Here is a 72089-nt window from a genome sequence, read left to right on the forward strand (position 1 = left end):
GGAACCTAATTGGAATTTGTGTTATAGTCACTTCTTTACCAAAGCGTGATGAGTATTAGAGGTTGATTTATAAACTTGGAACATGTACAGATTGCGGTTGACTGCACTTCCTATCTGTGTTGTATTCCTTAGAACTTGGTTATATCCCCAACACAGCAGCGTCCAGTTTGTACAGTCAAAGAGAACTGGTTCCACTGGTTCAAATGGCTCTAAGTACTATGGGACTTAAGATCTGAGGTCATCAGTCCCGTAGACTTAGAACTACTTAAACCTAACTAAGCTAAGGACATCACACACATCCATTCCCAAGGCAGGATTCGAACCTGCGACCGTAGCAGCAGCGAGGTGCCGAACTGAAGCGCCTACAACCGCTCGACCACAGTGGCCGGCAGAGAACTGGTATTAGCTTACAGTATGACTATCCTCCTGTAAAGCAAGTCATTCTACAAAGATTTCGATTGCCAGATCTGAAGGAGCATTTGAACTTTAATTTTTCAGAAATAATTTTGCGTTTACTGAAATGAAGTTAATCATCTTTTGTCAAACTGACTTACTTAGAGGCAAGATGGATGCAAGGTGGGAAAATACTATGTAGTAAAACGACTTCCGTCTTTAAAGTTTTGATGTGTTCGTGCTGGAGTTGATTAGGACGGGAAGTGTGCAGAAAATGGTGTCTCCGGTGGTGCTGGGAGAAAACCTTCGAAAGAAAAGACTGATTCCAGTTACCAGTGGAGGTTTTATTTTCCAAATGCCTATGCCTAAGGGCTACACCAAACTCAATCGCTACAACAGAAGGCTGCCGCAGTTAAATTGCGCTCCCAAAGGAAGGAACTAGTGGACACGTCCCGTCGCGGACCGAGCTGGCAGGCAAGAGAGCGTCCCGAATACCGACCCACTCTCACCTACTCATCCTCCACGCCCCACGTGACTGCTCCACAGTCCTCCCATTGGTGAGCAGACGGTGCTATAGTGGGCGACCCTCCGTCAGCGATACTCAACGATAGCGTCCCTTGTCAGCAATACTACTGTGGGAAAGTGTGCATGTGGGCTGAGCGTGGGTGTTGTACGATGCATCTGTTGCTATGCCGACCCAGGCTCAGCCTTTGTCTTACCAGAGAGGCAGTACAGTGGGCCACCTGAAAGATAATCAACACGTAAAATCGGAAAGAAATTTGAAAAGCTATTTTTACTCTAATAAAACTGCTCACCACCTACATAATTTGCATAAGTATTGAAATTAATTACTGAAGAAACTGTGATATTACTTCAAAGCAAAATCAATTATCAGCAAATCAGAAAAGCTACTACTTTTCTAAATAAAACAATAATAGATCTTTAAGGTGGAATTGTAAGATGTCAAAAAAATTTTGAACAGTTGCGTTTTGTTAATTAAATAACGCGGTCGTTTCAATCTATTATTATAGCAGCAAAATGTCGTAAAGCAAGTAAAGTGTGTATAAATGCTTTATTTCTTGTAACTAAAGTAAGTGTATATGTGTGTATATCTTCTAGAAAAACCACTTCTGTAACCAGCTTTACAAGTGTTCATCCAGAAGCGGCTAAGACCATCTATGCGGCGGTGGTTGACAGCAGCAACGCGCGCCAGAGATCATCCTGGTCAAGCTGGCAGCTATATAACGAAACGATAGCCATTTGAAGTGCCAAACAAACTGGTATAGGCATGCGTATTCAAATATAGAGACATGTAAAGAAGCAGAATACGGGGCTGCGGTCGGCAACGCCTATGTAAGACATGTGTCTGGCGCAGTTGTTAGATCGTTACTGCTGCTACAATGGCAGGTTATCAAGATTTAAGTGAATCTGAACGTGGCGTTATAGTCGGCCCACGAGCGACGGGATACAGCATCTCCGAGGTGGCGGTGAAGTGGGGATTGTCCCCTACGACCATTTCATGAGTGTATCGTGAATATCAGGAATCCTGTAAAACATCAAATCTCTTACATCGTTGCAGTCAGAGAAAGATCCTGCAAGAACTGGAGCTACGGCGACTGAACGGAATCGTTCAACGTGACAGAAGTTCAACCCTTCCGCAGATTGCTGCAGGTTTCAGTGCTGGGCCATCAACAAGAGTCGGCGTGCGAACCATTCAACGAAACATCATCGATATGGGCTTTCGGAGCCGAAGGCCCACTCGTGTACCCTTGATGACTGCACGACACAAAGCTTTACGCCTCGCCTTGCCCCGTCAACACAGACATTGGACTATTGGTAACTGGAAACATGTTGCCTGGTCGGACGAGTCTTGTTTCAAATAGTATAGATCGGATGGACGTCTACAGTTACGGAGACAACCTCATGAATCCATGGACCCTGCATGTCACCAGAGGACTGTTCAAGCTCGTGGAGGCTTTGTAATGGTGTGGGGGGTGTGAAGTTGGAGTGATATGGAACCACTGATAGGTCTAGATAGACTCTGACAGGTGACACACACGTAAGCATCCTGTCTGATCAGCTGCATCCATTCACGTGCATAGCGCATTCTGACGAACTTGGGCAATTCCAGCAAAACAATGCGACATCCCACACTTCAAGAATTGCTACAGTGTGGCTCCAGAGACACTCTTCTGAGTTCCCACTAATCACCAAGCTCCACAGACATGAACATCATTGAGTGTATCTGGGATGCCTTGCAACGTGGTGTTCAGAAGAGATCTCCTCCCCCTGGTACTTTTACGGATTTATGGACAGCCCTGCAGGATTCATGACGTAAATTCACTCCAGCGCTACTTGAGACATTAATGGAGTCCATGCCACGTTGTGTTGCGGGACTTCTGCGTGCTCGCGGGGGCCTTACAGGATATTTGCAGGTGTACGAGTTGCTTTGGCTCTTCAGTGAGTATTGATTGTTAAAGAATAATGGTGGCGCCTTACGTTTGTCTAGATTTATGGTTCAGCTATCGTTTTATGGAAAGAAACAGTTAGTCACTGTCAAGGAACCGAAGAGTACGAGCTTGAGTCGGTAAGGCGACTGTTGTGTTACTGCATATAGTCGACACACATTTGCGTGTGTAACAATCGATACTTTGCAATGAAAATTCGGTATCAATTATCAAGATAGTTGGAGATTTTCCGTAAATTTTGTTGGAAAGGTTTCGGCAGTTTGTAATGAGAGAGTTTAAACTTTTAAATGCAAGATTACATGATGCAGTAACGGTACTAGGCACAATCAGTAACTGTTTGATGAATTTTATTCCATTCTGGCTCCTCGTAATTTTGTTTTGTACTTGACCTGTGGTCAAGCGATCTTTCAGCGACTTGCTTAGTGAAGCCCTGCTGGTGCGCTGAGTCAGTTTGAAGACTGGTATTCGTGTGTCATAGACACGACCGTAAATAAAAGTTTTAAAGTCAACCATTGTGTCTGGTTTTGTTGCCTGTGACAGTTGATTGCACATGCCAGTGGATTTGGGTGGTGCGTATAGTTTGAAGATTTTACAGTAAGAAAACTCTAAGGTAGGTGAGTGTTATCTATTTGTGTAGATTTGTTGTACGCTGTAGATTATTTAATAATCGAGCGTCGTTCTCCAGTTTTTCTGGATCGTAGGATCAAGTACAGGAAGAAACGGACCGAAAGTTAATTGTGATTACCACTGTATTTAGTCCGTACTCATTGTTAGTGCCGCAATTATAGAGGTTCCCTTGCACTAGCTGAGTCATTTGAAGATGGAAAACCCAACTGTTGCCATTATTCTAGTAGTGACGAGTGGCATTCAATTAAATTTGTGGTGGACGCGCGAGAAGCCAACACATGAAATAAGTGAGTTTTGAAAATCTGCTTTTAAATGGAGCTTAAAAATGGTGGTGGCGCGTAGTTTTCTCCCTCTCTCTCTTTTTTTTTTTTTTAAAAAAAAAAAGAAATTCTGTGTCGTTTAGTGTGGGGATTAGATATGTAGTCACTCGCTCACATCAACGTTTGTCAATGGAAAGCTCTGATTCATTTTAAATAAACTCTGATTCGTTAAAATTAAAATGAAGTCCCCGTATTATTATTTTATCCACTTTTATACATAAACTGAAATCCAATTTTGAACTTTGAAAAGAAAAAATATGTAACAAAGCTTGAAAGTTTAGTGATCTGACGTATCACAAGTAGAGCAAGCATTTTCAAGTCAATGATATAAAATAAATAAATTAATGACGAGTATTTAAAAAAGATAGCAGAGAAGTATTTTATCAAAGTTTAACGACGCAAAGTTTGCTATTTAAGTAATGTTCTGAAAGGTAAAATTGGAGTTACAGTTAAAAAAACATTGACAATTATGAACCAATACGCGAATATTTACATACGAAAGAATTCTGATTCAGTACAAAAGACTATATTTAAACTTTATTAGCAGAGGTATCGCTTATCAGAGGGTGTAAATAGCTGTTATTTGTTTCCATAGTAACCAATACGTGTCTGGTCTGAGACGACAACTGCATTATAAAAAATAATTAACCTCAGAACCTTTTAGACATTTTGAAACGCGTAAGTGCTGTAATTAAGAAGTAAGAGTAATTAACTAAATAATTTAATGCCAAGTACAACGTTGTTATTATCTGCGTAACGAGTTCAATGGTGTCAATATTACGTGGTAGAGCACGACTATCCTATATAATTTTCATTAATAGTAACTTTTACGGTGCTCACGTTTGTGGTGTGTTGATGATCTCTATAACTATTTATGAGCCTAACGCAAAAAGTGAAAATGGCTCTAAGCACTATGGGACTTAACATCTGAGGTCATCAGTCCCCTAGACTTAGAACTACTTAAACCTAACTAACCGAAGGACATCACAAACATCCATGCCCGAGTCAGGATTCGAACCTGCGACCGTAGCAACAGCGCCGTTCCGGACTGTACGCTGGCAGTCAGTACAGTGAGTAAACCAGAGACTACAGACATGTTTGTAAATAGCAGTAGCAACTCAAGAAATTTTCTTGAAAAAGGTAGTGCCCGGCACACTACAGATTGCATATTTAAGGGACTGGTGAACTGCAGTCAAAGGATCGATTATAGTTATGTCTGTAAATAGTAGCAGTGTTGAGTAGCCTCCACCCAAACACAATTTCTTGGAAACGGTAGGGACTGTACCACTACAGACTGCCAGCTCAAAGGACTTGTGAACGATGATTAACAAATCGGGATTCACGATAGGACAGTGGTTTGCTGATTGACCATGCACGTCCACAACTTCGAGTGGCCTTGATGTGATGTCTGTGTGGAAATGCAAGCGCAGACTGAAGGGACGATCTGAGTAGACCTGCTCGTCTCATACCCTCGTCGCGCCCTTTACCACTATGTGTAACCATAAGAAAAAAACAATCAGACGTTAGAGAATTGTTGTGTTACGATACATACTGTTCGTACCTCAGATGCGAATGAGCGTTTTTTTGTATATGTACAGATATTTTTTCTCTAAATTTGTCTGGATCAGGACCATATCTTATGTTAAATTTTCAGTTTCAAGTTAATAGACTTTTAAATAACTAAGTATATCCAACTGAGTGCCATTTTAAGTACTGTTTCGAATTTTGATGTAACATCGTTGTTGTGACACCTACTTTGGATAACACATACGGTAACTCACTCTTACATTTTTTCAAATATTATGAATGATGCTTTATTTCAGAAAGAACATTTTTCTTATTTCATAATATGTTCTACGAGGACTGTATTCTAGTGCATAGTCTTAATATTTTTGCAGTTTTAAACTTGATCTGTTACTAATGTTGTGAACCTTCCCTTCCTGCCGGCCGGTGTAGCCGAGCGGTTCTAGGAGCTTCAGTCTGGAACCGCGCGACCACTGCGGTCGCAGGTTCGAATCCTGCCTCGGGCATGGATGTATGTGATGTCCTTAGGTTAGTTAGGTTTAAGTAGTTCTAAGTTCTAGGGGACTGATGACCCCAGATGTTAAGTCCCATAGTGCTCAGAGCAATTTTTTAGCCTTCCCTTCCTGTGACGTTTAAACATACCCACATCTTCGGAGATAAACTATTTTGAGGCATATTTGGTATAACTAGTATTAATTTATCCCCACTGGATGGTACAACTGTGTGTTGGATTCTTGCGATGTTCGTTGCTTTAAGAAATTCTCCAGTTGCGAGTATTTCGAATTCCCATTTGTGTAGGGTATGTAAACATCTCTCTTGAATTTGTGCGTCAAGAGGTAGGGAATGGCATGTTCCAATTGAGGAATATTTTTTGTAAATAGAGTTCAGTAGAAAGAATTTTTGTGCAGATCACAAGAGCTTGACGTCTCGCCCCTCGAATTTGATGGGGCAAATAAGACGATAGTGCCAATCAATCTGCCTCTCATATAATTTTGGTGGTTTTGCTTTGTCAAGCACGTAATGCGTGTGGAGTATCTTTTTTGTGAGTGCAGTTGCTCGTATTTTCCATGTCAGGTAGGAAGGCGAAGCTAGGAATCTGAGTTGTGTGTCTTCATTCTCATCTTAATTACAATCAGTCCTCACAACATGTACCTATAACCGCCTGTCCCAAAATTGGATGATTACTCATTTGGAATGAATGTGGGTATGACAACAAATGCGTCCAATTAGGCACAGCCAGGTGGAAGCACATGGTTTATCTTTACAGTAGCAGTCTTGAAAGGCAGTTGAATCTTATTTTTGAAGCCAGCTCCGGTGGCGGCAATGTGTCGTGACACGGTTGCCACACATGGCAGTTTGCATCCTCGGGCATGAGGTCGCATGGTTAGTTACTTCAGAGCCAAGCGCTGGGATGCCTTCCTCAAGATGTTAGCCGTTGAACGTGAAAGACGATATTTAGCCACTTTCATATCGATTGGTGAAAAGTATCTCTCACCTGTTCTTCACGCTGGCGGTGCTGCATAGTGTGTGCCATGCTAGTTTTACATTGGGGAGACGCCACTAATAGTCTTCTGGAAGCAAGATGGGAGATATAATTGTTTTATTTTTGTCTTATTTCGTTTATTCCTCACTCCATGTGTTAGTGCATTGGATGATTGTCTGGGAACTTAGAATTTAATGCATCATGGTGGCAGAGGAAAGAAAAATACAGTAGGGCAGGAATGACGCTTCTTCCACCCTAAAACTTTACGTTGCTTAAAGAATGACGAAGACTCGTCTTGTGTGAGGAAGGCTACAAACTTTGACGAAAATCTCTTCCATCCTCCTGAGATATTTTGGGAGTTATAAATATGCCTTTGGAAGAGGGAGATGGCAAAATGTGCAACTGCTAAGGGCAGAATCATTGGCATGTTTCAATTCTAACGAAACTTTCTCCCCAACACTCGATAGAAAGAGCCAGTTTTGGAACTGAGAGAGAAATGCAGGACGGGAAAGACATAGAAAACCGCATGCCTCAGATGGCCATATTAGTGTTTTTCCAATCCACCAGCCGTCTATACCATCTGCAGGCGAGTGCCGTTCTGGAATAGAAGAGAAAGGCTAAGTGTCAAGAGAGACAAGATGGTGCAGAGCTGTAAGCTTTGTAATGACTGGCCATTTCAAAACGAACGAGTTTTACCCTCTCGCTTTGGATCTGAAAGTAAAACTCACGAAAGTGTGGAGAGGGCAGACGAGAGAGCAGGATTGTGGATTCAGATAACTATAGAAAAGTTGCGTCAGACAGGGAAAGATTATAAATGGTCTCTTTCAAATTTGACGCATTTTGCTTTCCCCCCTCTTGAGGACCGCGTAATGACCTTACTGTAATGACCTTACTGTAATGACCTTACTTGCACAAGTAATTCTCGGACAGATGGAGAGTCGCTGTGTTCGTCTAGGACGCAAAAAATTGGAGAGCTGACAGGCAGCCGAGACGATGGAATTAGCGCGATGGCTGATGGCAATGTTAAGTGTGCCTTTGCGGGTGGATGAAGACTTCCACGGTCCTCCAGAAGTCGGTATTTAGGCCCTTTTAGGTCGCGTCCTAAAGCTTGCGTGTTTTGCTCACGTGTTTCGGTGAAGTTTTGGAAATGATTGGAATTATTCTTGCATCTTAAATGACGGTGGGTTCAACAAAAGCATCACTAGATGTGCGTTCCTATTGCGCCGTATTCTTAGTTACTCTGCCGCCAATGTTTGAAATGGTGATCAGTAGTTAGCAGAGAAACATGATTTTCTGGCGTGTCTGCAGGTTACGTGAGAGAACCACCATTGGCTTCTCTCGTATGTAACGACCTCGTCATTTCATCTGCACATGAATGTAATCCCATATCTTTACAGAATTAATGTTACGGAGATCACAACTTGCTATGAAACGTTTTACTAATCTTTCATCGTCCATGATCTTGTCCGGTGGTTGTTCATGTTTTATCTACTAATTAACCGTGTCCTACGAAATAAAGACCATTTATATTGTTAAAATAACTTGACATGCTCTTCCAAGACATCTCCCGCCACCTTCGCACGAGAACACATTTCCATTGCGCGAGGATTCGATGATTACTACCTTAACCGTGATTCCTAAATCAGCTGAAAAGAAAGCTGGGCTGAAGGAGCATGTACAAGTTAAAATTCCATTTATCCTATCCCATTCTAAACTTCTTGAGGGTATTTTTGTTCTATCGTTGCAGATACAAAAATGCGTGATTCTTTCACCAAACGCGTTTCACTTCATTGAGGTAAAGCATCATCAGTGATCTGTAATTAATTTTTTTACATTTTGATTTGCTTTTATATCGAAAAACAGTTCGTTAAGAATAGGTTGATTTGTATTTGCGGTGAGTTTTCGGCTTTCTCGCTTACATTGAGAAATGCCGTCTGCTAGTACATCGTTGTTTTTCTGTGTTAGACACCGATAATTTTGGTCTAACTTTTAGATGTTCTGCAGCACTATGCATTTCTTATGTTTTTCACAACACACTTTTATGCACACCACTGTATTCTGTTTGTTTTTGTACTTCAAGTATGTGTTGTTGTTTGTGTTTAGTAGTGTTGCCAATATAACCTTTCCACTACTTTGTCTTTGACCTGTCACATTTTTTAAAATTAGTTATAGTATGTGTGTAATTTTATTTAATTATGTTTCTGTGTATTATGTACTTTGTAAGAGTAGAGAAGGAATAGCGATGGATAGATTTTCTTTTGTAGAGGAGGAGGAAACCATGATGAGTGGACATATCCAAAAAGCAAGGCATAAACATAGCTTACAAAGAAACAATTCTATACAAAAGCACATCCCAAAACTGAAATCAAAACCAGGCAGATACTAACAATGTGGTATCAGTCAGCTCAGTCACAGAGATTGTGAGAAAGTTACACTGGAATGACTAGCAGGACATTCGACACAAGAGGTAAAGAACTCATGAGAGCATTTAAATACGGTACAAATTATTCAACATTTGCGGATCATCTAAAAGAAGAACACCATAGACCAAACAATATTGAAAACGATAGGAATATCATAAAAATCAGTAAAGACAGACACCTCCTCCTTTTCCAAGAAAATTTCCAGATACAAAAAGCATTAACACAAAATAAACAGTTGCTCAATGACGAGATAAACATTGGAAACCAGACTCTATATAGAATAATTTATGAAATTACATGAAATCTTCTCCTCTAACTCACACTCCACTACACTGCTATATACTTATGTCCACTCATCTTGATTTCCCCCCTCCCCCCACAAAAAAAGAATAAAATCCCTCCATTGCTATTCCTTCTCTACCATTACACAGTACATAAATACACAGAAAGGTTACTATTTATATTGTCTGCAACGTCATCAGTGTACAAAATGAACAGCAAGGGTCCCGGCCCACTTCCCTGGGGAACAGCCGAAGTCAACTGTCGATGGCTCTCCATCCAAGATAACTGGCTGCATCCTCCCTGTTGTGGTGTGCGTCGACAACAGTTATGCCCCCGTTGCTAATGACAGATGGGTGGAAGGTGACCAAAGGATTTGTCGCCGTAGGAATCTGGACAGGTAAGCAAAACGCAGGTTGACGCAAATGCACTTTGAATAAATACATTGTGTCCACCTTATTCTGGAGAAATGTTACACGGTTGACGAACATTACGTCTGAGCTCAGAATTATATTCTAACATTCTGCAACAGATCGATATCAAGTGTATTGGACGACTGTTTTGTGGATCACTTCTACTACTCTTCATGTAAATGGGTTTGATCCGTGCTTTCTTCCAATTACTGGGCACGGTTGTTTTTTCGAGGGACCTACGATAGATTATAGTTAAAAGAGGGCCCGATACAGCCAAAAATCCAGTATAGAAACTTATGGGGATTCCATCGGGTCCTGGAGTTTTGGTCAGTTTTAACGATTTGACCTGTTTCTCCACGCCACTGACACTAATATCTATTTGACTCATCTTTTTCGGCGGTACGAGGATTAAATTGGAGCGGTTCTCTGGGATTTTCCTTTGTAAAGCAGCATTTGAAAACGGAGTTAAGTATTAGACCTTTGGCTTTGCTACTCTCAATTTCAGTTTCATATCATCTATGAATGACTGGAAAATAACTTCGGTGCCACCAACAACATTTATATACGACCAGAATTTCTTTCGGTTTTGTGAAAGATCTTTGGGCAGTATTCTGCTGCGATAATTATTGAGGGCTACACGTATTGCTCTCTCGACAGTCAAACTCGTTTCTTTTAGCGTCTTTCTGTGTGTAACCCTATGCTTTGTTTTAACCTATTATGTTGTTGTCTAGAAGTTTCTTTACAGTGACTGTATGAGTATACCACGGAGGGTCCCTCCTATTACGAGCTACCCACTGCATGGTCAACCATTCTTTTTGGCTCCTCTACATGATCCTGTTCTGTACTAAAAGTTTCAAGTTCTACATTGAGAAATGACACTACTGCATATTTATCTAGCTTACTGAACGTATATGTCTTCCTACTTAATTTAGTTGTTCTTTGTACTTCGGTAACCATGGGTACCACAACCGTTTCATACTCACTGTTACCAGTTTCGATATGGCCTCCACAAAGAGGTCAGGTCTAGTTGTTCCCATTAGATCTAAACTATTTTAACCATGAGAGGGTTCCGAAATGTCTGTTCCAAATTGTTCTCAGAGAAGGCATTTATTAATTATCCCCGTAATACCTTGTCTCACCCACCATTAATAAAATTGTAATTATCTTAATTGTTAGTTGGGTGATTAAAGTCCCCTCCGATGATTACTGCATGATTGGGGAACAAAATTACAAGCGAATTGACGTGTTTGGTTATTTCAGGAGGTGAGTATGGTGGTCGATAGAAAGAACCAATTAATATTTTGTGCTCACTTTGTGATAATGAGTGTTGCTCAGGAAATCTCTCATGCAGCTTCAATTTCTGTCTCGGTGGTTCTGAGTGACTTGTCTACTGCGACAAATACGCCACCTCCATTTTCTATTAGCCTATCCTTTTGATATACACTTAAATTTTCCCTATAATTTCACTGCTATCAACTGTAGGATTTAACCAGCTTTCTGTACATAGTATTATTTGAGCGTCTCTGCTTTTCAGGAGCGTTTCAAATAAAGTTTTACAGTTTGCCTGCATGGGCAATAAGAATATCCGACAGATGACTTGTGTACAATTAAATCTTCCCGATAATCAAGACGAAGAAAAGATTATGAACAATATTCTGTCTGCCTATAGTTTTCATTATTTACCTGAAAGTAATGGGGGAAATTTTTAACCCAGAACTCCAACAACGATGATTCGTTACTGTTGTAACAAATCTGGAGAAAGATATTTGTATCGATCTAGAACTGATCTACACTATACCAGAAAATATGTTGTTGAGTAAGGATTGTATGGACCAGGCGTGTACCATTTCCTATTAGAAACAAGAAATTACGCTACAACAGTAAGTATTTAAGTATTAAGTGTTTCGAAATTCACGGAAAACAGATAAAACTTCAGAAAATTTGTTTGATGGGACTCTAACTCAGAACTTTCTGAGCCAGAAACAGTTCATTTTTCAACCTTATTCCAGAGAAACGATTCCAGATTATGGGAAATTACGTCTTCAGGTGGAGATCGAAGATACTCTTTACGTAAGTCATATATGGAAAGTGGGTGTAATAGAGAAGAAAATACATGATGTGCGTAATTAACACAGTTTCTTTATTGTTTCCACAGTGCACAGATTCTCAGGTATTACTTCAGGTATTTAGCTGGAAGTGTTTTCGTTTTGAAGATCTGTCCAAGGACCTTGCTGGATGCCTTAGGCGTCCTTTTGCGATCCGGATCATTAAAGTCCACATAGTGAAGTCCAAATCTTGTCCTGAAACAACGGAAAAGTACAATATTTAAACAAGCTGCACATGAAGTGAAAGCATTTTATGGCTGCAATTAGTGTATCTTTTTAGTTATCACGTTACATATACATGATTGGGTGTAATAACAGATGTGGAAGTAGCAGTTACATTTACAAGACACACATCTTGCATATGTACTCCCAGAATTAGTAATTTTTTTATGCTATCTAATTGAGATACTCCGAGAACGTCATAGCCCGTAGTAGTAATAACAATGTTTGAGAGCAATTGATCACTTTTGTCTAGAATTACTTACGTGAATCCTGTGCCCCACTCAAAGTTATCCAGGAGACTCCAGGCTGTGTAGCCTATGACGTCGACGCCGTCTTCATTAATAGCCTTCAGCATCTCAGCCAAGTAGCTCTGTTGCAACAAAACAACCTATATTTTCATAAATAGAAGCTACGAAATATATGTAATGGTTAAGATGATGGAACCACGTTTACAGAAAAAACGAATCCAACACTATCAGTTTCATGTAAATATGAGTGCGATGGTGTAGTGCAACATTTTCAAAGTCCCACTGCAGAGAGCTCTGTTACAATGTTCACAAATAACACGATAATAATTTTTTTAAATGTTGTTGAGAAATATTTGTGAGTGTGACGTGTCCACAGTGTCTCCTTATATGCTACGCAACAGCAATAATTTCATCTATATTTCAAAAAATGTGACCTATGTATGGATTTTCTACTTTTCCAAAAAATTCCCACTGACAACCTACTGAAGAAATACAGCATAAGTTTCTGATAATGTCCTTTGCATCGAAACAGATGGACAGAGTACACACCGTGTAGTAGTCTATTCGGCCCTGGTCCTCGAGTTCTCCAGTGTCGGACCAGCCGTTCTCCATGACGAAGATCGGGTAGCCAGGGTACTGCTGGGCGAGCCAGTTGAACAGCTTGCGGAAGGCCCAAGGAGTGCTCTGCAAGAGTAACGTGGCAATTAGACGTGCTGGCACGAAGGATAAAATCGTAGAAATGTTCAGGTGCTTCCCTGTGCCTTGTCTTTTATTGTCTAAAACGTGAAGCTACTGCAGAATATTGCACGTAGCAGACATGTGACATGCGATAAACTTGTGTTAGACGGGGGGAAGACACTGTGCCATCTTGTAAGACACTAAGACACATAACGCTTGTCGGACAAGGCAAGGAGGATGTAAGAAGTGAGCTATCACAGGCAAGAGGGAATTCTTCGCTAAAAGGAGTCTAGTGGTATCCAAAATAGATCTCAGATTGGAGAAGAATTTTTTGAATGTCTACATATGGAGTACAGCGTAGAATGGAAGTGAATCATGGGTCGTGGGATACTGACGAGTACTGGAATATGTGGAGAATACTGAGTAGAAGAAAGGGTAGGACGATAGCAAATGTGCTAACATATCAGGGAGTAGTTTCCATGGTACTAGAGGGAGCTGTAGGATATACGAACTGTAGAGATGATAGGAAACTGGGATATACAGGGCGTTTCAAAAATACTTCCACAAACTTTCACACAGGTCCCTTTCACCAATATAAGAAAAAAATTCACATCAACGTTTGTCCGAAAATCCGTTTTCAAGTTATATATGAACACTTCTTGCTTAGGTAATCGAAGCTCATCGAGTCACTAACTCACAATAAATGCTCGAAACGTCCCCTCTTGCTTCTAAATACGCATGCACTGGTCAAAATATAGACTGTCGCGCCATTACAAATACTGCCTGATGGTTTCGAAGGGTTTTTCAGCCTTCCTTGATACGTCATTTAAGATTTTTATGCATCTGACGGGGGTATGCTGCATAGGCCAATTGCTTAGGATGTCCTCAAAGATCATAATCCAAAGGACTGAGGTCGGAGGAACGTTCAGGTCATGGAACTGGTTCTGTTATACCTGTACATCTGTCACGGTAGATACCAGCCAGTGCATCCCTTACACTGAGACTTAAATGTGCTGGAGCTACGTCACTCATAAACCACATGTTTCTTCTTGTTTGCAGGGTCACATCTTTTATTAGGTGTTGGAGTGTTCTGAATAAAGTCCCTTTAGACAGATCTTGTAAGACATGCTTGGAGAACGTATGACCCTACCAGACAGTCACATCCAATTAAACTGATGTTGATATCTAGACTGTATTGTGGCATGAGGACTGAGATCGTCCCATATGGTTTGGTCGCCGAAATTTGTTGTTTCACTTCCTCTAAACGTTGCCTCGTTTATAAACAAAACTGAAGAGACAAACAATGGATTGGCAGTTTGTGCGACATACCACTGGCAAAAGTTCTCCCTTGGTGCGTGATCGACAGGCGTGAGGGCCTACAGAAGTTGAAAATGGTACGGATACGTGAGTCGTTCGTGAGAATCTTCCATGCTGACCTTGGAGGTGTACGACATGCCAGGGCCACATGTCTTGCGCTGATGTCAGGCTCTTCTTCGATAGCCCATAGAATGTGATTTTTCTTGTCAAGCGTATAAGGAACACGTGGTCTTTTTCGATTAATAACCTGTGATGCTAAGGATCTGAACTCGGCAACGCACCGATACACAACACCAGAGGCTGGATGACTCAGTTGTCTTCGCTCTGGAAAGACCGTCTAACGCAGATGTGTGACCTTGTGCCTAGTAACATTTGTGTGGTTGTATGTAAAAATCATGTGTGGCCGCTCACGAAATTAACATCCTGTCATTTTTAAAGAAGCACTTTTAGATAACTCGGTACTTCTAGTAAATACACACAATGGACACGTTGAAGACAGACGAATGACGAATGTAAATAAGTCTCCCTGGCAGCAAAACACCATCTAGGTTGCAATGAGTCAAACGGCTGCATAGCTAAGTGCCGTTGTTAGATTGCACCTGGAAAGTCATTGAATGTCAATTTCCATCAATAACTCGAAAACAAGGGATTTTCGCACGTATGATTATACGAACTTCTTCTTTTTCCGTAAGGAACTTGCCTCCAAAGTTCGTCAACATATTTTTGAAGCAGACTGTACAACAAATAATCGAGGACGATGAGTGTACTACCTTCCAAGTCTCTCGTTGGGTTTCAGTAAATGTATCACAGAGCAGAGCTATAAAGCACAAGACAGACAGAAATGAGTGACTCTCTGTACAGCGAGGCTACGAACCCTGAGCCAGGTGGATGCCGCCTGCGGTGCGTCCGTGTATTCCCCGATAACGACGCCCGCGTCAAATTCCATGGAGGGGTCGTAGCCGCTGGAGCCGTCTGATACTGGGTTGGCCGTGTAGTGGTTCAGTCCGTAGAAGTCAGACGTGCCTGAAATAAGACAGTACACTGTCACACACGTACTTCTACATTTACAAATGTAGAAGTTTTGTTTAACCATGCAACAAACGGACCGAGAAAATACCTCATAAATCGCATAAGCTGACAGATTTTTCTCTTATCGATAGAAAACGCGAAATATTCAGTTGCGTCAAGGTTCACGGTCACCAAAAATAGTCTGAAAGGCAAGATCACCACACTACCTGTTATTAAATTAATTAAAATATCTGTTTATCTTGTTTTCATTCCTGTGCAATTTCTATTGCGAAACTAATTTCAAATGCTTGTAAAGTATTAGCGCGAGACGTCGCTATTGTCTTTGTACATTTTCGTCCTTATCGTTGTGTTATCTGAAGATACATTTTTTATGGGCTATAGATTTGCAAACATTTGTTAACGGCTACAGGGCAGAAATTTCGCAGTAATGAAAACAAAACAAAAGAATACTCTATAACACCCGATGTTAACCGGTGAGGTAGAATGGTGTAATCCTGAAATACTGACATATACATCGTAATAAATATGAGTTTGAAATGACGTGGTTTATTTCTAATTTTTATACCTGATAAATTCACCCATTCATTTTTGGTGGGTCAAAATCTTAAAAGCGACTGATAAGTATTACAAACAAGATAAATTCACTGTCAGTTCACGAAGATAACAGGCAGTACTTGTTTGGTACTCTTAGAGAACATGTTATGTGTTTTTATACTGTGATAATAGCTGTACACTGCATAGGAACGTTAGTCCTTTAGCTGCAATATGCAGAAGATCCTTCGTTCCATTTACGGATAGAGCATTAGTTGCTTGATTGTTTGCACACTATTCAATGACCGGTTATATGACTAATTTTTATCTGTATTGTATCTACGAGAACGGAACATCCAATGCCGGAGCCTTTTTCTTGATCATACCCCAGTTATTAGTTCTTGGAATTCTCATTGTAGATATTCGCGAGATATTACCTATTTTCCCGTGAGGCTCTGTTAGTAGAGATTTTAAATAGTTTCTCGCATACTCATGTGCACATCAAATAAAGCTGAGACTCCACCTTTCTTTGTATACACTTAATCAGTTCTGGAAGTGACAGGTCAAAGACTTATCAGCATTATCAGTGAATCAAAGTATGAAGCTCAAGTTATACAAACTGTACCTACGTGATCAGTCACTTCATGCCTCTCCATGTTTTCATCTCCTTGCATTTGTATAACATAACTGAATCCAACAGAGGCTCATTAACAGCGAAGCTCAAGATACTATTATCGCTTCATGTCGTCCAAAAGAATACATTTCTCTGCATTTTGACCTTGTTTCCATTTCGATATTTTGCCAAGAATAAAATGATGTTAATTCCTTATTCATAACATTTATACCTGAGAAAAGTCTGGCCCTGCAAAACAACTGAAACAGTGGAGTACTCTAACTAAAATACAGAAAAACTTTACAGTATTTCTTAAGTGCATGGGAGCAATATCAAGATAGAACTTTCGGTTTGGGTATGATTGCTCCCTAACGCTTCTTATTAAGAAATGTACTGTTCCATTGTGAGAGTCTTTCCTGTTTGACGAAAAAGAGTGAGGAATTAAAAAACAATGAGGTGTTACTTGAGTGTAAGTAGCTCGGTCCCCTATGACTCCTAGCTGTAGAAATGTGATTTGTGTGTGGCATTCCAACAGGATTATTGATAAGTATCTCTGAGGTTTCAGAAGAGGACCGCACGAAAACTGCAAGACATGCAGAAAAGAGACACATATCAGTGACGCGAGCATGTCTCCAAGTTTTTAACTTATTACAGGTGCTGAGTATAAGCACTACTTGCTGCGTGGCAAATGTCAATGCTTTAGCCAAAATCTTGACATATGGATCTCAACAAGTCACGGTCGATATCAGCGACTGCACTAATTATCTTTCGTTGTCACTTATTCAGATTTAGTGATGGCAGATGCAGGAACAGACTGTCTTTTACATAACCCACAATTATAAATCAAAGACAGATGACTGTGGGGACCACTGGAGAAGAAGAGCATTATGATAGGAAGTATGACCAATCCAACGCTGAAGCAATTCGACACTGAGGTAACCCTCATGTTGCAAAATGAAGTCTCCGCTGTCTTGCTGTAACGGTGGAATAAGCCATTACTGCAGTGTGACCAAGTACATGAAACCAGTCACAATTTTCTCCCCAAAGAAAAATGGTCCATAAAGCTTTTGAAGAGGATGTGGCATACAAGAAGTTAACTGTAGGTGAATCATGAATATGTTCTATAATCTTTTTATGTATTTTCTGTGCCAAAAGCATGAACGTTATGACAATTCACCTTTCCAGATACATGGAATGTGGCTTTGTCACTGAAAACCGATTTCTGCGTTACTGCAAGTCATTCCAAAAGACAGGACGAAGCTCATTCTGCCGAGCAGTCAACGCACGCAAGTGAATCCAGTATGGTTTCACAAGCAGACGATTGTATAGGATGAGGTGACATTTGACTGTGGTATCTGCAGTTCTCTGCTCGCATGTGTCGACTATTTCTTACGGCTCCTGACGAACGATTCCCACAATTGCTCACTGTCTCTGCTGATAGTCCTGGACAGTTTGTTTCCTTCAGACTACATAAGCAGCCAGTCTACCGGAATCTGTCGTACCTTCATGGATTCTTCTGTCCGTTGGAGATTTTAAACGATATCTGGCGCGAAACTGACGCTGAACGTCACAACTGACTTTCATTTAGCGAATTCAGCGACAAGAAATGCACCCATCAATCTATTACATGCCATATTCTGAAACACCTGCCGATAGTAGTGCGCTCTCCAACTATGGAACGGCGCATATTACCAGTAGAAACTTGGAGACAAGCTATATCCGCTGATACGAGAAGTTTTTTCGTATTTCTTGATGTTTTCATGCTCTGGTCATCTGAAACCCTGGAAGTACTTTCGAAGAACCTTTTATAATGGATAGAATTCAAGCACGAACAAGCCCAGCAGACCACAGTGGCTGTGGCTGGTGTCGTTTACTCACCCCTGATGTATTCCACCTCCTCTGGCGTGAGCTCCACTAGTCGGGACCTGGGGTAGCCCGCAGCCTTACTGTTTGCCGCAATCCTCTGCTTCACCACCTCAGGCCAGTCTCCCTCGGCCGTGAAAATCGGGTGACTGTACAGACCAGACTGGAACATAAATTCCTTAGGTGAAATCAGTTGCCAAAGTGCAGAATCTTAAGCTAGTAATTCTTCCACGCATACTGTCTCAGATGCTCATACGTTAAATAGTTGCATATATTTGGAGTGTGAAATGTGATTTTGGCAAAACGAATGGAATTTCTTTTAGTCTTGGAAAGAGTACTGAAAGTAATTAAGTGTTGGTCGCACTGTCAATGCGGAACCTAGGAGACGCTTGACGACATGGGCATGTCCAGTAGTGACATGCTGCAAATTAAGGCATGTGCAGCTGAGCTCATGTTGACTTATATTCGACCTTTCTAGCAAGCCGCTCGCCTGCAATACTTATCAATTGGAATCATCTGCGACAGTTTCTGTGCTTCTGGTCCCTTCTGGGATTTTCTGTGATACAGCTGCAGACAAACTCTACTAATGGAATAGGTTGTAAGTGGGTGTTGACTACAGTAAAGCAGTCATCAATATGAAGATTCCTTTGAACACCACAGTGCTCTTCCAGGCATGGTCCTGTTGCGTTCTCCATTACTGTACAGACTTTTACTACGCCCCTGATTTTTGTACTATGTGACATGTGACTTCCGTAAGGATAGTGAACGCTGGCCTGTAGGGCAGCTAGATACCTAAGTAAGGCTTGAAAGTGACGATTTATTTGTTTGCAGGTGAAGCCAACAAATGCGCATAAATCATCTGCATCTATGCTCTGTAAACCACTGTGAAGTGAATGGCAGTGGTCGGCCGGGGTGGCCGAGCGGCTCTAGGCGCTACAGTCTGGAACCACGCGACTGCTACAGTCGCAGGTTCGAATCCTGCCTCCAGCGTGGATGTATGTGATGTCCTTAGATTAGTTAGGTCTAGGTAGTTCTAAGTTCTAGTGGACTCATGAGCTCAGAAGTTAAGTCCCATAGTGCTCAGAGCCATTTGAACCATCTGAATGGCAGTGATTGTAAATGAAGGTTGTGGTAACAGCCTGATTTGTAGCGCAAGCCGAAGTCTTCCTACGTTGTTGGCAACATATGCGCCATATTTAACGCACAGCATTGTGACAACATGTGCATTGTGCTTTGTTTTTCGTTTAACTATTTATACTTCTGGTCTGCAGGCTCTGTAAGAAGCTTTTGCTTCATAAATAAAAGCACTTATCTATATACATTTCTAAACCTGCAAGATGCGTTAAGAAACTTTTTTGGAAACAGTCCAGAAGGTGAGACACTGTACTTTCATTCGGCAGTACGTTGGTTCAAATTCTCATGTAGCCATTTAGATTTATAGAAACAAATTGTATTTCTCATCCATATTCAAAATTTCTGATTTTTTCCTAAACTAACTGAGGCAAATAGTAGGCTGGATCCACTGAAAACCAACCTTCCGATTTCCTACACTATGCGTCCCTTTCCCGAATTTGTCCTTCGGTTAGTTAGGTCTAAGCAGTTCTAAGTTCTAAGGGACTGATGAGCTCAGAATTTAAGTCCCATAGCGCTCAGAGCCATTTGAACTATTTGTTTGTCGTCGACGGGACATTAAACCCCAATACTCCTATTCCCTTTCTTCGATGTTCGTGTTCTCCCAACAGATTTATATCCTTGAAATCACTAACATCCCTTTGGTTTGAAACAGTAAGAAACGGAAATGACGATGGAACTGAATTAAATCCAAGGGAACATTCGTTTTAACAAATTCGATAACTTTTTTACATGGAAGAAAAAGTTGCAATATTTTCTGTGTATGTGTAGAATCTAGCTTTATTGTGCGGATGCAATTGTTCACATAAGTGACCAAAACATATATTTACACACAAGGGCAACAAAATAAAAAAACCACACCTCTAAGAAATTATCCGAATGGGACGGAAATCTGTAGAAGTGACATACATGTACAAACAAACAAGTGATTAACATTTGAGAAAAATTGGATGATTTATGCAAGAGAAAGTGCTTGCCAAATTGAGCAAGTCAATAACGCGATTGTCTGCCTTCGGCCCTTATATATTGACTGGCAGAGTTTATGCAAGTCCTCCCCAAGCGATATCGTGCCCAATTCAGTCCAACTGGCGCGTTAAATTCGCAACATCCCGAGATGCTTGGAGAGAACTGCCCATATTGCTACAAAATTTTTTTACGGGGCGTAAAATATTGTCGACGTACCGCTGTGATATAAGGGCGCCGTGGATGAAAACAAAATATGTCCTGCTTTGAAATGAAATGGCACCCCAGACCTTCACTCCTCATTGTCAAGCCGTATGGCGATTGACAGTCAGTGCGTCATCCCATCGCTTCTACTCCAGGAATAAGATTCCGTACCGAAAACGTGTCTGGAAAGACAGTGGTTGGATACCGGCGTGACTGCCGCCCGCCATAAGGCTCGATAACCAAGAGTGATGGTCTTGGGCCCCATTTCATTTCATAGCAGGACCCTTATGGCTGGATGGGTGGCATTCTTACAGCTCAGCAGTACGTCGACGATATTCTGTACCCTGTTTGGGTGCCCTTCATGGCACGACATCCTGGGCTTACAATTCAATAATACCCACCCGTACACGGCGAGAGTTTCTACTGTTTGTCTTCGTGCTTGCCAAACTCTGCCTTGGCCATCAAGGTCGCCGGATGTTCCCAGGTTGAAAACATTTGGAGCATTATGGGCAGGACCCTGCAACCACCTCAGGATTTTGACGATCTAACGCAACAATTGGACATAATTTGGCTCGATATCCCTCAGGAGGAAAAGCAGAAACTCTGCCAATTAATCCCAAGCAGAATAACAGCTTGCATAAGGCCCAGAAGTAAACCAACGCGCTAGTGACGAATTCAATTTGTGAAGCACTTTCTCTTGAATAAAACATTCAATTTTTCTGAAATTGCAATCATTTGTTTGTCTGTACGTGTACAACCCATCTACCGATTTCCGTTCCATTTGTTCCATTTGGATAATTCCTTCATGGTACGTAGCTTGTTTGTCATAGAGCGTAGCTTTCCTTAGTATGTTGATTCGTGACTATAAGGACTATAAACAATGTTAATAAAGTCATTCAGTGGGTTGCATTTCGTCTTGAACAATATATTTTGGACCTGATGACATAACATTGTCTGATCACTATTAGAAAAGCAAAACACAAGAATGGTTCTAAGAACGTTGTCTCATAATGAATGAAACGTTGAAGAAACAGTTCTTCAGATTTAGCCAGGAATTAACGTTGGATGGCTGGTTGTTTAAGTAATGTTATGGCACACCGTGTTAATCAGAGCCTTCCCCCTCCATCTGAAGGGCACTAACATCTTTATTGTAATACAGGAAAGGTTATAAGAGTTCCTGGTACTTACGTAGAACTGCATCTTGCGTTCTGCTGCCTCAATGTCTGCTGCAGAGTCGGTGGCGGGTTCATACCACATGTTATTAATTGTGATGCCGACCTTTCCTGTGATAAGAGAGATACATGTCAGTTATACACTCTGTACGATAGCTAAGAGAAACAACACACGAAGCACTAACAAGTGGACGACGTTTCAGCAAATTAATGTAAGTAGAAAGCATTGGTAGCATGTTTAACAGTTTTGAAAGATAGGAAATGTATGTGTATTTAATACGCAGAGATAGGACAGCAAAGATAACTGAAATGAATATCATGTCCCCAATTTTCACCCAGAGGAAGTCAAAGATGGTTTGAAAGTTATTCACAAACTTCTCTCAAAAGCCAAGAGCGTATTCACATTAAAGGTCGCTGAGGACTATTCTCATAGACGAAATGAAACAATTTTATGAAATGTTGAGGCCTGTAGCAGGGCGATGATGCCCACGGTGACATAAACCATTAGTCATCAACATCATCAGACAGTGTAACACTGATTCGTAGTTATACAAGTTGTATGGACCAAATATTTGTGAATTCCGTCGGGGCGAACCAAATAAGATGTGTCATCATCTCTATCTGCAAATGTCATGCGCAATCTCTGCGCAGTGTCTTGCGTATTGGTAAAACTCGACATTTCGTACAGAACTTGCACACTCAGTGGTGAGGTATATCCAGTGTGTATCTCACTGATCTGATATCTAGCTGAACAATGCTGCACTCGAATCAGCGTTTTCTGCAATATATTGATATAACATGTCATGTGACAGCAAGATCCTTAAGTTTTTAAGAGAACTACATATGAGTCGTCGTGTTTGGGAAATCCAACGGGATAATGCCAATGTGATAATACACAAAGTTATTGTAAATTAGATTACTGTTTCTTACTGTCCGATGTAATATTTTATTAGAGCAAATATGCTTAGGGATATTAATTTTAATTACGGACAAAGCGATAACCACCATCCCCTTCCAACCACTTGGTTTCCTTTCACCAATTCGCGATTTACTATTTTTTTACTACTGCTACATTGCAGACGTTAATCTAAACGTCTCTCGTTGCTGGTTACCGGGACGCCACATTTTGCTAACCTCAGAACGAGTGTATAAACAGAATATGGGCGTAACGACTCACAACGATTCGTGGCACCATGAATTTGTACTGCAACAGCGATTAGTGTTAGAAAGTGCGTCTTTATTCTACAAGCACTGAGTGCGGCACAACGTACAAAATTGGAACTAATACCTAATAAAAATTATATATTTAACAAACCTACTCTGCTCTATGTGGGACTGCAACGCGAACGTTAGTTGCCTTCAGCGGTCGTCTTAACATCTAAACTCGATTGGTTTTAGCACTAAACTGATAAATATTTAGATAGACCTCTGCATCAGCGGTTATCAGCTTGTGTTCTGCAGAAGATCAAGCTCAGTAAGGCATTGTTGAGCTTCCGTGAAAAAAAAAAAAAAAAAAAAGGAATTCAACAAATTTGAGCTGATACAGAGTTTTAGGGAGAGACTTTTTTGATTGCTAGGAGATAAGCTTACTATTCCTCTTTAACAGTACTACATTATGTAACATTAGTTATCGAGGTTTATTGCGCAACAATGCTATTTTATCTTGCACAGCGATCGTGAGAGAACGATAAGAGTTTATAGTGGCACACAGACAATCAATTTTCACCCACACCATATGTAAATGGAATAGAATAGGAATGATCAAATGAGACTGTATGGTTCCAGAAACCTTTTCAGGTCTCAAATATCTATATCGCACGTATGCATGCTGAAGCGATGTATGGGAATTTGTACCAAGGCCGAGATTCGAACCCCGGTCTCCTGCTCACTAGACAGGTGCGCTAATCACTACGCAACGTGGCACAGTGGTTTTGCACAACTACGTGAACTACCCTATCACGCCCCGCTCCTCAATCCAAATTCCTCTAAATGCTGTTCGAGTTTATGGAGAATAGCGAGTGGACTGAGGCGTGAATGGGAATTTGCATTGAGGAGGCGTGCTAGGGTAGTCCACGTAGTCGTGCAAAGCCACTGTGCCCGGTTGCGTAGTGGTTAGCGCACCTTTCTAGTGAGCAGGAGGCCCGGGTTCGAATCTCGAACTCGTACAAATTTTCATTCGTCGCTTCAGTCTGCAAATATACAGAATAAGAACAGGCTAATATTGATGTGAAGTACTCCCCAGCATACAATGAGGTGCTCAGTGTATACCTAGTTGTAGACGCAGTGACGTACAGGGTGTGAAGTGACTGTTAAAGGCAAATTGTGATCTTTGGTTCGTATAATGTAAATGGGACGAGCTGTACTAATCAAACCTAGTAGGCCTCACTTGTTGAGATCGCTCACTACATGACTTGCGTGATATGAGACTTGCGTTTACGGTAAACAGATCTTCTTAAAAGATTTTAGAATTTCATTTACCGGGTCGCCAAAGATGATTACTCAAGTTTGAATACCACGTGACTCACATTTGCTTCACTCTTAGCCAGAGGAGCCATAATGACGAACGATATTTACCTTTCTGAGTCTGTCGGTACTTCTCGTCGTAGAGGCGGTAGGCCCCAGCGTGTGCTTTGAGCAGGGTGTAGGCCGCCATGTAGTCTCCCACACCTGACGAGTTGATGCCCGGGGCGATAAGGAAGCCTCCAGAGTAGCCCGAGACGAAACTGGCCGGCTCGTTGAACGTCTGCCACCACTTCACCTGCACGCACAACACGTGGTTAGTTCATTAAACAGGAATATAGCTCTCATCCTATGTTCGTTTAGTTTAATCCTTTGGATATCACCTCAGTCTAATTATGTGGTAGAGCGATAAATGTTTGATATCTGCAACCAACAACTGGTTGAGCAACTTACGCGCTACTAAGTGCAGACAGTGAGATGGGGCCACATGCAGATGGAACTAAAATCACCTACGTTTAGAGGGCGAAACCAGAAATCCACAGACCATACAGTGGTGTGCACGTGAGACAGAAGGTGGTGTGCCAGTGTACAGTAACAAGTAGCATTGTACCACATGACACTCCATACAATAGCGTCGTTGGGCGCACGCATTTCTGTTGCGTGCACCTTGTGGTGTGTATAGAACACGCAGCGTTGTTTTTAGAGTTAGCGTAGGTTTGATGAAGTTACTTCGTCACTGTGATATAGATTCCAGATGGCATAAGGCAAACGCAAGAAGCTTTAAATGAACAAGCGACAGCGACAGTTCTCGGAATATATGACTTTTTCTTTGGACAGTCAGAAGGAAAAACACTGGCCCATTGCGCTACTACATTAAACTGCTTGTTAATGTGAACAGCTGCATCTGTAGGTGGTGATAGTGGCACCGAAATCGATCATGGCTCAATAAACGAAATTGAAGATCATTTTTGCAGTCAGAGGCACATTTATAGACAGTCATAAGACTGTGTTCCCACGTGCCATCACGGTTGCAAGTTTCAATACATCTATTTCATCGCAATAGAACTCTCGTACCTTTTTTCTGCTTCTGGTTTTTCTGTGTCAAGACAGCGTCGTTTCTATTAAGCTACATATTTTTAGTCTCGAACGACTAACTGTTGATGGAAATGCCTTTTTCCTTATATTTCAGTAGTTAATTCCAGCGTAATATTGAATAAGAAGATAAATGCATAGTTGTACGTCGGTTTTGTAACCCCAGAACACTCTTTTGTCGCTTACCCTGTCACCGTAGTTGTCGTAGAGCACTCTGGCGTACTCAACAAAGTAGTCTGCCAGCCTGGGGTTTGGCCAACCTCCGATGTCTTGCAGTGCCTGTGGCAGGTCCCAGTGGAACATCGTCACCTGCAACAAACATATACACCACATTGTGACGTCACTTTTGATTAGTGATTTAATGTCAAGGTACAGAAGCCGGATCTCTGAGGTTGCTCTTACCACTGGAGTGATGCCTTTGGCGATCAAGCCGTCGATGACCTTGTTGTAGTAATCGATTCCCTCCGGATTGATGTTGTTGACGTCTCCTGTGGGGAGAACCCGGGGCCACGATACGGAGAAGCGGTATGCGTCCACCTGCGGCACAAACACAATGCTGACAGAGTCGCTTAGAATGTCAAATTACGTTTGACTTTGTCCCTACTCAATTTTCACGAACTCAGCATTAGGTTTACTTTGTGGAATCCAAACTTCTGATGTATCCTTTTATAGCTCTAAAATAGTCTGTAAGTCATTTCCATTTAATTTCTAGAACAAACTGATTAGCAAGGTAAAGGTTAAGTTCCCTGTTCTGCCCTTGGACGGGCCAATAGTGTCCGACCGATCACCGTGTCTTCCTCTGCCAATCGCGTCACAGGATGCGGTATGGAGAAGCATGTGGAACTGGCCACTAGCCTACGTATAATCGAAAATCGTGCAGCAATCAAAACGAAATTTAAGTTTTTATATGTTACCTGGCCGTGTAAGTCAGTTCGAAGGTCGCAGGGAGGCATCGGCATACGACCATGCCTAATGAAGCACTGTGTTGTTCAAACTATTCCTCGAACTGATGATATGTTAACTTTATTTCGGCTTGTTAGCACTAATGTAGATTCGCTGTCGATATAACTAAATAGTCTTCTTTTTGTCCACGAATGTAATTTTACCCCACATTCCTTGTCCCGCATTGACGATTCCACCCCCTCCCTACTTTTTCCTATAAATTCACGTTATTTCTTGTCTGTTTTTGTTTTCACCATTCCTGTTTCTTCAACTTTCCCCTTCCTTTATCGCTATTACTATGACGTTGCTATCAATTAACTAAGCTTATTCTCCCCCTATTGTTGTCACGGTCTTTGTTAGTAACCATTTGGTATTAGATGCCAAACTGCTGCGGTATTAAAAATGTGTTTTCGCCTCTTTTAATATGATCCTTACAATTAGTTATTTCTTGCTGTCTTTCTTGGTGTTTTTGTCCTGCGTCAAAGTGGGGTCGGCCGTGTTACTATTGATTTGACTGTGTTAAATGCAGAGGGTGGCCAGATGCCCTTCCTGCCGCCACCTCGTACCCCTCAGGACGAGATTAGTGTACCCCAGCTGTCTGCATCCAGTGGAAGCCATGGAATAGTACGAACGTTTTCAGATGCCTGCGAGTCGTGTAACTGACGCGAAATGTGGGAAACAACCCGGTATTCACCCAGCAGGATGTGGGAAACCGCCTAAGAACCACATCCAGACTTTTCGGCATACCAGCCCCCGCTAATTCGCCGGGCGGATTAAATCTGGGGCCGGCGCACCTGCCCGAGTCCAGGAAGCAGCGCATTAGCGCTCTCCGCCACCCTCTGTCGATCAATTAGGTACGTTATGATATTCATTATTATCACCATTACGATTATTACTATTATTTGTATTTCATTACTATTATTTTTCAGATGTATAGAACACGACTACTACTGGCTTCAGTGTTTAGAAAGAGAACCTCAGGAGGAAAGTCTGAATGGCTGTGAGCGATGGCCTTAAGACCGTATACCGATCAGCGTAACTAAGTACATGAATAATTAAATTAAACTTTCTCAACATAGAATCAGACGACCCCTTATGATTATAGCACCCACAAACACACGCGCAAGAACTGCTAACACACTCATTGTTTCCTCCGTTCCTCTGAGTGTGAAACGACGATTTATAATTATGAAAAGTTGTTAACAGAGAACATGATATTAATACAGGGTGGTCCCGAATTCATGGTACAAACTTTAATGGTAGGTACAGGACATTGTAACAAGGATTTATTGTATAGGAATGTATAGTCGCAGGTGACGCGGTGAGGCGTAAACAGGGGAAAGAGAAATGGAGTGATCGGTTGGTGTCACTGCCGGTAGAGGGCAGTAGATGAACATGATGTATCGCAGTAGGGACAAGCGCCATTCACAATTGTACTGCCGTAGACGATGGGTGACTTTACGTATGCAGAAAAAGCAGACATGCATTACATGTACGGCCGTGCAAATGGTAACGCCAGAGCTGCGTTACGAATGTATCGCGCGGAGTATCCTAATCGACGAATGCCGGATCATAGAATTTTTCAACGGTTACATCGTCAACTTTGTGAAACAGGTACGTTCGACGTCAACAGACATGACGCTGGTCGATTAAGAGCTGTACGCACTCCAAGACTGGAAGAACGCATCTTGAACATAGTGGCTGATAGACCCGAGTCAAGCACAAGAACTGTTGCGCGTGACGTACATGTGAGTCATCAGACTGTATGCAGAGTGTTAAATGAAAATCGCTTACACCCCTTCCATTTTCAAAAAGTACAAGCATTGAATCCGGCAGATTATCCTCTTCGCGTGAACTTCTGCCAGTGGTTGTTGCAGCAATGTGCGTTGCAGCCGGATTTCGTAGGTCATGTGCTATTTACAGATGAAGCGACATTTTCACGCGAGGGTGTCTTTAATGCGCACAATTCCCATGTGTGGGCAACAGATAATCCACATGCAACGCGTCCACATGCGTATCAACAACGTTTCGGTATTAATGTGTGGGCTGGTATTGTGAACGACTTTTTGATTGGGCCATACTTACTACCCACGCGACTCTGTGGCGAAAGCTATCTTATTTTTCTGCAAGAAGTGTTACCAGAACTGCTGCAAGATGTTCCGCTCGCCATTCGTAACCGCATGTGGTTTCAGCACGATGGAGCGCCAGCACACTTCAGCACTGCTGTACGGAATTACCTGAATGCCACGTTTGGTGCTAGATGGATTGGGCGTGGTGGACCAGTCCCTTGGCCACCCCGATCTCCTGATTTCTCTTGCCTCGATTACTTTTTATGGGGACATCTTAAGAGTCTTGTTTATGAGACTCCAGTTGACTCAGATGAGGATCTCGTTGCTCGCATATCTGTAGCTGCTGCAGGTGTGCGTGAAATACCAGGCATCTTTGAACGTGTACGCCAGTCGCTGCACCGACGCTGTCAAGCATGTATCGCTCATGGTGGACGCAATTTTGAACACTTACTGTAAACATGACACTTGTCAACAACGATTTCAATAAAATCTTTCGTTTTCCTTTCGGCCGTTATTTCCCCTGTTTACGCCTCACCGCGTCACCTGGGACTATACATTCCTATACAATATATCCTTGTTACAATGTCCTGCACCTACCATTAAAGTTTGTACCATGAATTCGGGACCACCCTGTATAGAATAAGCACTTCTAAACGCAATAGTAATCTTTAAACGATTAAGTATATTACGTTTTGATTCGCAATTTCGAACATTTAGTAGAAATACCTTCATATTTTTTGAGTATTTCATACCTTTCAAGAGAGGGCTACATTCAGTTATAGCTATCCTACAAAAATGCTTTTTCTGCATTATTCCCTCAAAGAACAAGTTAATTAACTGAATTCTACATTTGTGTCTCGACGAACATGACGATATTACGAAACAAGTGAGACTTTTCTAAACTTCTGCGAAAGTTATTTCTTTTCTTTTGTTCCTAGTGAGAGCTACTCTCCGCCAGCTGAGCTACCCGACCGGTACTGCTGAACTGACGCAAGGCCGCGGCTCTCTGATCACTCACCTCTTAGTTATGTAACACTTCTGCCAGCCTCAGCGTATTTACTGACAAAAGGCTATGATATAGAATGGTAGACTTGTAGCTTAAGAATGGTACCAGAGGAAATGCTTCGTTCATCAAATTATACATAGCCAAGCAATTGTAGTTGAGGATAATAAATTCGGAGAATTTGATGACGAATCGTATTCCGCATATTATTCCTTATACAATACAGAAAGTGTCCTAATGCTCGACATTGACTTAACATCCTTTTCACTTCTTTGGTTAATGATTACATCATACTGGCGTCGATTACGACACATAATAGTCATATGCAATAAATTATTTAGTGTTCTTCCTTTAGGTATGACAAATACACTGGTTGATAATTTCTAAGGAACAGCTAGACTGGTTAACAATAGGCAATAATGGATGACATGAAACACAGTAACGGAGGGAGAGAAAGCAGGGTAACAGATATAAACAATGTTTATGCTTGACACAGGTCAGACTACCGCCATAAAGACTGATATCGGACACTCAGTGAGGAGTATGTCATCCTTGGCCATTAATGCACTTTTTGCACCTGTTACGCATAATGGCTACAAAAGTGTTGAGGCGTCCTTGGGAGATACTGCTCCATCCCTCTCTCAAGGCGGTTTTGAGGTATTTCACGTATAGGAGAGACGGTGTTCGTTGAGCAGTATGTCTGCCAAGAGCATACCAGGCATGGGGTATAGGGTTTGGGCCAGGAGAGTATAGAGAGAAATCCGTTAAGTTCAATATCTTGACTTTCCAGTGTGTCCGACACCTCAACATTCTGGTGTGAGTGGGCTCTGTCGTCCGTAAAGAGCAAGTCAGGACCTACTACTCCCGTAACCATACGGACATGATCTAGAATAGTCTCCCTGCATTACCGCTGTGCTGTTACTTCGCGCAAAGATATGCAGCGGTGTTCGGTCATTGTGCAAACGACTGCACACACCAAAACTCCTAGGCAATACCAGTGACGTCCATGAACATTCTGTGGTGTGTAACGTGTTCCCCTCTTTCTCCGCATTAACCTGTGTCCAGAATCACTTGCCACAGAGAAACAGGATTCATCGAATAACATGACTCCGGACCTCTGTTGCTGCCCCTAGCCAACATGCTCCTTATACCAGCGAACGCTTTCTTGACCGACCGTGGCACGACTGTAGTGAGATGCATTTAACAGGCTTCCGATCATAGAAGGTAGCCTGATTTAATCGCCGCGAAATGGTTCAGGGTAGAGGCACGGGCAGCGGTAGTGGCTGCAGGGTCTGCAGCGATCTACTTAAGGTGAGATGTCTCTATCTTTTCCCCTCTAGGGCTACGTATCGATCCTTTTTCGGTGTGGTGGTCCGCCTTCAACCACGGGAATGCTTTCGCATGGCATCTTCATCTTCAGCGGCCTTTTTTACTTGCTATATGACACCTTTGTAGGCTCCCATCACTGTGGCCATAGTAGTGACACCCCGATCAGCTTAGAGCCTTCCATCTGCTCGTCCACTCAAATGATATCTCGAAGACGTGTTGCCGCACCACAAGCCCGAATGTCACGCTAATAGGTTCGACGACGACCTTCGTGAAACACCCTGATGCATGAACTATCCAATGCATCCAGGATATTCGTGAACAGGTTTCTCTGGAGTTAACCCGTCCCGACCTCCATATTTCCTTTTGCGATTATTGGCTGGGTGTTCCGCAGCAATTGCCGATTGCTCCATAGCAATTGCCAGTTATTCCTTAGCAAGTGTCAGTTATTCCTTAACAATTGCCAAGCAATATCATTAATCAGACTACTATTACTGAAGGCTACCGAGTGAATAATGTTCTTGATTTTCAATTTATCTAGAAAACTGAAATCAGTGTCGATATCTCAAGCAGCGCATTACAAGCATCGTCAGTTTTCAGACTCCTACGAATTTTGAAGCTACGGCGCTCTTATTTTGTGTATCGGTAAATAATGAATCAAAAATCACATTAGACATTAAAACAGATCATACTTTTGTAGAGGATCACCAATATGTTCTAAGATTAATACAACTGCGAACAACACTCACGTTCATATCCTTGGCGAGCTGTATGTCTATCTCGTACTTGTGGTAGGAGTCACACGCCACGTCGCCATTGCTGCCATCGGTGGTGATGTTCGGAATTGTGTGGAACATACGGTCGAAAATGCCCTCACCCTTTCCTGCAACACATATTGATCAACAGTTAAAACATTGTACAAAGAAGAATTATTAAATGAGGGTAATTATTTTGTTCTCCAGCCACCAACTTACATTGAATATCACTCTGCACAGATTCTTCGCTCATGTATCTCAGGATACTAACGGTTAGAAAAAACATTTCATAAAATGTTTAGAATGATAACGCTATTTGGTTTTATTAAAAGAATTCGGTTGGAGGAGTATTGGTGGATGAAATATATGCTACAGCTCATGCATAGTCCACAAGCTACCGTATAGTGCGTGGCGGAGTGTACCCTGTACCACAACTAGTCATTTCCTTTAGTGTTCCATTCGCCAATAGTGTGAGGGAAAAACGACTATCTATATGCCTCTGTACGAGCCTTAAGCTCTCTGATCCTATCTTCGTGGTCCTTACGCGAAATGCACGTTGGCGGCAAAAGAATCGTTCTGCAGTCAGCTCCAAATGCTGGTACTCTAAATTTTCTCAATAGTGCTCCTCGGAAAGAACATCGCTTCCCCTGCAGTGAATCACATTTGAGTCCCAAAGTATCTCCATAATACTTACTTGTTGATAGAACCTACCGGTAATAAATTTAGCAGCCAGACTCTGAATTGTTTCCACGTCTTCCTTTAATCGGACCTGGTGTGGATTTCAAACACTCGAACAGTGCTCAACAATGGATCGCACGAATGTCCTATATGTGGTCTCCTTTAGAGATGAATCACACTTTGTGAAAATTCTACCATTAAACTGAAGTCGATCATTCGCTTGCCTACTACATTCCTTACCATGCTCATTCCATTTCATACTGCTCTGCAACTTTATGCCTGCATATTTAATCGATGTCACTGTGTCGAGCAACACACTACTAATACAGTATTCTAACATTACTGATTTGTTTTTGGTTTTCATTGGCATTAAATTACGTTTTTCTCCATTTAGAGATATCTGTCATTCATCAAATCAACTAGAAATTTTATCTAAGCTATCTTGTATCCTCCTATAGTCAGTCAACGACGACACCTTCCCTTGCACCACAGTATCACCAGAAAACAGCGACAGGCTGCTGCTTACCATGTCCGCCAGATCATTTGTGTATACAGAAAATAACAGCGGTCCTATTACACTTCCCTGGGGCACTCATAACGATATCCTCGTCTCTGATGAACGCTCGACGTTGAGGACAACATACTGGGTTCTGCCACTAAAGAAGTCTTCAAGCCGCTCACATACCTCGCAACCTGTTTCGTATGCTTGTACCTTCGTTAACCTTGGCAGTCTGCCACCGTGAGAAATGATTTACGGAAATGTAGGAATATGGAATCCGCATGTTGCCCATCATCCATGTTTCACAAGATCTCATGTGAGAAAAGGGCAAGCTGAGTTTCGCGCGAATGATGCTTTCTAAAATCGTGCTGTTTTGTTGACAGAAACTTTTCCCTCTCAAGGAAATTTATTGTGTTCGAACAGAGAATATATTCAAGGATACTGCAACAGACCGATGTAAAAGATATTGCTCTGTAATATTGCAGGTCCATTCTTTTACCTTTCTTATATACGCTAGTCACCTGCGCTTTTTTCTAATAACTTGGAACTTTGAGCTGGGCGAGAGATTCTCAGTAAATCCAGACTAAGTAAGGGGCCAATGCTGCAGAGTACTCTTTGTAACCTCGAATTGGGATTCCATCAAAACCTGGCGACTTATTTGCTTTTCTGTGATTCGCTGTGGTAGGCACTCCCGAAGTGTTTGGATGTGAGGACAGCACACCGCAAAAACTCGTCGTTTGGCACGTTAAGTGAATGTCGACTCTGATGTTGTTTCAGGTCCTACGAAAGGTTTTCACATAGGTTGTAAGTTTATGTAGCAGTTCTGCCACTTCATTACTCTCGAAAGTTCCTCGCAGCAATTAGCCAGAGATTTAGAGAGACTCGACAATCAGCATCTTGGATGACAAGTTTGGTAATGTTACTATCATCGTTAATCTGACAAGGAATTCTGCAGAACTTTAATGTCCTGCAGTTCAATGGAGCCGTTCTGACTCTTCGATCTAGTTGCCTGGACCAGTGAACTAATTCCACGTCATTAAAACATGGGAAGGTCTCCCGGAGCTTGCAGCATTAGTGGCCTACGAAGTTACTCCAAAAGGCTTTCTATCGTTCGTGATGAACATGATGCCGTGCATCCATCATATACCAGCAGTAAATATTTTCATCAAAAGAAGTTTCCAGTCTTTCATGGTCAGTTGTCAGCATATCTTCCTTCACCCTCTTTAAATGAAGCAGTTTTCTTGTGTGAATGAGTAATCGTCTCATGCGAGAAACTTTGCTTCCGATATCGGTACGATCGGACTGAACCCGCAAGGTTAGCCGAGAGTGCTAATGTGCTGCTTCCTGGACTCGGGTAGGCGCGCCGGCTCCAGATCGAATCCGCCCAGCAGCTTAACGACGAAGGCCGGTGTGCCGGCCAGTCTGGATGTGGTTTTTAGGTGGTTTCCCACATCCCGCTAGGTGAATACTGGGCTGGTCCCCACGTCCCGCCTCAGTTGCACGGCTCGCAGGTACCTGAACACATTCGCACTATTCCATGGATTACACTAGACACAGACAATTGGGGTACACTAATTCCGTCCCAGGGGGTACGATGTGGCGGCAGGAAGGGCATCTGGCCACCCCTTAAATTAACCTTGCCAAATCCGTTTAACCTTGCCGACCCTGCGTCATTGTGGGAAAAAGGCACAAGCAAAAGAAAGAAAAGGAAAACTATTCCGTCCGGACTATTCGTTCTCCAACAGGTCCAGAATGTCCAGCACTGGCTTTAGATAGCAATTTCTGTTCCAGAGCAAGACGAGTTTCACACCAAAGACACAAAAAGGGCTGTTTGTTCCTTTACCTCACGTTCAGCATACGACATCAGTTCTGACCGGAGTTCCGTCTAGACCGTTTTGTTTACCACTGTCGGTTAATCCGTCAAAAATTAAGGCAATAGTCAAACTATTCCCATGTCTGAAGTTACTGCGTTCACTGCTATTGCTGTGCGGCGTCGTAATACGCCCAAACCTGCTGAAAGGGTGGCACATAAGCGGTGTCGTTCACAACTCTCCACAAAAAAATCGCAAATCTTGAGATCATGCGACCTAGGAGGCAAAACTACTTTTGTTGCAGTGTTATCGTCATCGCGACTCAACACAAATTGTGTAACAAACGAGCGAGCGAACTAGATAGCTGACCACAGTGACCCCTGCCGGTATCGACACGACATGAACTGGTACCTTACAGCCGGCGCCAAAGTGAACCTTTACTTTCGATGCGAAAGTTAAAATTGACCCCAAGTTTCAGCCTTCATTCACATGAAAGATGGAGTGTTGTGAAATAAGATGCATCTTTTGAAACAGCTTGTAGTTTGTAATGATTTGCCCGTTGACTTCCCTGCTTCCTTCATTTAAGGCAGAAATCCGTTTTATTTTTGCATCATGTGTACCTTACACCCAAGGTTATACTCGACTAACGAAACAAACATTGTCCTATATACTTGTCATACTGTTTCCCCTGTTCCGCCTCGTTCAAAAGCATCACAAGATATTTTAGTTGCAATACGATCCACAACTGTCAGCAATTTACGGATAATAAAATTTCCTGCACACTTTCAATAATTTATTTGATTAAAATATCCATTTGTTTTTCAGTCACTACTGCGCAGTATCAGCTGAGTGGACTTTTTGAAGCACATCAAATGCAGATACTTGCGTCACAGTACAAGCATTCATCAAGTCACACATTAGTAAAAACCATAGCGGGTTGAACAGACTTCACAGTTATTGAAGATAAGACAATGTCATCCAGCCCGTACGCTGTAGTTTTCCCTTTCACGATTAATATTAATTAATAATCTTTGTAGTCATTAGGTTTTCTCCGTTTTATTCATCACTCACATCATTCTCATGTTTCGTATATCTATTTGAGCTCCACGTAATTCCACTACTCTTATTCCGAATGACTCATGAACGTACTGGCCCAACTAGACTCAAACAACTCTCTGAATATAAGTTCGCGTTCTCGATTGAAGAACTTACGTTGGCAACATTACAATGTCCCATCCAATGGAAGCCCGTGAGGCTATCAAAGAACTTGGCCCCGGTAGATATTAAACAATTACACCAGTTTCTGCCTCATAAACAGCCATTTCATATAACATGTAATTCGCATGAATAACGTCTGTCGTTGTACGTGCGCGAAATCGATCGTGCTTTTTGATTTGTCTATTTTTTTGAGTAAGAAATTTTACATCTGGAGTAGCTACTATTGCCACCAAATGTCTGCAGGTGTTGATTCAGATCAATGTCTCCATGAACTTCGCAATATTCATGCACTTAAAATGTCTTACTGAGAAAAACTATCACCTTGACAAATTGCACATGAGAAAGGTCTTCCACGGCATTTCTGTCTTTTAACACACAAGAACATGCTGGTGCTTAAGCGTAGGTAATACCGAATGTTTCAGGCGCGAAGTCAAAGAGTTCTTACCGCCTTCATTCCAGGCGCCCTCCACCTGGTAGGACGCGGTGGCAGCTGCGAAGATGAAGTCCTTGGGGAATTTGTTGGGAGGTCCTCGTGCTCCAGGTCTTCCCGGGCGACCCAGGACACCGGCTGCCAAAAGAAAGAGCAAGCACACGGAGGACCTCATCTTCACCACTGCAATCTGCCTGTGCCTGTACGGATTTATACTCGGCGTATCTGCCTAATCTAACCGCAAGATGTGTTTTCAGTGAGGCTTCAGCACACACATTGTCGATTAAAGGCTTAGAGAAATTTTCAGATGGGCGTGGGTGTGACCTTCGTATCATCTTGTTTGTAGTCCGTCATTGTGGCACGAGATGCCTGTTTGATGAGCTCTAACTTTAAAGCAAAAGTAAGCAAACTCTGTTTTTGTTGCGGCGACGAGAATTATGGTGTACGATTAGCCCAGCGTATAATTTCCCCCGGTGTTTACCTCAAACGGCAGTTTATCTGCCGCGAGGTATTTTGCACAGTCACTGGACCTGCCTTACGTTTCCTTATCTCTTGGTAAAACTCGGTAATCTTCCAGAGAGTAGGCAGTGGCTGAGCTCATACGAAGCGATAAAAGACGTCGGAAAGACACGCCTCCTTTCTCTCAGCCGCTCCTTCGCAGATGCTACGCGACTCTGCCCCGGCCGGCCGGTGTGGCTGAGCGGTTCTAGGCGCTACAATCTGGAACCGCGCGACCGCTACGGTCGCAGGTTCGAATCCTGCCTCGGGTATGGATGTGTATGATGTCCTTAGGTTAGTTAGGTTTAAGTAGTTCTAACTTCCAGGGGACTGATGACCTCAGATGTTAAGTCCCATAGTGCTCAGAGCCATTTGAATTTGACTCTGTCCCTGTCAGTCGGTATCTTCATCAGTTTCCGTGCGTTCTCAACATCTCCTGGGTGGATATTTTCCACCTCAGACTGATTCTATCCGCATAGTTCAGCTGCGGCAAACGACGGTGAAGAACAGTGTACACAAATCACTCTTTTCTGCTGGGTAGAAAGTTCAGACAGTATTTCCGCTCTGCAGTTTCACATAGCTGCTGTTTTGTTTATTCTACATATTAGCCACATGCTCTTTCTATACGTACATTATTGTTAAATTCTGTGACCCAACGACAAGAAATCTGATTATCAAATGAAATGAAATTTTTTTGTGGTAAGTTGCTATGGGACAAAACTGCTGAGATCATCGGTCCCTAGGCTTACACACTAATTAAACTAACTTACGCTAGGGACAACACATACGCCCAACCCCGAGGGAGGAGTCGAACCTCCAACGGAGGGAGCCTCGCGAACCGTGACAAGGCGCCCTTAGACCGCGCGGCTACCCCGCGCCGCCATGAAATGAAATAATGTAATTTCTGAGTCGGTTGCAATTAGGCTTTTAAATAATTTCAATGGCGACAAGTGAAAAGTTTCTCCAGACCGGGACTCGAATCTGGATGTCCCGTTTCTCGCGAGTAGTCGGCTTGACTGTCTCAGCTATCCGTACACAACTCCGGTCCCACCCGTCGTACTCAGTGCTCGACGGCATTGGCTGCAGTCCCCCAAGAGTTCAGGAGAGAGAGAGATCTTACGTTCGTCTAGCCGTATATGCATTTGTATATGGGTGGTGTCTGTTCTTTCGGCCATTCAGGAATTTTCACTTTTCGCCAGTGCTTAATTGCAGCCGAGTCAGAAATTATTTCAATCCATTTCATTTCATTATGTGTATGTGTTCGCCTCCCGGTAGCTGAGTGGTCGGCGCGAGAAAATATCAATCCTAAGGGCCCGGGTTCGATTCCCGGCTGGGTCGGACGTTTTCTCCGCTCAGGGACTGGGTGTTGTGTTGTCCTAATCATCATCATTTCATCCCCATCGACGCGCAAGTCGCCGAAGTGGCCTGAAATCGAAAGACTTGCACCCAACGAACGGTCTACCCGACGGGAGGCCCTAGTCACACGACATTCACATTCGTTCATCATGTATATGTCTGCAGATCGTGGTCTAGTGCCTAGTGTTGCTGCCTCTGGATCACGGGGTCTCGGATTCGATTCCCGGCCAGGTTAGGGATATTCTCTGTCCGGGGACTGGGCGTTTGTGTTGTCCTCATCATTTCATAATAAATCATCATTAATGACTGTGGATAGATTGGACTGTGTAAAAATTGGGACTTTGTACGGGCGCTAATGACAGAGCAATTGAGCGCATTACGAACCAAATATCATCATCATGTATATGTACGGCTGCAGAATCATGTCCTAAAGAACAGGCATCACACATAAATGGATGTACAGAGGGCGTTCAGTAATTAATGCAACACCTTTTTGTTTTCTGAAAGCAGGTTGGGTTTATTCAGAATTCCAGAACACCATATTATTTGTCACTATTTTGGCTACAAAACCCTATTTTTCAACACAATCTCCGCTCAATGCGACGGCCTCACGTCCCCTTACTGGGAGGGGCTGTACGCCCGCATGGTACCATCTACTGGTCGAGGTCTCAGCCAACGCCTAGCTGCATCAATAACCTCGCAATCATCCACGTACTGCTTCCTGCGGCGTGCATCATTCATTCTGCCAAAGACTTGGAAGTCTGAAGCTGCGAGATAAGGGCTGCATGTAGGATGAGGATGAACAGTCCAATGAAATTCTGTGAATTCCTCTCAGACGCACAGACTTTTATGAGGAATTGCGTTGTCATTGAGAAGGAGAATTTCGTTTGCATTTATGTGGCGGCGAACGCGCTTCAGTTTCCTGATGGTAGCACAGTTGCTTACGGCCGACCGGCACGCGGGAGGTCAGATTATGGCGCCCTTGTTGCGATGATGACAGACGCCTCAGCCGGCCGCTGTGGGCGAGCGGCTCTAGACGCTTCAGTCCGGAACCGCGCTGCTGCTAAGGTCGCAGGTTCGAATCCTGCCTCGGGCATGGATGTTTGTGATGTCCTTAGGTTAGTTAGGTTTAAGTAGTTCCAAGTTCTAGGGGACTGATGATCTCAGATGTTAAGTCCCAAAGTGCTTAGAGCCATTTGAACCATTCTTGAACAGACGCCTCGTCCACCGACTCAACATGCTTTTGCTCACTGCCACGTCTCCGTAATCATTCTATAAGCGCCTATGGATATCTCCGCTGCTCTGGTTTTCCACCAAAAGAAACTCAATGACAGCTCTCTGCTTGGAGTACACCTCCTTCACAGACGCCATTTTGAAGGTTACGTATAGCGCCGTCACCTATCGGATATTCATGAAGCTATAGAGGCTGAAGCGGGAGTATTCCACGATGACCCACAACAAATTCTGCTTTTTTTTTCCAACGAAAATTGTCCAATGAAAAGACGTAGTGCACTACTTATTGAACCCCTCTCTTATATCAGGTTTCATAGCACAAGATTCCTTCAGTGCGTATGCATTTTTTCTCCTAAACTCTTGCTGGACTCCAGCGATTGCCGGTGGGTACTGAGTATAATGGACGGGGACCAGAGCGTCAATAGTGTGCGCCGAGATGGGAATTTGGGTCGGATTGTAGTCGGGTCCGGATCGCCGAGGCGGTCAAGGTGACCATTCACGCGAATCGGGAAATCCGGGTTCGAATCTCACTCTGGAACAAATTTTCACTTGCCACCATTGAAATTATTTCCGTGTCTAATTGCTGCCGAGTCAGAAATCATTTCATTTTATTTCCTCATGTATACGTATCCGAAAGAATACACCACACTTACACAATTCTGATTAACTATCTTTTTTCTCCCAAGGCAAACCATTACGTATTGGGAGTCCAAAATAACACTGGCCTAGCATGATTTTTCATAAGTGTGACACGAAACAAGTTAGTTTTGTAAATGAGCAAGAGAAAAGCTCTTTAAAGAAGGAGTGAATATTTTCAACGTTGACAACCCAAAGATTTTTCTCGGGATGCTGACTGTTCTTTGCATCAGATAACTCATGAACTGGTGCATGTGCTTTTGGTTCTGTATCTTATTGTTCCTTATATTTTTGTTTTTATTAATATTAGGCTTGTTGTCGTATTGGTGCAGCGCGTCGCCGGGGTGGTTGCATAGTGCAGTCGGTCAGGATGCATCTGTAATAACCTACTGTATGACCCGTAGGAATGTGACACAGAGATTGTGAATAAACTGAACTGACAGACACAAACCATCTTGAGAAAGCCTACTTCCAAAGTTTCCAGAACCGGCTTTAAATGATGGCTCTAGGAGTATTCGCGTATAAAACTTCACTCACGCAGGAGCATCGTGATATACCATCGTTTGACCGTCGCACAGACTCCTGTATGGAGGACTAAGAAATAGGCATTCCTGGCGCTGAGAAGCAGCTGAAAGAGTTGATAACAAATAAATCGCCAGGTATGGACAGAATTCCACTTCCATTTTACACAGAGTACTTTGCGGCAGTAGCCTCTTACTTAGCTCGCATGTATCGCGAGTCTCTAATCCAGCGTAAATTCCAAAGCGACTGGAAACAAGCGCATATGGCCCCTGTATATAAGAAGCGTAAAAGAATGGACTCGCCTTTTCCTTTCCTTGTCTGTTTCTTCGTCGCCTTTCTTCCGCGTGGAGATCGTGTCTGTGCGAACTTCAGGCGTTTGTCAATAGTTCAAGTTTGGAAAATTGGCTGTTCATTACAGGCGTCCCGCAGGGACCGCTCTGTGGCGTGGGTGATATATTCTCTTGTGCTATAGCGCTTGACACGAAGAGGTTCCTTCATTTTGGAGAACAGGTCGTAATCGCACTCACTAGACCCCGCCCCCTGAAGGTCCCGTGTTCAATCCTGGGAAGGTGCAGGGACTTTTCCTCTTTGCAGCTATCCAGGACGGCCCCAGCTCCAGTCAACCTTCTATCAAATGCAGCCCCAGTATAGACTTTACCTTTTTTTAGTATTAAGCTTTGTTAAGCACGCAGACTATTCGGTACAGAGTGAATATAGTGAGCAACTTTGCTGTCTCCTACCAAGTAATTTCCCAGTCTGTATGCAGTCTTAATTATTTCGAATAACTTTGGCTGTTGTCAAGATATCTTTTACGTGGGTGTTCATGAGGGCGGCGTCCAGTGGCTCTTATGTTACTGTCCTGACGGTCCTATTTGATCTTGTTCGAATGGCATTCCATTGCAATACTTTTACTTTAATCTTTGCTACTGTGTATGGTCCCCTGTGTAAATAAGTACGTTAATCATTATGTGGTATTCTCCAGTCCATACATTTCCTTTGAGATTTTAAGTCGAACATCATTAGCCAGTTGTCTAGTGGGCTAAACAGTTTCTGGGCATCCCAATCAATCTTTAAAAGTTCGCTCAAAGAACTGTGCTATGACGAAACCGGATATCATACACCAGCTACCAATCTTGTCCTTATGGAAATTTTTGGAAATTTCTGGTAAGGTCTTATGGGGCCAAACTGCTGAGGTCATCGGTCCCTAAGCTTACGTACTACTTAATCTAACTTAAACTAACGCTAAGGACAACACACACACCCGTGCCCGAGGGAAGACTCGAGCCTCCGACGGGGGGAGCCGCCCGGACCGTGACAAGACGCCTGAGACCCCGCGGCTACCCCGTGCGGCTTATATCTGTGCAACAGCTGTCTAACGTAGTGACTGAGAAGTTGCCTAATCTAGTGATTTCTTATGCATAAGTGCGTGTATTCTGAGTTTATGTATCTTTCCAGGGTTAATCAGGAAAAAACACTTTTCGGATCCAGTTTATTTTGACCACCTTATAAATCAGTGTGATATAAGAGCATTCATAAGTACTGTCGTAGTTTATTTATTTAAGGTATCGTGCTCTTGAAAAATCATAAGCACATGAACAATTACAAAAGAAGAAATTATAAACAACCGGTTAAATGAACAAAAGGGAAAAAAACTCCGAGATCAGTGGCGAGGTTTTCCAACTGCTTTAGTGGCAATTAGATGCGCGTCTTTAGGGATTCGGCGAGAGGATGTAGTGGGCAGTCCTGAACAAAATATGGCGTCATGTGGTCCACCTCAATGCAACCTCCGTGTTGAAGGTCTCAATTTCTCCGACTGTGGAGAGTAGCAGCTGTTCTGCCCGGTCCCACACGTGGTGCACTTCAGTCTACAACGGATGTCACGAGGAAGACCGAAGCCTGGAAGTTTGATAGCTGGGTTCTCGACTCGCAGGAAGTCTTTTTCTTGTTTGAAGATGATCGCTCTGTTTCTCGGCCAGCATGCTCTGGAACTTCTGCCTCCTCAAGTCCCGAATTCCGCAACCTGCCAAAAACTGCTATTACCGCGAGTAAACGAATTCCGCAACCAACAGCAGTTCTGTGATTTTATCTTGCCAGCACCCCACAGTCAATAACCCGTATTGTAGGAGTGTTACAGTATTACGCTAAAGAATACTACGACTTTCTTTACGAAAATGTATAATGAACTTCGGTTGCTAGCACTAACTACATGGGTTGAATGAAAAGTAATGGCTACACTACTATAATGCATACCAGACTTTATTAGCAGGCATTCACCATATTACGCGCCCTCAGTATGATCACCCAGCATCTCGATCACCTTCCCCTACACAGATGGAAGGCACCGTACACCATTAGCGCGTCCATTTCCGTCGATGTCGGCAAGGAACGGGCTGTGGCACGGATGATGTACTCTCTTGCGGTGAACGAAGAGGTTCCTTCACTTTGGAGAAGAGGTCGTAATCGCACAGACTCATTTCGGGTGAATACGGTAGGTGTTCCAGTATTTCCCATCACCAAGTACGCAGGAACTCATGCACGAGGATCGCTGTGTGGCATCGCGCATTACCATTAAGGATGATGGGATGCAGTGCCAGAAAGTGCACCCGTTTTCTGCTCAATGCCGGACGAATGTGAGGTCGCAAGAAATTTCAGTATTAGGCTGTCGTGACAAACTGTTAGCGCGCAGGAGGTGGCCTCCAGCACTTTCAGATGGTACACACTGCAGCTGACTCGAACACAGTCCCCGCCGCTCACTGCATACTTAACTGGCCTGTTGCTACCCTCTGCGGACAGCGCGCATGCCATTTGAAGCACATCCTTCATGTTACGGTAGTGTTGCCACTACTTTTTATCCAACCCTCGTATAACATTTAAACTTGGTACGAAACATACTTCAATAATTACTCTTTTCAAGTTACAAACAAAAGCGTATTACTGTGAGATGATTCAAACAAAGAGATAAAACTTTCACAGGAACTATTGGTTCCAAAAGAGCACAGAAGTCATTGCCTGCCCAGATCTACACTCTCTTCTGCATGAGGGAAAATTGCGGAACTGAGATACGGTGGTTAATACACATTTCCTCGACTTTTCCTGAGTTGCGCAGTTCATGTTCGTCCTAGCTAAAGGTCTCAAAACTCCTGTTAACAGACTCATAGTGGTTCTCCAGCATGGTTGACAAGATTTCAGTGGGATTATAGAAACTTTCTGAACGATATCTTGATTTGGGAGCTTCTGATTTTTCTGTACTATAGTCCATAATCGAGCGGGAGCTTGATGTAGTTCTGTACGGGGTGTAGTGATATTATTTAGCATCGTGAGCTACTGAAGAGGCGTAGGCAGAGACTTCGAACGTTGCACTGTTCTTGTCGATGCTGAACATCGTCTAGATGAGTGTGGAAGCTGTTAAGCGGTACAGCTGAACACTGTTCAGATGAAGAATAAAGTAAAGCAAGTGCTCTTGTTTTCAAAATGTCTGTGTCGCTCTCCATGAAGTACCAGTTATATTTCGCAATATATTATTGTGGCTCCGCACTTTTGCCGTTGATTTCTGAAGATGGTGTCGTTAGATAAGTGTGAAGCACAGGTGCTTTGGACGGTTTGCTTGATCCTGTTCTGTCACGATGTTTGAAGGTGAGTCGTGACGAGTTTCCATGGTGAGGACAGAGACGTTTTTGCTTTTGCAGGCTTGGCCAAGCTTCTTCGTACCTTGGTAGCCGAGAGATAAAGCAGTTGCGCCATTGAGCTCTCACATTACCGCGTGTCCTCCAGCTGCTGGTGTGTACGAGATCTGTTCAAAAAATTCCGGAACATTCGTAATTTCGCACCAATGGTTTGTTGGAGTGAAAAGCAATTTGCATCCTTGCACAATCTTGTCTTTAATGCGTAACTGCCGGAAGTTTCACTGTTTTGTGTGTGTTAGTAATTGTGCAGCGCTGTCTTGAGTGGAACGTTGTGTCACACATTTTGCGAATTTCGAGATGGCAGAGTTAGAGGCGCAACGAGTCTTCTTTAAATTTCGCGTGAAACTCAAGAAAACCTTTACAGAGACGCACGAAATGATGCAGGAAGCCTTCGGTGATGGGTGTTTAAGCCGCCCTTGGTGTTACGAATGGTTCACAGAGTTTAAAAATGGCCGGCTGCAAGCTACAGATGAGCCTCATTCAGGACGCTCTTCAACATCTACCAACGACACTGATGTGAGAAACGTCAACGAAATTGTGCATACCAAGCGAAGACCGACAGTCCGAGAGATTGGAAAAGAATGTAACATTTCAATTGGATCGAGTTATGAAATTGTGACACAACATCTTGGAATGCAAAGTGTTGCGCCAAGTTCGTCCCAAGGCTCATGAGTCAAGACCAGAAAGACCATCCCCTCTCAATCTGTGAAGAGCTTTTGGATCGCGCAAATGGGAACGAGATGTTGCTTAAGAGAATCATAAATGGTGATTCGACATGAGTCTACGGTTATGGTGTTGAGACCAAGGTTCAGCCTTCACAATGAGTCGGGACAGGTTTTCCAAGACCAAAAGAAGCTCATCAGGTCAAGTCAAATGTCAAAGCCATGCTGATAGTTTTCTTTGACTTTCAAGGATTAGCTCATCATGAATTCTTGCGAAAGGGACAACCTGTTAATTGATGGTACTATTGGGGCGTGTTGGGACACCTGCGAGAAAATGTGAGAACGAAAGGTCCTGAAATGTGACGAGACAGTTATGGCTATTGCGTCACGATAACGCATTCACATATTTATCACTGTTGGTGCGTGACAGCTGCACAAAAAGCGAAATCGCAATGCTGCCTCATTCTCCGTACTCTCCAGAACGGGTCCCTGTGAACTTTTTTTTTTATTTCCAAAGTTGAAAACCCCCTTGAGAGGACGAAGGTTTGCAACGATAAACGAGATAAAAGTTAATCCGCAGACGCCGCTTCGCACGATCCAGCAAGACGCTTACCAAGACTGCTTACGAAGTGGAAACGGCGTTGGGAACGGCTTATCAGTTGTGGAGTAGAGTATTTCGAAGGGCATGCACAATGAGTAAAAGGCAAGTGTAGAAAAATTTTGTGAACTAACTTCCGGAATTTTTTCAACAGACCTCTTTGCGACGTCTTTAGGGTTGTGGAACTTACGGAGGGAGTGTTTCACGGAAAAAGATGTGTTTCAAATCTGCTGTGATGATACTTCTGCAGTAGTAATGTGAGAGAATTCCAAATGAAACTGCTTCGGTACATCCTAAACATTGTCTGTGGATAGCATGGAGTTGTCGCTTTAGCGTTTGTTCGCATTTCTCATATGCAAAATAAAATACTTAGGACGCAGATATACTATACGAGGGCCTTGGTTGAAATAGTAATTTCTTCCTTTCTCCAAACTCGTGCAGAATGATGCACAATTGCTGTCGCTGTTCCACTAATGAGCCTGTCTATCTCCTTCCTGCTAGAGATGTTATCAGAAATGATCGTTAACTTTGAGGACCATACTAGTAGTTTAATCAACTTTCCATAGCATAATGACATTCTCCTTTGTTAGTGTTGACGTTTAGACTTTGTGATTGACAGGGTTGGCCTAATAACGAGTTTAGCTCTTGAAGCTCTTCTTCAGTGTCTGTAATGGAAACATCATCAGCATACAGCAGTTCTCTGGCAGTTAGATGTAAATGTTACGTCTCGGATTTTATGTAATTGCAATTATTAAAGTTTTCCGGGGTTTTAGCGGTGAGTGGTTCAAAATGGTTCAAATGACTCTGAGCACTATGGAACTTAGCTTCTGAGGTCATCAGTCCCCTAGAACTTAGAACTACTTAAACCTAACTAGCCTAAGGACATCAAACACATCCATGCCCGAGGCAGGATTCGAACTTGCGACCGTAGCGGACACGCGGTTCCAAACTGAAGCCCTTAGAACCGCACGGCCACACCGGCCGGCAGCGGTGAGTGGTAGGAAGTTCTAGATGAATACAAAGAGCTACTATGTCCTGTCTATAAAAACCTCGACACCTTCTGAAAATATCCTCTCGATACTGCAATGAAACAATGAGCTCAACTAGAACATCCATTCGGAGGTACACTACTGGCCATAAAAATTGCTACACCAAAAAGAAATGCAGATCATAAACGGGTATTCATTGCACAAATGCATTATACTAGAACTGACATGTGATAACTGTGGTGTCACCGCCAGACACCACACTTGCTAGGTGGTAGCTTAAATCGGCCGCGGTCCATTTAGTACATGTCGGACCCGCGTGTCGCCACTGTGTGATCGCAGACCGAGCGCCACCACAAGGCAGGTCTCGAGATACGATAGAGCACTCGACCCCAGTTGTACGACGACTTTGCTAGCGACTACACTGCCGAAGCCTTTCTCTCAGTTGCCGAGAGACAGTTAGAATAGCCTTCAGCTAAGTCCATGGCTACGACCTAGCAAGGCGCCATTAGCCTTACATAGTTTGATAGTGATCGTATGAAATGTCTCATCAAGAACGTTGTAAACCAACGAGGATAAATAAAAGTTAAGTATTCGAGGAGCTGCATACTTTTCTTATTAGCATTCAATACTTATCCTGTTCCAGAATTCACGCCCGTCTGCGTTAGATAGCGTGCATTTCGGCTTCCACTATCTACAAGGTGTTGGCACATTCGCCAACACATCAATAACAGTTTCACGCAATTTGGGTGCATAGATCTTGAGAAATTAGTACCCAGAACAAGTACCACTGGCCGTAATAACGGCCTTGATACACCTGGGCATTGAGTCAAACAGAGCTTGGATGGCGTGTACAGGTACAGCTGCCCATGCAGCTTCAACACGATACCACAGTTCATCAGGAGTAGTGACTGGCGTATTGTGTCGAGCCAGTTTCTCGGCCACCATTGACCAGACGTTTTCAGTTGGTGAGAGATCTGAGAATGTGCTGGCCAGGGCAGCAGTCGAACATTTTCTGTATCCAGAAAGGCCTGTACAGGACTTGCAACATGCGGTCGTGCATTATTCTGCTGAAATGTAGGGTTTCTCAGGGATCGAATGAAGGGTAGAGGCACGGATCGTAGCACATATGAAATGTAACGTCCACTGTTCAAAGTGCCGTCAATGCGAACAAGAGGTGACCGAGACGTGTAACCAATGGCACCCCATACCATCACGCCGGGCGATACGCCAGTATGGTGATGACGAATACACACTTCCAATTTGAGTTCACCGCGATGTCGCCAAACACGGATGCAACCATCATGATGCTGTAAACAGAACCTGAATTCATCCGAAAAAATGACGTTTTGCCATTCGTGCACCCAGATTCGTCGTTGAGTACACCATCGCAGGCGCTCCTGTCTGTGATGCAGAGCAAGGGTAACCGCAGCCATGGTCTCCGAGCCGATAGTCCATCCTGCTGCAAACGTCGTCGAACTGTTCGTGTAGATGGTTGTTGTCTTGCAAACGTCCCCATGTATTGACTCAGGGATCGAGACGTGGCTGCACGATCCGTTACAGCCATGCGGATAAGATGCCTGTCATTTCGACTGCTAGTGATACGATGCCGTTGGGATCCAGCACGGCGTTCCGTATTACCCTCCTGAACCCCGATTCCATATTCTGCTAACAGTCATTGTATCTCGACCAACGCGAGCAACAATGTCGCAATACGATAAACCGTAATAGCGATAGGCTACAATCCGACCTTTATCAAAGTCAGAAACGTGATGGTATGAATTCCTCCTCTTTACACGAGACATCACAACAACGTTTCACCAAGCAACGCTGGTCAAGTGCTGTTTGTGTATGAGAAATCAGTTGGAAACTTTCCTCATGTCAGCCATCGGCGCCAACCTTGTGTGAATGCTTTGAAAAGCTAATCATTTGCATATCACAGCATCTTCTTCCTGTCGGTTAAATTTCGCGCCTGTAGCACGTCATCTTCGTGGTGTAGCAATTTTAATGGCCAATAGTGTAGTTTAATAGCACGGAAAATTTTAGTAACTGTGTTGCATGGTCACATTAAAGATTTAATTTTATGATTTAAATGTTTAATATTGAAATATATGTCGTTTTACTTTGTATGTAGGCACTGCCAGACGCCATAATTTTCATAATCCACTAAGGCATTGCTGAACAATATTCTGAGTAGTGACTGCATAGTACACTGAGTGACATCTTAATCTGTGTTAACATCTTCGGATCCTTCTCATCAAATATTTAATTGTCTTCTGGCAATGACATTTAACTATACTCGATTTTCTCAGACATGTGCTATTGGTATAGATGAAAGAAACTGAAAGCTGCACATTAAAGAGTCGCTTTTCAATTTATTAATTGCATGTAAGTTCTGAGTAGATGAGCTGCTAGCACGTCCAATGGAACACTGCATCGTTCTTCTTAACGACACAGGCACCGCAATATCGTATTTGTCTGCCGATACCAGGCAGCAACCGAGCGACGTGGCGCAATGGTCAGCACACAGGACTCTCATTGGTAAGGGCAATGGTTCAAACTCGCGGCCGGCCATCCTGATTTAGGTTTTCCGTGTTTTCCCTTAATCGCTCCCAGCGAATACGTAGCCTGTCTCTAAGGACCTCGGTGTCGACATGACGTTAAGCCTAATCTTCCTTCCTCTAGGCGCGGACTTTCAATTAAAATGTTCTTCCCTGTACGAGAATTACATAATGCGTGTACGATTACAGATTGCGACGCAGGAACGACGACATATTGAAGGTTAGGTCTGGCTGCGAGTCGTACGCGGATAGCCAAACCGGTTAAGGCGACCATTCCTCGTAAAGTGGGAAATCCGGGTTCGAGTCCCGGTCAGGCACAAATTTACACTATCGTCATTCCATTATACATCTGATGGTTGCTCGTACTTGCAACTTCATGTACAATGATCAGCCAGAACACTATGACAACCTACACAATAGCCAATAAATCCACCTTTGGCATGGATAGTAGCAGCGACGAATCATGGCATGGAAGAAATGACGTCTTGGTAGGTCGCTGGAGGGAGTTGGCAACACACCTGCTCACACAAGTCATCTAATTCCCAAAAATTCCGGGGAGGAGGGAGCGATGAGCTCTGACGCCTCGTTCAATCACATCCCAGATGAGTTAGATCGGGTTCATATCTGGCAGTTTGGTGGGCTAGCACATCAGTTAAAACTCACCACTATGTTCCTAGAACCATTTCTTCACATTCCTGGCCTTCTGACATGGCGCATTATCTTGTCGAGAAATGCCGCTGCAGTCGGGAAACATAATCGTCATGAAGGGGTGTACGTGGTCTGCAACCAGTGCCTTGCACGAACTCCACTGGACCCATGAGTGCCCAAGCGAATGTTCCCAGCATGTCTCCACCCCGCAGTAAGGTGCTGTTAACCTGGAAGACGACCCATTCGTGCCCTCCCATCGGTTTGATGAAGAACGAATAGGGATTCATCAGACCATGCAACGCTCTGCCGGTGCGCCAACGTCCAGTCCCGATGGTCACGTGCCTATTTTAGTCGTACTTGCGGATGTCGTCAGCTGCGGAGGACCATCATTAGTAGTATTCGGCGCATTACGTGTTCAGACACACTTGCACTCTGCCCTGCATTAAAGTTCGTTGTTAATTCAACCACAGTTAACCGCCTGTCCTTAGTTACCAGTCTGCCCAGCATACGACGTCCGACATCCATAATGAGGGGTGGCCGCCCAACCCCACGATGTCTGGGCGTGATTTCACCACGTGTTGAAGACAGTCACCACAGCACTCCTTGAACACCCGACAAGTCCTGAAGTTTCCGAATTGCTTGTGCCGAGCCTCCCGGCCATCACAGTCTGCCCTCGGTCAGACTCAGATAGATCGCACACCTTACCCATTCTACAAACGACCAGTACGCTCGCTGATACTACATGAACCGTGCTTTTGTCTGACTAGCAGTCATTCCTGGGCAGGTGATGCTACTGTCGCCTGAAGGGTTTATATCGATAGTAGGCCGCTGGTCATAATGTTCTGGCTCATCAGTGCACGTTTCATGTGTTCTGTACTTGGGTTGCTATTGTAAGCGACTTTGGCTGGTAAACTGAAGATATGTCTGTATGTGACACTTTCGAGGCAGAGTGAGCTGGCCAATGGCAGACCCACATGGCAGAGTTGCATGGCGATAGGGCATTTTATTTCTATTTCCTCCTCTTTATAGACGGCTTATGTTTCCTACTTTTCGGTGCTTGTCGGAGATGTCTTATGGACGTTGTGTACTGAGCTGAGGTTACTTTGCAATAACCATTCTCTAGCTGCAAACTACGATAATTTTGGTGAGATCGCTGCTTGCTCGTGTAGCTTGGCGTAACTTTTTCTTTTTTTTTCAGCGCTTTCATGTTCTTACAGGTACCTACAGTTGTATCCAGATTTAACTTCTGGTGCTCAGAGAGATAGATCTGGCCCATGCTTTTGGCACGTATCGGTAATTCAGTTATCCACTTGTGAGGTTAGTGTACAGGCTTCGTTACTTTCCCACTGATTTAATGTTGTTCAAAGTATTCTAGTGTGTATGAAATTTTGTTTATTGTGATTTTCATACACTGTCAAGTCTACATCCATTCGTTTCACCATACACACACTTATTCTCTCAGGTTCAACATCTGAATTTAGTTCCTGACATATTTATTGTGTATTAATGATGCCAAATCCATATTATTTTTCCAATATTTTCAACCCCACTGTCCTTATCAACTAATCCTCAATACTCATCAGTATCTCCTCTGCAAATTTTCCTTTGCTTAACTTCCCTTCTATCAACCTTCTGCTTATAAGTATTCCACCTCTGAGTCATATTTCTTGCCAAAATTATCACTACAGTAGCAACAAATTTCAGTTTTCCAAATTCTGTCCCAGCTGCTCACCTTTCTTGATTTGAGACTTACGTAACTATTTTAGATGTATAGATTTTCTCGATTCTGCCTGTGAAAACCCCTTAATTGTGAATGTTTCTCTCCCATACACTGGTTCCACAAAACTTCATTATGAGATCTAATTTGTTTAGGTTCCCCCAGTCCCTATTTTTAAAAATTTTGCCAGGCACTACATCAGAACAAAACTGATTTGCACTTTCATTTTTCCAGATCTGATCAAGACCCAATCTTAGAAGAAGACCCAATCTTTCCATAAACATAATTCCTGATTCATCATTCATATCTTGTGCAAAATAATTCTTGCTTCAAGATGTAAATTTACTGTAATACATTTGCTTACACCTGTGAAAATGTAACCACTGGGTGTCTGCATCACAGGACCCACGTTTCCAGACACACTCCGTAATTGTAAATTACTTATTCTACTGTTCTTCTGGCTAACTTCGCTATTATTCGTAACAAATTTTACTTCATTAATATTTAATGTGACATTTACAGTTCCTGCAACAAAACATCATTATCTGCAGCTATATTCTGCACATCAGTTGGTACCACCAAAAACATCTGATAAGGGACCATTGCGTCTTCATGATTAACTTCACACTAAAAAAATCTACTACCTTAAATTGCAGCTCAACTTGTCACTTCACTTATCAGAACAGATTTTGACTCATCATTGCTAGCCACAATCTCTTCCTCTACATCAGCCAGACTTATCCTCATCTCAACATCCATAGCGTCAGACTTTTACCCATTCGAATCTGTTTCCCCGTTCAAGTCAGTCCCGACTGCATCAACTCTTGATGGTGGCTGGTGTTCTATTACATTAGATCTGATAAATACCCCCTCCCCCCATTTGACATCCAATTGAATTTGTATTTCCAAACAATATCTTCTCCATATTTTAATCCATGTTTCTTTATTGTCTGCCACATCATCTAAAAATTTCTCAAACATCGCCCTAACTTTGTTTTCAAATGATTTGAAATATTATGAAAAAGACCTTCATTTGCATTTCCTTGCATCTGTAAACTCACAGGGTGATTCACAGTATCCTTGACTGACACAATCATTGGGTGATGTTTTGCTTTTCTGCTCTATCTCTGTGGGTAGCAGGACAGCTGAAATTACAAAATAATGTGCCTGCTGCCAACACCTAACTTCAACTGTGGTGACTGTGACTCTGCTGCTGTTGTTGCTTGTGTAACAGGCTACTCCAATGCAGTGTGATGTGCCTCCATATTTGTATGGTACAGCTGTGGTCTGCTACTGTCAGGTGGTCATCATGTGACACTGGAATGATATTGGTGTGATGTGATGAGGTACAGTGTGGCAGCGATAGCGGCTGCAACTCCAACTGGCGCTATGCCACGTCTCCCTGTTACTGAGTAGCTGCTGACCACTCCAAAATGTTTCTCGTAGATCGTCGAAGTCATAAACAATCCTTCACTGCCTACGGGGTCACTTCACTGTGAACTACCCTGGAAGAGCTTCTATATCTGGCACCACGGAAATGTCATTCGTTAAAAATCCTGATTTCGATCCCCCAAAAATTCTGTTAACTTATAGTTCGTAAGCCTCCATGTGCACTTGCACAAATCACAAATCGAACTCAGATTAAAATCGCTGTTTATAGGGTTTTCAAACGTGTGGTTGGATTTCTAAGAGTTGGTTATGCCAGAGTCTAACGGCCAACCAGTGCATTGCCACACTTACTGTAAAAATCCAGTCACAAAGTTCAAACTATTTGCATGTAGGAATTTGTGGTGAAAAATAATGTTCGCTAGTCACTGAATTTTCAAGATTTAACGAAATGTCGTTTATTCAAAAGTTCAAATGTGTGTGAATCCCTAAGGGACCAAACTGCTGAGGTCATCGTTCCCTAGGCACATTCGAGAGGCGACTTAGTGCCACTCGTATATAATCACTGTCCTAGATCTCAAAACAGAACACTGCACTCATAGCGAACAAAATCCTGCCTGTTTAAGCCATGACTTTGACTTGAGTCAAGTGCATACACTTCCACCAACTTCTGTAACATACTTGACAACTATAAAGTTAACGTTAGACACATGTATCACTTTGAATTATATTTCCTCAGATTTCCATTCCTGTTCTTTAATAGTTCTGTTCAAGAATAACAATTTTGTCAAGGTATACATCACTCTACACAGTTTTGTTGGTAATAAATATAAACAATTAAAACTAAGTGCAATCATACGTCCTTGTCTATGTTTACTTAGTAATGATGGCACTACTGTCATTGTTTTATTTTTTCTTGGGTAAAAATTCATGTTTTTAGACACTGGATGCACATTCCAACCCAGTAATTTAAAATAGGTAATATTTGTAAAAATTTATTTTGATCTCCTGATTGTGCTACCTGAAGACCTTTGTTTGTGAAAATCGCTTAAGTTATTGTCGAGATAATAATTTTCGAAGCTTATGGTATGCACAAAAATTTAATATTAAATGAGTACTACTATTTCGATCGAGGGCACATTCATACCCCCACTCCCACACCAATCTTAAATTTTTCGTGATAAATTTCTTACTGGTTTCTCAGTAACTGGATGGTTTATTAGATATAGTCTTATTTAATATTTATGTCGATCACTCAGTTTAGCCGTGGCAGTCTCTCTCTCCACGTTTTTCGCCAAAGGTCTGGACACGTAGGTTTTTGCGATCATGCGTCCAGAGCATGCATTTAAGTGGCTGCTGTCCTGTTATGGTAACATCACAACAAGAAGCACACGCATGGCCACATGCACCTCCTTAACAGCTTGCTGTCATTCATACGCGTATGTACACTCTATGACTACTAGCACCGCATGAGATCCGCAGTAAAGATGTACTAGGAAAGAAGCTAATTCCGCAGCATTCTCAAATAAAATCTAATTTGAATTCCGACAAGACTCCGTGCCTTGCTTGCTTAAAGCAGTTTGAATAGTTTTTCAGTATCGAGCGGTTCTTTTACCAATATGTCTGCCTCCATAGCTCAGTGAGCAACGTGTGTGCCTGTATGCGAAGGACCCAAATTCGTTACCCGGTGTTGACAGTGGTTTTTCCTCATTTTGTGGAGTGGAACGTGGTGCACTCAGCCTCGTGATGCCAGTTGAAGTGCTATTTGAGCAAGAAGCAGCGTCTCCAATGTCAAAAAAGGCGACAACAGGTGGGAGAGCGGTGTGCTGACCCCACGCCTCTTCAGGCCGCATCCAATGATGCCGTTGGCAGAGGACGACACGGCGGTCGGTCGGTCCTTATTGGCCCATGAGTTCTTTGGGTATATCTCTCATATATGCGACTGTGCGGCATCTTTATTCGTAAGTACATTTCTAAATGCGGAATTTAGTATTTCTGCTTTCTGTCAACAGTCACCAGTCTCAACAAGAGATGACCCATGAGACTCTGAAAGATTGGTTTATGTCTCTAATTACTTCGTTGTTGACGGGTCATAAATTTCTTATCTGCATACGTAAGTTTCCGTATTCAAACTCTTATTCAGTCATTTGTGTGTGTATTTCCATATTAAAATAAAAACTGGCCAGGTGCGAATAGGACTCACGCACTGAGGCTTCGGTACCAACTTAATTATGTGTATAGACAGCTCATCCACTCCAAGAATCAAAGACCAAGACATTTTCGCCGCTTATCGACAGTGACACTGGCAAGATATCGGTCAGATTGATTTCAACACTATCGAGTATGTTTTAATTTCAACTTTGAAGGCGTTCAACAAATGACAAAAGAAATATTTTTTTTCGACTGATGTAATTATAAATTAACAATTGTCTTCTTATTTTCCTTTATTTGTACTGCAAAGCTTTTTTGTTGACAAGTTTCATAATTTTACGCCAAGGGGAAGTATTCTAAAGGTTTTAAAGAGTGAGTTTGCGAGTATCAAAATATCTGACACAAATGACCGCAACTTTTGATTGGATTGACTTAGAAGCCAACGTTTATTATACCGTCAAGGACCATAGACCTTAGTATGTAACATGAATTTCAACTTAGCACGTCTATCCGTTCCTCAGAAAACCTGGTCTTAACAGTCGGATGGACACACAGTCTGATAACAAATGATAAATTTTTTTCATGTGATATAATTACAAACTAACGATTTTGGATTTTTTCCTTTGATTGTAGTGTGAAACCTTTCTTTTTGACAAATTCCATGATTCTGGGTCAATGCGGAGTACCCTGCAGGTTATGATGAGTGACGCTTTTTGGAACATTGCTCCAGGAAATAGCGATCTAAATTTATAATTTATTTAGCAAACACAGTCGTGGTCACGTATTAGTTGTTACCTTTTATTTGTGGATGACCGGTTGCGGTCCACTACATAGATCGTCATCAGATCAGTTGTCATTTTTTATTTGTGGATGACCGGTTACGATCTAACCTGATGATGATAACTTTAGTAGATCGAAGCTGGTTATAAACAAATAAAATGTAATAACTTATAAGCGACCGCGACTGTAATTGCTAAATAAATTATATGATAAGTGCGTTTGTGAGTATCAAAGCATAAATGGCCGTTTATTATTTCGTCAAGCGGCCACAGATCATAATCTGAGACATAAATATCGACTTGATGCGACTAAGTTCCGAGAAAAAGGGCTTTGAACAATCGGACATATAGACAGCCAGGCAGAGAGGCAGACGGACCACAAAATGATCCTATAAGGGTTATGTATTTACCGTTGTGGTAGTGTAGGGAAGCAGCCTACTCACGCCTTATAAAATTCACACCAGTCTTTTCATTGTGTGCCAGCCAGTCCGCTGTAACTAGCTCTGACGTCATAAATGTTGCACAATACTTTAAAAATCAAGTAAATAACCTGAAACGTTTCTAGCATGTCAGGAGTAATACTAAATCAATATGTGTTGAATATCAGTTCAATAACTTTAACCATTTTCGAAATTTGGATGTTTTTCTGTAAAAATCATTGGCGCAATAGAAAAGAGCTAGAAACTTAAAAATTTATATTTATATTCCTTTTGCATAATAATTTAGTAGAAACAGTATTCTGGATCTCACAAATTAAAATTTTAGTTGAAATTCATGATTTTCTGGTTTTTATCTTAAAAATTAAGGAAGCAAGATAGATTAAGTAGGCGAATAAATAAAGCTAGGATGTTTAAATTTAAGTAGAAGGGAGATCCGCTATAATCATAAAGATGTGAGAAGTTTCAAGTAAATAACTATAAAACTATAGCGATAGCGTATCTCCAAAGGGCAAGTTCAGAGCTCGTCTACTGCGTGTAGTGTAATTAAATTAATTCTCTCACCCAAAATATTTGACTTAGCCACGTCAGACTTTTATCATGATTACTTACTTGTGTGCTGATTGCACAATTAAATTTAAAGCTTCATCGGCCATCGGCAAAGGAAGCAGTGATTTATTCGATAACTTAACGTGGTGCATTACTATCCCAGCGGCTAGTCGGGAGAGCAGATTTGATCAGGCTTTCCCTTAGCCGTCCGCACCGCGGCTTTATATGTAAGAACGCTGCGCGAGAAAAGAAAGGCCCCAGTTCTCTCCAGACTCTGATTAGCGCACCACCTGTGCCGGGAGTCGCGTCGCGTCGGTATCGTTGATATAAACAGCCTCGGATGCCATAATAAGTTACTCGGGATACGTGTAACCATGAAATCGTTTTCGAGTGAAGTGTTAATTTTGGGATGACGTTAATGATCTATCTTTAGTTTGCGTATGTCGTATTTTCACGTGCCGCCGCAGGACAGACATTCTACCATTATTAGCGTGGCGTTTGATGAACATTATCATCAAATTATGGCGAGCATTCACTTAAACATTTATTTTGAACAGTTATAGTGGCATCAGCACATTAGACTCTGAACTGCTCTGGTAGTTGGATTGTGTGGATTCTTTTTGGTCTGTGACTTTCAGAATATAGTGAACATTTTAGAGAGAATGGTTTTTGATTATGAATCCCAGACAATCTCCTAATTCCTCAGAGCTATAAGCTGTAGCTATAAATATATTTCTCAGATGAAGTGGGCACTAGGAATTCTAATTACAGGCTTCACGTTTTGCTAATCACTTTCCGGTTGCCAAAGTGTTGAGAACGGCAAACAGCATAAATACAAAACATATATTCTGTTATTCCACCCACTGCTCCACAGTAGGAAGCCTAAAAAGAGCTTTTTTATAGCCTCGCTGTTACTGAAACATCGAAAATGGATAGGAAGTAACTGTGAGAATGAAATATAAGCAAACAGCATGTGTCGCACTAAATCGGCGACAAGATCAGCTATAGTCCAGTTACAGAATCTTCAAACAATCACTGGAGTCACATCTATTAAATATTTAGCAGTACACGTATGGAGCGATTTAAAGCGGATCAGCTACACAAAAATAATCGTAGGAAAGGCTGAAAGCAGACTGAGATTCATTGCAAGACTCCATGAGGGTTGTAGTCTATCCATGAAGGATACAACTTTCATACGTTCGTTTGATAGACATTCGAGTACTGTTAATCAATCTAGGCTCCTTACGAGGTAGGATGGCTTACTCCTGCATGTATCTCGACAAATAACTATGAAAGCAAAATTAGATAGATTCAAGTAAATCCTTCTTTTACTATTAGCATATCCACAAGTAGCAACATTTAACATTTCTAGAACTTTACTGCACTTTATTTGCCTCTTATAGCAAAATTTAACACAAGTTATCCTATCTATCTTTAAACATGATCCACAACTGCCGACACTACCAAAAAACATGTAACCTTTCCGACCACCGACAACAGACTAAACTAGAAGACCCAGCAATGCTTCGCAATTGCTAAATATGTATGGGGATGGAGTATACATCCTAACCTCCTTCTCCCCTCTCTATCTCCTCCTCCCCCTTTTCTCTGTCCATCTCATCCTCGCCCCTCTCTCTCTTCTTTGCCTCTCCCCCTCTCTTTGTCCATCTCCGCCTTCCATCGCTATCTGTCCATTCCAGCTCTCCAGCTATTGGATTAGTGAGAACAGTAGTTTGAATGACGGTATTTCGCATAGTTTTAATCTGCGATCGGGTAGTGGTATTCTAATCAGAAGCCGGTAGCCCACAAACACAATTTTCCTGTTTTCTGTTAAGATCGACTGCAAAGAAGAAAACAAAAAGACACACCGTTCCGTATTCAGTTGTCGTTTAAAGTTATGTACAAGGAGAAAGTATTTACATTAGGGAAACAATTTAGCTGTTGGCTTGGATGCCTTGCTACCGTGGTTAAAACTGACTGCCGCAAAGAAATCGCATATTTTGACCGCATTGCATAGCATTTTATTTCTTGCAGTTGACGTTAACGGAAAACCTACACATGCTGTTGAAAATAATAAGTATATTATGTACGTCTGAATGTTTATTACAGTACAACTGAAATAAATCGGTCAACAACTTTGGAGAATTTTGCTAACAACCTTAACTTTTTATATACTATATATAAATTGTGTCCGTAATCACAGTTCAAGTTTCAAAACGCTGTGGGAACAGAGCAATTGCTCAGAATGATTTCAAAATTGAACAGCACTTATATGAAGCGGGGGGTAATGTCAGAGAACAAAAAAATCGCAATACGTCGGTTGTGGTTTGAGCTGCACTATGCACCATGCGTACCGTTCAATGTGAATGTTTGCAGAAGTTCGGCAGTCTACAGTTGTAGCACTATCAATTAGGTTAGCCCACCCACCACAACAAGGTCGTACCACATCGGAGGTAAAAAATCGCATAAAAAGCAAAATTACATCCATTGTCAACTGACGTGAGACTGGCGCAAGACGTGGTCGATATGATGTCCACCGTTTTCTGCCACAAGCTGAAATCGAGAAACAGCATGTTCCACAACAGATCAGAATGTCTTGGGGGTCACGTTCAGAAAGCGTGAGTTCAGTTCGTATACGTTCGTAATTGTAGCACTGAACACAACATCTTTCAGATAACCCCACAGTCAGATGTCACACGGATTAAGATCAGGTGATCTGGACGGCCAGGCTGTAGAGAAATGATGGCTGATAATTCTAGTAATTCCGAAATGCTTCTGCATACAATGGTCGTGCAATGGGCGGAGGAGTATAAAAATAATCCTACCCACACATGCGCACTGTTGAAAGCTTGAAATGACGCTGGTGTGCAAAAGACTTTCAAAGCGTTTACTAGTGACGGTACAGGTAACTGGACGCGCTAGGAAGACCGGTGTAACCAAGCGGTTCTAGGCGCTTCAGTCTCGAACCGCGCCACCACTACGGTCGCAGGTTCGAATCCTGCCTCGGGCATGGATGTGTGTGACGTCCTTAGGTTAGTTAGGTTTAAGTAGTTCTAACTTCTAGGGGACTGATGATCTCAGATGTTAAGTCCCGTAGTGCTCAGAGCCATTTTTGAACAAGCAAGACTCATCTCCTCGAAAAAATACGATCCGATCAACTCGCACAACACAGTACCCTTTGCAGAATGAATCGATGCCGGTTTATGTGTGTTCGTATTTTCCGTTAATCATATTCCGCAATTCTGCACATTGACATGTCCATGGAGATGGAAATGGGCTTTGTCCACAGAGTGTTCCACGGCCATTCATTGTCGAACTACAAGCGAGCAAGAAATTCCGGAGCGAACGTTTGTCTTGCTGGCAAGTCAGCAGGAAGCAACTCCTGAACATGGGTGATTTTATACGGATAGCAATGCTGGATGTTTCGTAGGATTTTATGCGCCATGCTCGCAGGCATGTCCAACGTTTCTGCAATTCTCCGTGCGTGCACTGCATGTTTGCACACCAGCACAAAAAAAAACTCCGAATTTTGTAATGACCCTTATCAGACACCGGACCAGTGCCATTTTTCATACCCTTGAGTGTCGGAAGTCTCTGCATGACTGCAGGCGAAGGTCACCATTCTCGTACAAGAGCTTTATTAGCAGCGGGTGAACCTTTATGGAGACACTCATGCTTGGGGTCTCGGACACAAACGGAAGAACAACCGTGTGCCGCATGTCTATTGGTGTGCACATTATACGTCTACATCTACATCTACGTGATTAATCTGCTATTCACAATAAAGTGCCTGGCAGAGGGTTTAATGAACCACCTTCAAGCTCTCTCTCTACAGTTCCACTCTCGAACAGCGTGCGGGAAAAACGAGCACTTAAATATTTCTGTGCGAGCCCTCATTTCCCTTATTTTATCGTGATGATCATTTCTCCCTATTTAGGTAGGTGCCAACAGAATGTTTCCGCAATCGGAGAAGATAACTGGTGATTGAAATTTCATGAGAAGATCTCGTCGCAACGAAAAACGCCTTTGTTTTAATGATTGCCACTCCAATTCACGTATCATGTCTGTGGCCCTATCTTCCCTACTTCTCGATAATTCAAAACGAGCTGCCCTTCTTTGATGTCATCCGTCAGTCCCATCTGATGCGAATCCCACACCGCACAGAAGTTCTCCAGAATAGGGTGGACAAGCGTGGCGTAAGCAATCTCTTTAGTAGACCTGTTGCACTTTCTGAGTGTTCTGCCAGTGAATTGCAGTCTTTGGGTTGCTCTACCCACAACATTATCTATGTGATCGTTCCAATTTAGGATATTTGTAATTGTAATCCCTAAGTATTTAGTTGAAATTATAGCCTTCAGATGTGTGTGACTTATCGCGTAATTGAAATTTAGCGGGTTTCCTTTAGTACTCATGTGAATAACTTCACACTTTTCCTTATTCAGGGTCAATTGCCACTTTTCATACCATACAGATATCTTATCTAAATCATTTTGCAATTCGTTTTGGTCATCTGATGACTTTACAAGACAGTAATGACAGCATAATCTGCAAACAATCTAAGGGGCTAATCAGATTGTTTCCTGTGTCGTGAACGTAGGTCAAGAACAATAGAGGGCTTATAACACTTCCTTGGGGAATGCCAGATATTACTTCTGTTTTACTCGATGACTTTCCGTATATTACTACGAACTGTGACCTTTCTGACAGGAAATCACGAATCCAGTCGCACAACTGAGGCCATAGTCCATAGGCACGCAGTTTGGTTAGAAGACACTTGTGGGGAAGGTTGTCGAAAGCCTTCTGGGAATTTAAAAATATGGAATCAATTTGACATCCCCTATCGATAGCACTCATTACTTCATGAGTATAAAGAGCAAGTTGTGTTTCGCAAGAACGATATTTTCTGAATCCGTGCTGACTACGTGTCAATAAATAGTTCTTTTCGAGGCACTTCATAATGTTCGAATGCAGTATATGTTCCAAGACTCTATTGCAAATCGATTTAGTGATATGGGCCTTTAATTCAACGGATTGCTTCTACTTCCCTTTAGGGTATTGATGTGACTTGAGCAATTTTGCAGTCTTTGGGTACGGATCTTTCTGTGAGCGTGCTGTTGTATATAATTGCTAAATATGGAGTTATTGTATCAGCATACTCTGAGAGGAACCTGACTGGTATACAATCTGGACCGGAAGCCTTGCTTTTATTAAGTGATATAAACTGCTTTGCGACACCGAGGATATCTATTTCTATGTTTCTCATCTTGGCAGTTGTTCTTGATTGGAATTGAGAAATAATTACTTCGTCTTCTTTGGTTACGGTATTCAGCCAAGCAGCTACTGCCTTGTGGTCGCTAATCCCTGTGTTCGTCACGATACTCACTATTTGTACAGGATCATTTGATGCTAAGAGGTCAAGTATGCTTTCGCAACCATTTACGCTTCGAGTGGGCTCATGAACTAATTGTTCAAAACAATTTTCTAAGAAAGCATTCGGTACAACTTAGGATGACGTTTTATGCCTGCCGCCGGCTTTAAACGCATAATTTTTCCAGCATATCGAGGGTAGATAAAGTCACCACAGACAATATTTGTATCAGTGGGGTACCTGTTTGAAATGAGACTCAAGGTTTCTTTGAACTGTTCAGCAACTCTATCTTCTGAGTCGGGGGTCGTTAAAGCGACCCAGTTAATAGTTTAGTCCGATTGTCAAGTATAACCTCTACCCATATTATTTCGCAGGAACTATTTACTTCAATTTCACTACAAGGCAAACTACTTCTGACAGCAATAAATACTCCACCACAAACTGTATTTAATCTATCCTCTCCGAACACTGTTAGATCATTAGAAAAAAATTCTGCTGAGCTTATTTCTATAACTATAACTATTTGAGCTTCAGTGCTTTCTATTAGGGATTGGAGCTCTGGTTCTTTCCCAGCACAGCTACGACAATTTACAACTACAATACCAATCGTTTCTACTACTAACTTACTGTGTTTTACATGCCCCCTTTTAGACGGACGCCCTTTCTGTGGTTCCCTGAGGCCCTCTAACCTAAAAAACCGCCCAGTCCATTCCACACAGCCCCCGATACCCGTGTAGCCGCTTCCCGTGTGTATTGGACTCCTGACCTATTAAGCGGCACCCGAAAACCCACCACCCGATGGCGCAAGTCAAGGAATCTGCAGCCTACACAGTCACAGAACCGCCTGAGCCTCTGATTCAGACCCTCCACTCGGCTCTGCACCAAAGGGCCACAGTCGATTCTATCGACGAAGCTGCAGATGGTGAGCTCCACCTTAATCTCGCAAGCAAGACTGGCAGTCTTTACAATTTCCTCTAGCCGCCCAAAACCAGAGAAAATGTCCTCCGATCCAAAGCGACATACGTCATTGGTACTGACATGAACCACCACCTGCAGTTGGCTGCACCCTGTACTCTTCATGGCATCCGGAAGCAGCCTTTCCACATCCGAAATGACTCCCCCTGGGTATGCACACAGAGCACACTGGCTTCCTACCCCTCCTTGGCAGCTATATTCCTAAGGGGCCCCATTAAAGACCTAACGTTGGAGCTCCCAGCTACCAGAAAACCAACCCTCTGTGAACATCCAGATCTTGCGGGCCAAGAAGCTTCCTCTGTAACAGGGTGAATGAACGCATCCAGCTCAGAGACATCATCAGCCACAGATAACGCCCGAAATCTGTTCGTCAACCGAACCGGGGAGGCCCTACGATCGGCTCCTCAGAAAGTTTTTCGCTGCCTGCCAGACTCTAGAACGATCTCCCACTCGACCATGGTTGAGGGGTCAACCTTAGTGCAGGAAATACCCGTGGCGGCCACAGCAGTGGACCGAACGGGGGACACGTGGGACGTGCTCGACGTGTCTCGCATTCCCGCGTTCGACCCTCCACAGTGATGCCCCTTGGCAGCAGCCTCAAGCTGTTTCACAGGAGCCAACACAGCCTGGAGCTGTGAGCGAAGGGTCACCAACACACCTTGCATCTGTACACAGCAATTACGGTTCATATCCATTACTGCAGTCACTCCCGTTTGAAGCTCGTAAAAATATACAACAAACTAAAGATGTGCTCACCTTCTTGGCGGAAGGAATGCGAGGTGCTCTGTCACTGATGGACTACGAGTATCCAACACTGAGCTATACTTACCAAAATAAACAAAACCCTGTACCGTATGAGGGTCGATAGCAACGGCAGTACAGTACGCTATACTATTATTAAAATAAAAGCTTGTGCCTAATAAGCACTTGAACATGCAAGAAATTACAAAAATAATCTAGTAGCTACACAGATATTTGTAAATAAATAAGTCGCTCCTGCTGGAAGCTCGTAAAAGTATACAACAAACGAACGGTGTACTCGACTTCTTAGCAGCAGGAACATGAAGTGCTCTGTCACTGACGGTCTATGTGACACTTTAGATGCTTATAGCCGTCTGATGCTTATAGCTGTCTATTAGTGAACCTTTCGTTAAACTTTTTTTGTTCCATGACATTTCCCCTTACATCAATAGTATACTGTTCAAATTTGACGTCATTCTGAGCAGTGTTCTGTTTCTACAGCGTTTTGAAACTGGTACTTTAACTATGGGTACCCCGTATACATTTATATGCCATATATACCAGGTGATCAGAAAGTCTGTAGAAGTTTGAAAACTGAATAAATCACGGAATAATGTAGACAGAGAGGTACAAATTGACACACATGCTTGGAATGACATGGGGTTTTACTAGAACCAAAAAAATACAAAAGTTCAAACAATTTCCGACATATGGCGCTTCATCTTATCAGAATAGCAATAATTAGCATAACAAAGTAAGACAAAGCAAAGATGATGTTCTTTACAGGAAATGCTCAATATGTCCACAATCATTCCTCAACAATATCTGTAGTCGAGGAATAATGTTGTGAACAGCACTGTGAAGCATGTACAGAGTTATGGTGAGGCACTGGCGTCGGATGTTGTCTTTCAGCATCCCTAGAGATGTCGGTCGATCACGATACACTTGCGGCTTCGGATAACCCCAAAGCCAATAATCGCACGGACAGAGGTCTGGGGACCTGGGAGGCCAAGCATGACGAAAGTGGCGGCTGAGTACACGATCATCACCAAACGACGCACGCAAGAGATCTTTCACGCATCTAGCATTATGGGGTGGAGCGCCATCCTGTATAAACATCGTACGTTCCAGCAGGTGTTTATCAGCCAGGCTGGGGATGATGTGATTCTGTAACATATCGGCGTACCTCTCACCCGTCACGGAAGCAGTTGCGTTTTGCTGTCCAGCGCCATCTGTCGGAAATTTTGTGAACTTCGTTTTTTTTTTTTTTTTTTTTTTTTGTTCTAACAAAACCCCATGTCATTCCAAGCGTGTGTGTCAATTTTTACCTCTCTATCTACATTATTCCGTGGTTTATTAAGTTTTCAAATTTATAATGACTTTTTGATCACCCGGTATATTTGCAAAAAAATATGTATCCTGCGTCCATCTGAATGTAGCCCATGTCCGTCCAAACGTTTGTTACAATATCATGTAAAAATTTGAAATGAATCAGTGAAGAATTTTCGAGATTTTTGGCAACAATGTTAAACGTTATTGCCTTTAAATGGTAGTACAGATTTAGCTCTTCGAAACCACACCGTGCAAATACTTTTCAGTCATGGTTACTAACACAACAACGAAAGAACTGCGCGAGTCGCACTAATACAACGCTTGAACAGGCAAAAATACCGTTACTTTTTGACGACAGCTCACGCACAAAATAACAACATCCTTCCTGACGCTGAATCGACGCATGGATAAATTCAACTCGATTTTCAAGACTCTCACAAACAGTTTCGTAACTCAGCCCATGACTGCCTTTCCTAACAAATGAGGAAACTGTGCAAGGATAGTCGACATCGTTCTGCTCGAAAACAAGTGATAACTGCGTGCGCGGCTGTTACGCGGGATCTGCTTATCGGATCTGCGAACGCATATCCCTCACCGCAGTTTAACGCTGGATTGTCGAGACAATGGCAAGTAATGCTTGTCTGGCACTGCTGGGTGCTTTGAGTACATCATCATGACAGAGCAGAAACAATCCTATTGCTCTTCATGTGTCAGTATTTATTTATCTGCTGTCATTATACAGCTCTATCTCGCAAAAAAGCGTTTCTGAAATCTCTGTTTCGCAAAACATGTCACTAGAAGCTATATACAGGGAGGTCCAAAAAATGTATCCACTGTTTAAAAGTCCATAACTGGCAAACTAATTGACGGAGTTGTCTCATCTTTGGTAGTGTAATGCACTACTGGCCACTAAAATTGCTACACCACGAAGATGACGTGCTACAGGCGCGAAATTTAACCGACAGGAAGAAAATGCTGTGCTATGCAAATGATTAGCTTTTCAGAGCATTCACACAAGGCTGGCGACGGTGGCGACACCTACAACGTGCTGACATGAGGAAAGTTTCCATTCGATTTCTCATACACAAACAGCAGTTGACTGTCGTTGCCTGGTGAAACGTTTTTGTGATGCCTCGTGTAAGGAGGAGAAATGCGTACCATCACGTTTCATACTTTGATAAAGGTCAGATTGTAGCCTAACGCGATTGCGGTTTATCGTATCGCGACATTGCTGCTCGCGTTGGTCGAGATCCAATGACTGTTAGCAGAATATGGAATCGGTGGGTTCAGGAGGGTAATACAGAACGCCGTGCTGGATCTCAACGGCCTCGTATCGCTAGCAGTCGAGATGATAGGCATGTTATCCACATGGCTGTAACGGATGGTGCAGCCACGTCTCGATCCCTGAGTCAACAGATGGGGACGTTTGGAAGACCACAACCATCTGCACGAACGGTTCGACGACGTTTGCAGCAGCATGGACTGTCAGCTCGGAGACCATGGCTGCGGTTACCCTTGACGCTGCATCACAGGCAGGAGCGCCTGAGATGGTATACTAGAAGACTAACCTGGGTGCACGAATGGCAAAACGTAATTTTTTCGGATGAATCCAGGTTCTGTTTACAGCATCACGATGGTCGCATCCGTGTTTGGCGACATCGCGGTGAACGCACATTGAGAGCGTGTATTCGTCATCGCCATACTGGCGTATCACCCTGCGTGATGGTATGGGGTGCCATTGGTTACACGTCTCAGTCACCTCTTGTTCGCATTGACGGCACTTTGAACAGTGGACATTATATTTCAGATGTGTTACCGTCCGTGTTTGTACTTTTCATTCGATCCCTGCGAAACCCTACATTTCAGCAGAATAATGCACGACCGCACGTTGCAGGTCCTGTACGGGGCTTTCTGGATACGGAAAATGTTCGACTGCTGCTCTGGACAGCACATTCTCCAGATCTCTCACCAATTGCAAACGTCTGTCAATGGTGGCCGAGCAACTGGCTTGTCACAATACGCCAGTAACTACTCTTGATGAACTGTGGTATCGTGTTGAATGAAGCTGCATGGGCAGCTGTACCTGTACATACCATCCAAGCTCTGTTTGACTCAATGCCCAGGCGTATCAAGGCCGTTATTACGGCCAGAGATGGTTGTTCTGGGTACTGATTTCTCAGGATCTATGCACCCAAATTGGGTGAAAATGTAATGACATGTCAGTTCTAGTATAATATATTTGTCCAGTGAATACCCGTTTATCATCTGCATTTCTTCTTGGTGTAGGAATTTTAATGGCCAGTAGTGTAGTTTGTAGTTCCGGCAATCGCCACACAAGCGTTGTATTGCGTTGTTTTGTTTTGTCAGATGACAGTCGCCAGATAGTCAGTGTTTTGTTGTTAGTTGCACCTAGTTACTCGAGTAAACATGGCAGGCGCAAGGCTTACATTGGATGAAAGGTAGTCAGTTTTGAAGTGGTATTTTAAGTACGAAAACAATAATGAAGTTCAACGGCAATGGCGAAATGAGTATCAAACAGAGTCACCTACACGTTTGACGATTCGTCGCATTCGAGACAAATTTGAAGCCGAAGGCTGTGTTAAAGATGTACACAAACAACGATCTGGACGACCTGTAACAATAACAAGTCCAGCTAACTCACGTCGTGTGTTACAACAATTCATTCGCTCACCACAGAAGTCTGTGAGACAGTGTGCCCGTAAAACTGGAATGAGTCGCTCAAGTGTTCAGCGAATTTTGAAGACAATAAATTGTAAGTGCTACATCCCACGATTGCTACACGCAATGAACGAGGACGACCCAGATCGTAGAATGGAGTACTGCGAGTTGTTCAGTAACATGGTGCGCAACGATGAAGAGTTTGGAGAGATGATTGTGTGGTACGATGAGGCACAATTCAAACTCAGTGGTACAGTAAATCGCCACAATTGCATCTACTGGGCCGCCGAAAATCCGAACGTCCATGAAGACAAAGCCGTGAACTTGCCAGGAGTAAATGTGTGGTGTGGGTTGTCTTACCGGGGCTTGATTGGGCCATTCTTCTTTGACGGCACAGATACCGGTGAGGTGTACCTTCAGAAGCTTCAGAGAATTTTACATGTCATCCGAGACTTGTATGGAGACGGAAGAGTTTACTTTCAACAAGATGGTGCCCCAGCCCACTACCGAAATCATGTTAGGGCGTATCTCAACAAAAATCTACCAGGGAGATGGATAGGCCGTAGAGGTGCTGTGGAGTATCTACCACGTTCCCCAGACCTAACTCCTCTGGACTTTTACCTGTGTGTACACTAAAGGACGTCGCTTATCGACAAAAGCCACGCACATTGGATGAACGTCGAGAATCCATCGTAGATTCATGTGCGAATATCCAACTGAACACGTTGCAGTCAGTAGTTCGTGCTGCAGTTCGGCGGCATCTTTTGTGTGTGGATGTTAGTGGTGACCATTTCGAACACCTACAGTGATATCTTTAAGTTGGACTTTAAGCTACACTTTCACCAAGAATGAGACAACTCCGTCAATTAGTTTGCAAGTTATAGACTTTTAAACAGTGGATACATTTTTTGGACCCCTCTGTATAATTATTGATTGTTGTGGTACATCAGTTTGCCTCTTTAATGGTATTTCATGGAGAAAAGTTGTAGGTTTATTTAGTTCACGTCTCTAGACTAATCCATAAATAAATGAATCATTGTAAACATACACTACGAACAGCTAAAACTGATGCTTCATGTGACTGACCCATTTATTTATTTCGTGGCAGGAGCACGAATTATTCGACTAAGCGAGATATATACCCAGCTTCAGTAAGGATTAACTTGGTGACGTAACTAGATACGGCCACGATGCATCCAAGAAGAAGTTACAAACGTGTCACAGCCAGTCGGACAAATTTGTTTAAATACTTTCTTTATAAATAATCATAGCTCAGAACTGTACCTAATTTCCTGGGGGTGCTATTTGAAGGACAATTAGTTGTCTTTTGGTTTATCAATAGAATTACATAAAACCAAAACTATGTTTTCTGGCGTAATGCAATTTACAGGCATTGCTGCCAACATAAAACTGTCAGTGCTTAGATTCTTATGGCAAATTCCGTAGTGTGAAAATCTGTTTGTGGCATACATAGCTTTTAAAGAAGTTTAGTAACGATGCAGGCTGTTTCAAAAATACTTTTGCAAACTTTGGAAGCAGGCTCCTGATACCAAAACAAGAAAAAGAAATGTCCAGTAAACATGGGCTCTAAAATCTGTATTTTCAGAGCTATGGGCACTGTTCAGTACAAGAGACGTATATCACTGTAGGGAAGATGAACAAATAGTCATAGCTCTTAACTTATTCATTTTAGAACACATGTTTACTGAACTTTCTTTTCTTGTTTTGATCCATACTACCTACTCGCAAAATACGAAAAACAAAGGGCTTGCAGTAGAAGAGGTGTATTTCATTGATCGAAGATGAAAAGCCGGCCGGTGTGGCCGAGCGGTTCTGGGCGCTTCAGTCTGGAACCGCGTGACCGCTACGGTCGCAGGTTCGAATCCTGCCTCGGGCATGGATGTGTGTGATGTCCTTAGGTTAGTTAGGTTTAAGTATTTCTAAGTTCTAGGAGACTGATGACGTCAGATGTTAAGTCCCATAGTACTCAGAGCCATTTTTGAAGATGAAAATGTGCTCAAAGCTCTTAAGGCATGCGTTTTAGAGCCCATGTTTGATGGGCCATTTTTGTCTTCTTTTGGTATAAAGGACCTGTCCTCAAAGTTTGCAAAAGTATTTTTGTTTTCCTCGTGCTTCCAGCCGCGTCAAGTGATTTAAAATCTATGAGCTGCGAAACCATGCATTCGTAATCCTTGTTTAATGCACTGTATACGTTTTTCAAGAAATAATCTAATATGAAAAGATAACTTACCTAAGTTAATTACGGTCACCAATTTCGTTTAAGAAAGAAAAAAGAATTCTCCCACTCTTCAGAGAAGAACTACTGCTTTGAAAGTTGAGTCTTTCACACCACATGAATCTTCTGTAATGTCTTTATGGCAGCTAATCACTTTGTTATTTGACAAAAGTAGTTACTCATTTAAGCACACCTACAAAATAAAAAAATAATTGTTCTCGTGATTAAAAATTAAATGTGAACTTCAGTCATTAGAATGATACTGGCTACATTTTAGTCTCCAGCAGATAAAAAACAAATGTCATCTACTTACAGTTACTGACACGCGTCAAAAACGTTAATCAGCGTAATTATATTTATGATAATGTCATAATTAATCTTTGAAAAACGCCATTTACAAGACCAAGCAACTTATTAAAAGTTTTGAGCTCTACTACAGACAGATCAACACATTTTACGAGATGCATATTACCCTCTAGTATCATTTACAACATAAGAAAAATAAGTTGCTAGATAATGTAATCTCTTCTAATTACAGTGCTCCGTATTATTACATATATAGAGGCGTTCGCATCTAACCCAAATTAACAGGTGTGACATTTTTATATTATTTATTCTTAGATGACATATTCGTACTTTTAGTGGCAGATTGTGTAACATCCTTGTTGTATCGCAACTGCATCTGGCGCTAAAACGTTGTAAATACCGTGTGGTTTTAATTACGTTGACGGTGTGCCGAGTGATGCAGTGCGGGCTGTATACGTCACAGAACGCTGAAACATCGTAGATATGTTCAGTAATCGGTGTATTCGCAGCGCAGGCTAGAAAAAGCAGTAGTTCCACTTTCTGGCACAAGATAAAAATATGGCGCATAAGCACCAGAGTATGGTATTAGTGCAGGAAAAGGGGAGGAGCCATCAAACACATGTTGACGGTGGTTCCGGCTCTTTTGTTGGGATATGGTCACAAGTTAAAAAATGTGTTCAATATGAATGAAATTTTCACTCTGCAGCGGAGTGTGCGATGTTGTGAAACTTGCTGGCACATTAAAACTGTGTGCTTGACCGAGATTCGACCTCGGGATCTTTGCCTTTGGCGGGCAAGTGCTCTAACAACTGAGCTACCCAGGCACGACTCACGACCTCTCCTGACAGCTTTACTTCCACCTGTACCTCGTCTCCTACCTTCCAGACTATACAAAAGCTCTCCTGCGGACTTTGCAGAACTAGCACTCCTAGAAGAAAGGAAATTGCGGAGACATGGCTCAGCCGCAGACTGGATGTTCGCAGAATGAAATTTTCGCTCTGCAGCGGAGTGTGCGCTGGTATGAAACTTCCTGATAGAGCACTTGCCCGCAAAAGGCAAAGGTCCCGAAATCGAGTCTTGTGTTCAATATGGTCTCATGTCTGAGCAAAATGCTGCATCTCTAAAACGGCACGGTCGACAATTGCTTCCAGCATATCCAGTATAATCAGAGTGGTATGTAGTTGTATGCTATCCTTCAAATGAAGAAGAGTCCAGATACATCCCTGACAGATGTGATTTTTCATATATTCCTAGCAGCAGAAGTCACATGGGTTTATGCGGAGGGATCTGGAAGCCACCCATCTCGAAATTGCCTAGAGATGATGCAGTCATTAGCAAATGTTTCTCAAAGCAAATTGTTCGTCTGACAAGTGACTTGTGGCGTTGTCCATCTTGCCTGAAAACAGTGGTGAGGACACAGCTGCGTTCTTGCAAAGCTGGAATCACGTATTGCACAAAGAGGTGCAGATGTGTCCGTCTAACAGGCCTGTGAGGTCTCATCTCCTCGAAGAAAAACGGACCGAGAGTGAAAGAGCTTGTCAAACCACATCACAAAGTCACTTAAGCTGAGTGCAGTGAATGTTCCTGCGCAAAAAGTGGCGGAGTAGAGCCCCATATGCGACAGTTCTGTGCACTCACAGTATGGTGTATAGTAAGACGTGCCTCGTTCATCCAACGAATATTCTCCAGGCGCATGTTATCCATTTTCGTATTGCAAAAGAACGAAGGGCAAAGTCACAGTGTCGTAGCCTATATGAGAGC

The 72089-nt window shown here is 42.7% G+C and overlaps 1 protein-coding gene across 1 annotated transcript; it reads right to left on the reverse strand.

Annotated features, from left to right (window-relative positions):
• Window positions 1–12095: 12095 nt before the first annotated feature.
• Window positions 12096–36464, reverse strand: LOC124805622 (myrosinase 1-like). Its single transcript, XM_047266188.1, has 11 exons — window positions 36305–36464; window positions 31648–31781; window positions 25961–26095; window positions 25745–25867; window positions 24581–24764; window positions 22023–22117; window positions 18552–18699; window positions 15375–15523; window positions 13055–13189; window positions 12521–12627; window positions 12096–12230 (listed from the first exon to the last, which is right to left on the reverse strand). Exons 1-11 carry the CDS (start codon window positions 36462–36464, stop codon window positions 12104–12106), a joined length of 1497 nt encoding a protein of 498 aa, XP_047122144.1. The 3' UTR covers window positions 12096–12103.
• Between the last annotated feature and the right edge of the window lie 35625 nt (window positions 36465–72089).

This window comes from Schistocerca piceifrons, chromosome 7 (genome assembly GCF_021461385.2).
Source record: "Schistocerca piceifrons isolate TAMUIC-IGC-003096 chromosome 7, iqSchPice1.1, whole genome shotgun sequence".
Taxonomy (NCBI): domain Eukaryota; kingdom Metazoa; phylum Arthropoda; class Insecta; order Orthoptera; family Acrididae; genus Schistocerca; species Schistocerca piceifrons.

What these genes read in the sequence shown, in the direction of transcription:
- LOC124805622 (XM_047266188.1), bottom strand. Translation starts at nt 36,464, where the DNA reads ATGAGGTCCTCCGTGTGCTTGCTCTTTCTTTTGGCAGCCGGTGTCCTG. An exon ending in GTACCGACAGACTCAGAAAG is followed by an intron (nt 22,118 to 24,580) that starts GTAAATATCGTT and finishes CTCTTATCACAG; the next exon opens with GAAAGGTCGGCATCACAATT. An exon ending in AACGCAAGATGCAGTTCTAC is followed by an intron (nt 18,700 to 22,022) that starts GTAAGTACCAGG and finishes TTTATGTTCCAG; the next exon opens with TCTGGTCTGTACAGTCACCC.